At 35.0% G+C, this 72,089-nt stretch overlaps 1 protein-coding gene and 1 non-coding gene across 2 annotated transcripts; one reads left to right on the forward strand and one right to left on the reverse strand.

Annotated features, from left to right (window-relative positions):
• Positions 1 to 1,434: 1,434 nt before the first annotated feature.
• LOC123667962 (transcription factor 12) lies at positions 1,435 to 31,018 on the reverse strand. The gene is made up of 13 exons (XM_045601790.1): positions 30,602 to 31,018; positions 22,291 to 22,462; positions 19,502 to 19,641; positions 18,627 to 18,800; positions 17,902 to 18,021; positions 15,564 to 15,632; positions 14,482 to 14,593; positions 13,697 to 13,780; positions 12,294 to 12,399; positions 10,036 to 10,152; positions 4,060 to 4,205; positions 2,846 to 2,955; positions 1,435 to 2,115 (listed from the first exon to the last, which is right to left on the reverse strand). Exons 1-13 carry the CDS (start codon positions 31,016 to 31,018, stop codon positions 2,065 to 2,067), a joined length of 1,818 nt encoding a protein of 605 aa, XP_045457746.1. The 3' UTR covers positions 1,435 to 2,064.
• Positions 31,019 to 39,533: 8,515 nt separating this feature from the next.
• On the forward strand, positions 39,534 to 39,606 carry Trnam-cau. Its single transcript has one exon. It is a non-coding gene; the product is annotated as a tRNA-Met (tRNA).
• The last annotated feature ends 32,483 nt before the right edge of the window (positions 39,607 to 72,089 follow it).

The following is a 72,089-nucleotide window of genomic DNA, read 5'->3' on the forward strand; positions in this document are numbered from 1 at the left end:
CATAAATAAAGGGGAGGAGGGGGGTTCCTAGTCTAGCGAGGTAAAATATAATAAGGGGGGTTTAAGAAATCTTTTCTTGGCTTATTTTCCCAGCATATGTTTGACGTAAGAATTTTATTCTCAATTCCAAATTAAATGAAATATGTATATGTATATATATATATATATATATATATATATATATATATATATCATTACTTTAAAATAAATATAATATAGGACTCATTACCTTTAAAGGTCACTACAATAACGACGTATCCTATGGACGGCCCCTTAAAGAAAAAAAATCTATTTATTATTTTTCCTCCCCCCCCACATTATTAATACTAACTACAGGTCGCCCAGTGGTCGAAATTCGACCATATATTAAAAAAAATATATATATATATATATATATATAAATTAAAAAAAAATCGAAAAGTGATTAACCTTTTTAAATATTTTTTTTTGGACTACACAACTAACAATAAGTAAAATATATTAGCATTCTGCACAAGGACTGTTTTATATAATAAAGATTATAAGTGTGCGTAATAATGCGTATTAGTGTAAGTAAATTACACGCTCCTCCGTCCGCACAATTTTCGTACAAGTTTTTGCTTCACCTATTAATATAATAGAAATTTTAACCGTCGCATAGAACGTTCGTTTTCAAGTGAAAAAGTCAACGGCGCAAAATGTAAAATAAAAATTATTACAAATACATGCAAAAAAAAAAACATTTCGCGCCACGAAATTCTTACAAAAAAAAAATAAGTACAAGTAATCTATAACAATGTATAAAATAAAATAGTAGAAAAAAATAATAGAAAAAAAATTAATAAAAAAAAATTAATAAAAAAGAAAACTACGTAAATGTAGGGGGCTAAGCTTTAGACTACGAAAAACCGAATTATAACTTTAACCATGGATATCTCCATAGCCATGGGGTTTCGAAGTGTGACTCCACTGTATTCTGTGTGTGTTGCCCACCCTCCCCCCCTTCCCCCCCCCCGATCCCGAAATTCGGTTTTTCCTAATCTAAAGCTTTGCCTTGTAGGGCTGTACACATTAAAAAAAAAAACTCACATGTATATGGTAAAATACGAAAGAAAACTATCTAAGTACAAATTTAAGGTGGCCGTCATTTCACTTGGGGACGTCTTCTGCAAATGTATAATCGTTTCTATACATCCACAAAACACATACAATTCACATACAATTAATGACTTAAAAATAATAATAATAATCGTTCATACGTGCTCGAAACTTTAATAATCATCCAAGGCCCACTTCTTACCGACCGAGGCTTTTTTTTTATTGTCGTTTAAAAATACGGGCGTAAAAATATTGCCAATGTTAAATAATAAAAATAAAGCCGAGCGGTGTTGCCATATCGATAATGGACCTCGGAGCTTAGACCTACGCTTATGGCAGCGAAATTAAAATCGGTAATTAAAAATATCTTTTTTTTTTTAATTCATATATTTATTACTCTAGACCCTACCTAAGCTATTTTACACGTTATCTCGCTTGTCTTTGGGCGTGACGTCACGCCTACGTACGAGACGTACGCGACGCAGTCCATTGTCAAACTATAAGTATAATATACACACTTAATTACTATAGTTCATGTTTTTCTCACTACGCACTGCTCCTAAATCTTTGGGAATCCTCGAACACCACTTTCGAAAAAAAATATGCCTAGATAGCAGTTTAAAATTCCTAAGGCAAGGCTCACTGGGTAAAAAAAATACCACCCGCGTGTCGCTTGGTTTACAACAAAAATGGGGGGGGGGGGGGGGATCCGATATAAATAATCTCATTAACTCACTAATTTTTTAAAATTAAAATTTAATCGCCATACTTATGTCCAATTTAGCACCTGTCTATATTAAATAGAAACACTATGGACATACATATTTATAAACACAATAAATGCGACAACCTAGCGACACACTAGCGATAAACTAGCGACCACCGAGCCCTAGTGCCGGCTAGGGACGGGTGGTGGTACGGTGGTGCCTAGTGGTGGTAGGTGGTAGTGGCGGGGGTCTAGGGCAGCGCGCAGGCCCTCGAGCGTCGCTATTGCTGTGGAGGGCCGGAGGGGGGTTGCCCCGAAACTTGTCCCATGCCCTGCGGACAAAAAAATGTTTAATTTATTACTTACGTTGATAGTTATGAATACTTATTTACTAGGTGGTTGGTTTGAAGTACTTGTTTGGTCCAAGTTCCAAGATTGGGTGTAATATATACTTATTAAAAAAAAACTTTATTTATATCAGACCGTATGTACCAATTAAACAGAAATTAAGTCGCCTACAATAGGAACTGATGACTGTGTGTAATCAGACACAAACCAAGTTTAGTTTCTAAAACCTTTCGATAGATTCGTATGATTTATTTTTATGTTACCCACACATTAGGAAATTCTAAACAATTTTTAACCAACACGGTAAGTCGGAGATGCAGGTTCAATCCACGCTGGAACGGTCGATTTTTGATATGATATTTAAAAAAATCTTTCGATAGATGGCGTTGTCTAATGAAACTGCTTTACCTTGTTATATCAACTTACCTACATTATCTTATAAACCCTTATTTAAATAGCAATCAAGTGATTTGTAAAAATGCATTCCCTATTATAAAAATATACCGTTGACACACAAGGTTATATTTTAATAACATCCCGTGTACTTCCCCCGTCCCAGTTCCCGGTTGCATTAGGGTATTAGCAAGATATTACCTGCTGTACCAATCTCAATACAATATTTAATATATATTGTGTCATGTCGCACGTGATGGCAATACTGTGTATGTTTGTTTGTGTCGCTGTGTGTGTATGTGTGTGTGTCTGTGTACTCACAGGCATGGGCTGGTAGTGGTGCAGTGGCGCTGCTAGTAGCTTTGGAGCGTCTTCCGACTTTTCTTCCTCGCGTCTCTTCAAGCACGCCGCCTTTGGATTTAAGTTGCGCTCTGCAATCATTTCGACATACATACATTAAAATATTATTATTATAAATATAACACCAGTAATGTACACTATTAAAAATTTATACTGTTATTATTTTGACTGTTTCGGCCTGTAGCATTCCACTGCTGAGCTTCTTTCTTAATGTAAGAGATGGGTTATAAAATATACATTTATATATACTAGCGACCCGCCCCGGCTTCGCACGGGTGCAATGCTGATACTAAATATACTACAGAATGTCTTTATTTATAGTGAGAAGCTAGCTTATAGCATGGTTATTACCATAATAACAACAAGATTCAAATATGCGTCGTTAGATTACACGTTGTTACTGAAAGCGTTGAGGAAATAAAGGTTCACTGCTCGTTCCCCGTAGGTGATAGCGTGATAATTTGTAGCCTATATCTTGACCCGACTTCTTAATAATATTCGTGCCAAATTTGAAGTAAATCCATGCAGTACTTTTTGAGTTTATCCCGGACATCCATACAGATAAATAGACAAAAATTCTAAAAACCATATTTTTGGCTTTGGTATCGATTGTAGATCACACCCCAAGTATTCTTTTAAAAAAATATTCAATGTACAGTTTTGACTTTCCTACCATTTTATTATATGTATAGATAATAATGGAACATAATTCCAAAATATCTGAGACATCAATTTTAACCAATATTTAAAAATTATATACGTATAACATTTTAACATTTCTAATATAAAAATCCTGTTTCAGAGGACCAAGTTTTTTTTTATACGAATAGGTCGGCAAACAAGCGTCCGACTCATATGATGGCATGGAGCTACCGAAACCTATAAACGCCTGCAACACCAGAAGCATCGTATGCGTTTGCGACTCTACCCCCCCAATCCCCCCAGGAGCTCAACCTTACTCACCACAGGAGCACAGAATTGCTTGAAAGCAGAATTATTTATCTGTGATCCTCTGTAAGTTGGAGGTACTTCCCCAGTCGGGCTGCTCCAGATTTTAATCAGGATATCGGTGTACCCTACCTCAGTCACCAGCATAGCTTTAACCACCTCACCGACCACACACACTCGAGAGAGAAGTATTATTTGAATTACACAGCGATAAATTAATAACTGACCTCGAACTTGCTGTTCCAATGTCATGATCACCTCTACAGCCATGTTCAGGATGCCCAGTTTCGTTTGAGGCTTGTCGCTCTTGAGATGGGTCATACACATCCTACCGAGCTCCTTCAGTGCCTCGTTAATATCCCTTATCCTTATCCTGGAGACGTGGTTTGTGTTATAAAGAGGCGGCTTTATAAAGAGGTCGAGTGTATAAAATTATATTTTTTAATGTTTTTTTTTTTGTATATACTATGATACTTTATTTTCAGAATTAAAAAATTAGATTTGTATACTGTATATTAATTGTAGAAATTGTGAAAAGAATTCTAAAAACATGAAAATGTCAAACAGATATATTTTTTACATAAATAATTAATACAAATTTAAATATTATAGGTCATAGTATTAGAACGCCACTGAAATATTAATAACATTAACAATCACGTAATCACATTAAAACACATATGCTTAAAATTTGTATGCAGTTGACAAGCTTCCAGTTATACCTCCAATGAAGAAAACTGAGATGAGAATAAGGACTTGTATCATCGGTTGTCGTTAAATTTTATCCTGCAGATAAGTTACGAATTGACTTTAACAGCAGGAGGTAGAAAAGATCATTAGGACCTGTTACTTCTCAATTAATAAAATACAAGCTTTTGATATTTTTTTTCTAATGTTTACGCGAATGTCACTCATTATAATGTAACAATTTTTCGCGATTTATTAAGTTTTTTAAATGCCATATTTACATATATACATACATATTACATGCCATATTACATGGATACTTTACAGCAATGGTCATGGGAGGACTGAATCCTCCAAAAGTTGTTTCAATAAATTGGATTTTGATGTATCCCGTGACTAGTTCTATGAATATATCATATACAGTTATCTGTTAACCGTTATAGGTCAGATAGCTTTAACTGTAACTGTTGCAACAGGTCTACGATCTCGTAAAATATTGATTTATTTCGTGATTTTCCAATTTCACGTCGCATTGCTATCATTAGTTGGAGTGTATTATAACCACACTGCTGCATTATGGGTACGCGTATGTATTACATTATTGGATATTAGTAAATAAGCCGGCAAAAGTATTACTTGCCTCTACATATCCTGACATATGGACACCATGGCGATAAATTATTGAATTTTTTTTTAGAAGAATAAAAAGAGGTAATAGCTTATATATATAGCTTTGTATGGAAAAAATCATTGTGTTTCAAATTAACATCTCTTTCTCAAGATACTAGACGTCCTTTCCAGTTTTACTTGCATTGACATTTATAGATATTGTTCCGCTCCTATGTGACTTAGAGCGATATTTTATACCCTATGTTTATTCTGGACATAATAGTTTAACAGAAAAAGTCATATCAAAATCGATGCAGTATTTTTTATGATAAACGGTTACCATAACACCAGAAACACTGGAAGCCTCGCAAGCGAGAGACTCTATCCCAATCCTCCCAGGAGCTCTGGTCTCCTTACTCACCAACAGGAACACAACACTGCTTGAAAACAGTATTATTTAGCTGTGATCTTCTGTAAGATCGAGGTACTACCCCAGTTTGCTCCAGATTACCAAGATATTGCTGTGCCCAGCCCCAAGAACCCCTACTCAATCACAGAAAATTTAAAGGAGTACCTGCGTAGTTTCTTACCGATTTTTCTTTACTGAATTTACATTCCGAATCGGTGATAGCTTCACTTTTAACCATATATAAATTAATAAATTAAGTTAGATATAATTTAATTTAAAATCACAATTAAAATGCTTATGAAGCCTATTTGAGTAACTTTTGATTTTGGTAGGTAGATATAGCTACAAACGACATGCAAGCTAAACTAACCCCTAATTACCAGTAAAACCTACCTCTCTCTAGCGTTATTCGCTTGCCGCCTCTCTTTCTCCCGGATCGCCTTCGCTTGAGGGTCCATTTCGTCGTCACCTTCATCAGCCGACGAGCAACTATGCATGCAAATATCGCCCTAATTATATTTAAATTGAAGCGGCCAAATTGCTTACATAAAATATATAAAAATTAACTTGAAGAAGTTACAATATATTCAAAAAAAAATTTATATGATTTTTTTTAAAAGTGAATTCAAAAAAAGGAGGTTTTAGGTTCCACTGTATATTTTTATTTACTTGTTTGGAAACCAAAAAATGTATGAGTTGGATGTTGATTTTTTTTTTTTTATTTCAATAATTAATTATCTGTTTTATATGTACGAAAATATACTATACGTATACATAAAGCTTCTATTAAATATTATTATTATTATTATTATGTGATACAAAAAAGCAAAATTTTTTATAATCATATACAAATACATGATTACCTAAATACATAATATTAATAATATCGTCTGTATATTCAATAATAAATATAATTTCGTACCATTTGCGAAACAATTAACACAGGAACATTAACTTATTTATAAAAATAAATTAAAATAAACTTTACGTTTATGTATTTGAAGAAAACAAAAATGCGGCAAATTCCTAGACTAATATTTTTTTGTCGGAAAAGCAAAGGCATCAAGCCCATACGGCCTCGTCGGTTTTCGTAATTTTATTTAATAATAATAACTGCTTAATAAATGCGTATTCCTTTTTCAAAAAAATGTATAATGCTTTATATACAAACTCAATGGTGTAAACACAGATGTAGTTCAGTATAAATTTCGGTAAGTATTCCAAATTTAAATCACATTCTCCCCCTAGAGGATGAATGAAATTCAGTACAATTTTCTTTCCCTGTTTTCAACAGATTAAAAATGACTATTGTTATGTTCGCTTTAGTTTAGGCATAGAATGTCACTTTTTTGAGCAAGTGGTACGAAAATATAATTATATAAAAAAAGCTCTGTAAATAAACAAAAATCATTATAATGGTCTTACCTCGAACACGAAGGCAGCGTGAGAGAGAGACCGCCGACCTTCTAAATAACACTAATGAGTAAAGCAGCAAGCAAATATTTATCTATGTAATCTTTAGGGACCATAGATTACGTCACACTACTCGATCACGTCACAATAACGTAACTTCTCGGTAACGTCACACTACTCGATCACGTCACAGATAGTCAAACTTTGTGATCGACCCCCTGAAGTGACAAAATACAATATGCAAAATTAAAGCGTAAAAGTTACTGAAAAAAAGAGCTTTTTTATAATGCATATTGCTCTATACAAAATTAAAGCTTTTTTCCAATTTTGTGTCACAATTTGTCAACCCCCCATTCTCAATCCCTCCCTTTTCACAAGCCCTCTTTGTCTTACAATTTTACACTTAAACTCTTTACGTGTGACGTAATCAATGTGGTGCTACTCACACAACAATACAACCCAAGACAGCTTTGATGGTTAGCGGTTCTTATTATGATGTTTTGGTGGTGTTAAATAAAGCAGAAGATAAGTTACAAAGCTTTCGATATACATTTGTTAGTTACAACGTATTTTTTTAGAGAATGAATTTTAAGTATTGTCTATTAAAACAAACGATATATTGCCAGCTCTAAATCAAAATAGATAATATAAGTTAAAAAAATGTAATTACAGTTGACAACCACTAAAAAGTTTTATAAAGTACTATTAATAAATTTTTCATGAACTTATTAAAAATTCACTTCCACCTATCGCAGTCCACTGCTGGACATAGGCCTCCTCAAGTTCGCGCCAAAAATGTCGTGAACTCATGCATGTTGCCCATAGTCACGCTGGGCAGGCGGATTGCTAACCGTAGGGCTGGCTTTGTCGCAGTGAAGATTTACAAAAAATTAGACAAATGTTATTATGAACTTTTTTTTCAGTATTCACAACTTTGCAAATATGACACCCAGTTAGCTTGAGCTAAATATTAAAATATTACAGGTATTAGTGGATATATATAATATTCTTTCTCTAATGAAAACTTCTAAATTTATTTAACGCAATCTTATGTTATATACGAATCTTTTCAAGAAAAAAGTCTACGATTTTATACAGTAAATTTTTAAATTAGTTAATTTAGAATTTCTTGCCGATTCTTCTCAGCGAAATATACATTCGAAATCAACGGTAGCTTCACAAAACATATTTGTAGTATTATAACGATATCGACCGAGATGTTTGACGCGAACTCGGGATAGGCTATATGTTCAGCAGTCGACTGCGATAGGCTGGAGAGAAATTGATTTTGTGTCATACAATTACTTGTGTCATTAATACTAATTCAAAGTAAAACCTTTATCAAACACATCGAAAGATATAATATTATCTTTTATTTAATTTTAATTAAGCATCTGCTGTATATATTAAAACTTGATTTTGCTTATTTAAATTTGACATATCGTCATAGGCTATATAAGAACATGCCACAACAGGAGCGGAACAGTTACCAAAAACATCAGCAATTCCCTAAAGTCAACACAAGAATAACCCATCTAAGACATGTCCGAAAAAAAATATAAAAACTTTTTATATATAGGAATTTAAATTTCAAACGATAGACAAAACACAATACACCCATATTCGTAGTCAGTTTAAAAAAAGAAACAAATCGACACCTTACCTTAGTCTATAAAAGCACACAAATTTAAGCATTATCACAACAAACATAACAATGAAAATGGCGTTTGACATTTTAATACTATGACCCTGTTAGATGTGAAGCTCTGAAATAAACGTTGTTAATATTTGCGTTATAGACTTATAATTAGTGTGTCTTGTGTGTTTTTGTTGTAGTAGTGTAATGAAACATGTGCATGTTTTTTTACCCATCTGTGTGTAAGTAATATTTTACGTCCAAAATATTTTTTCGTTTCACGAGTAAAACGATTAAAATAATGTTTTTATAATATTTGTTTATAGATATACATGTGACATTTATTATATACGTATGATTGTGTACTGTTTTACAACTAGTAAGTGTATGTGTGTAACTTTTATGTGTATTAAACATGTAAAGTGTGTACGTATTTATATTACTTTGAGCTGCAAGTGCATTGTTTTAAGAAGCTAGTGTTCACATTTTACGCCTCGAACTTACACATGTGTGTAAGTCACATGTAACGCGTGTATGTGTCGAGGCGTGTGTCAGTGGGCATGTGTGAGTGACATGTAACGCGTGTATGTTTTAAGGCGTGTGTCAGTGGGCATGTGTGAGTCACATGTAACACGTGTATGTGTCGAGGCGTGTGTCAGTGGGCATTTGTGAGTCACATGTAACGCGTGTATGTGTCGGGGCGTGTGTGAGTGACATATAACGCGTGTATGTATCGGGGCGTGTTTCAGTGGGCGTGTGTGAGTGACATGTAACGCGTGTATGTGTCGAGGTGTGTGTCAGTGGGCATGTGTAAGTCACATGTAACGCGTGTATGTGTCGAGGCGTGTGTCAGTGGGCATGTGTGAGTCATATGTAACGCGTGTATGTGTCGGGGCGTGTGTGAGTCACGTGTAACGCGTGTATGTGTCGGGGCGTGTGTGAGTGACATATAACGCGTGTATGTATCGGGGCGTGTTTCAGTGGGCGTGTGTGAGTGACATGTAACGCGTGTATGTGTCGAGGTGTGTGTCAGTGGGCATGTGTAAGTCACATGTAACGCGTGTATGTGTCGAGGCGTGTGTCAGTGGGCATGTGTGAGTCATATGTAACGCGTGTATGTGTCGGGGCGTGTGTGAGTCACGTGTAACGCGTGTATGTGTCGGGGCGTGTGTGAGTGACATATAACGCGTGTATGTATCGGGGCGTGTTTCAGTGGGCGTGTGTGAGTGACATGTAACGCGTGTATGTGTCGAGGTGTGTGTCAGTGGGCATGTGTAAGTCACATGTAACGCGTGTATGTGTCGAGGCGTGTGTCAGTGGGCATGTGTGAGTCATATGTAACGCGTGTATGTGTCGGGGCGTGTGTGAGTCACGTGTAACGCGTGTATGTGTCAAGGCGTGTGTCAGTAGGCATGTGTGAGTCACATATAACGCGTGTATGTGTCGGACCTCTCGCGCACGTTGTTGGCCTGCCGGCGCTCTCTCTCGCGCGCCGCCTTCGCGTCGGGATCCAGTTCGTCCTCGTCGGCCGACGAACAGCTGTTTCGAACGGATATTAGAAAAAGACTTTGCCGGTTCTTTCACGCATTATCGAGTAGTAATGGTACGGGTTAGTCGTTAATGAATGGACACTTTTAGGTGTAGGGATGTATACATTATTTTTAATTAGTTAAAAACGTTTAGGATACATCGCCACCGTTGACGGTGACGCCGCGTTGGCGCAACGGTCACAGCCATGGATTTTACCTGTTGCGAGCTCGATCCCCGCACATGACAAACATTTGTATTTGCCATACAGGTGTTTGCCGTGGTCTGGGTGTTAGTGCAGTTCTTCTGGGTCTCCCCACCGTGCCTCGGAGAGCACATTAAGCCGTCGGTCCCGGTTGTTATCATGTACACCTCATAACGATCTTTACTCATAGTAGGGAATATATCCGCCAATCCGCATTGGAGCAGCGTGGTGAATTAAGCTCCGATCCTTCTTCCAACATGGGGAAACAGGCCTATGCCCAGTAGTGGGATATTACAGGCTGAAGCGAGCGCGAGGGTACATCGTTTGAGGGTCTTTAGAGATGTTTGTAAATAGCGTCACACGTTTTATTTTGATTTTACAGATCAAGTCGCAGTCGAGAGACTGTGAAACCAAGTAAAACGAGTGACGCTACCAACTGTTTTTTTTTAGGCTACTAGTGTGACAAACAAGAAGTGAAAAGTCGTGAATTCGATTCCAGTCTACGGTAAATATTTTTATAATGTAATGTATATAACATTAAGAGTAGGGTTAGTGATTACTTAAATTATGTAATATGTGAGAACAATTCGAATGAAAAAAATAAAGATGGGTAAAGAAGGGTAAAAGTGACGACGCAGGGTAACAACAATACATAGTAATTACCATTGACTATGAGTGTTCAGAGCGGGAGTTTGGAGAAGATTAAAGGAGTATGGGGAAATACCGCTAGTGTAATATATCAGAGTTCGTAACTTTATAATAATTGTATTTAACAAAAAAACTGACTTCAATTTAAATCAATAAGTATAATAAACTACACAGTATTAGAGGCAACTAGACGCCGCGTTGGCGTAACGGTCACAGCACTGGTTTGTGGCTGTTGCGCTGGCATTTTCGGGTTCGATCCCCGCACATGACAAACATTTGTATTGGCCATACAGATGTTTGCCGTGGTCTGGGTGTTTGTGCAGTTCTTGTGGGTCTCCCCACCGTACCCATGTCGGTCCCGGTTGTTATCATGTACACTTGATAGCTATCAAAATCAAAAACAACTTTATTCAAATAGGCTCCAAGAGCACTTTCGAATCGTCATTTTACAAATTCAAACTTTAAAAGTGCTTATTATTTTTGTAAAAGTAAAGCTACCACCGATTCGGAATGTAGATTCTGCAGAGAAGAATCGGCAAGAAACTCCGCAGTTACTCTTTTGAAAATAAAATATAAACTGTGTTTTAGTACAAAATTAGAAACATGTTGCATAAAATACAGCGTCACTAAGTCCACACATCTCTATCAACTATGTAATCCTGCACCGAGTAATAAGCTTTATCTATTATTATTTTTTTAATAAAAACTTTAAATTTATCTTGAGACAATTCCAAAATTGTTTGGGGGGTTTTATTATACCTCATCATCGTTACTCATAGTAGGGAATATATCCGCCAACAGGCATTGTGGCGGATTAAGCTCTGATCGTTCTCCTACATGGAGAAAGAGGCCTATGCCCAGCAGTGGGATACTACAGGCTGAAGCGAAGCGAGAGATAATTCAAAAACTACCCGTCAGATCTCGCTCAAGTTTAAATTGGACCATACGAAAAGCATCAGCTTTCGAATACAAAAAGAATCATCAAAATCAGTGTAAACGTCCTCCTTTTTTTGAATTCGATAAAAACGACATTGATTTTTTTATAAGATGACTCATATTTATTTTATTTAAAAAATAATCAAAAGTAATGTTTGCGTTGTGATTATTTTTATGTACTAATAGCAAATACATTATAACCCAGTTTTATATATAAAAAAAACGATTCGTTTTGCTAACGAACCGTTTACAAACGATTTGTACCAGATATAAGGCATCCAGACTTATCATTAGCCTTAATCGAAATCCGTTTCGTATGTTTCAGGAGTATAAAATGTTACGAATTCCGTCAATCAGACAGACGACGTGTGTGTCTGTGTGTAGTACTCACTATCGACGCGATCTCTTGTTCCCGGGCCCCTTGCCGAGTGCGTCCGCGGACCCGGAGGACGAAGGCTTCGAATCTAAGCCGGAGTCGGGCGGTTCTTTACGTTTCTCTGAAAACGAAAACATGTATTTTATTTATATTATCGTACATCGAAATAGTTTTGTAAGGAAACAAGTATAATTGCTTAAAACTACATTCTTAAGTTAATGCACTAAATAAATAACTATCAACTAGCGCATCAGAAAGCAGTGTCTTTAGAGAATTGCACAAACGGGTCAGTCAAGTAAATATATAAAATAAGTAAATAAATACCTACACAATACACACACGGTCATCTGTTCCTAAAGTAAGCAACTTAATGCTTGTGTCATAGGTAACAGCCGACTGGTATAGCAGACTTATAAATAATACCTAAATAAATATATAAATAAACTTAGTTGACCCCGCAAACGTTGTTTTGCCATATATCTTATTAACCACTTTAACCCCCCCCCCCCTACAACTTAGGGGTATGAAAAATAGATGTTGTTCGATTCTCAGACCTACCCGATATGCACACAAAATTTCATGAGAATCGGTCTAGCCGTTTCGATTGCCCTTTACATCATTCGATTTCAATGAATATCTTAGGGGATATCGCAGTTTTAAAATAACATCACTTCGATCATCACTTCAGCCTATCGCAGTCTACTGCTGGACATAGGCCTCCACAAGTTCGCGCCAAAAATGTCGTGAACTCATGTGTTTTGCCCATAGTCACCACGCTGGGCAGGCGGGTTGGTGACCGCAGGGCTGCCTTTGTAGCTCCGAAGACGCTGCTGCCCGTCTTCGGCCTGTGTATTTCAAAGCCAGCAGTTGGATGGTTATCCCGCCATCGGTCGGCTTTTTAAGTTCCAAGGTAGTAGTGGAACTGTGTTATCCCTTAGTTAGTTTAAAATAACACCGCAGCATAATAATGATCAAGTATGCCCGTCTATACATACAAATAAAACTGAAGTGTCTGTCTGTGATTTCAAAATTAATTTCATTTCAGTATGGTTGAACCGATTTTTATAAGACTTTCACCAGACGAAGGTTATGGAGCAACGTATAGGCTACTTATCATCCAGAAATTTCCACCAAATTAAGATTGACGAGAGAATTAGAACTACTTCCTTTAAGTTTGAATTGGATAGTCCATTAACTAAGAAAGGCTATAGGCTATTTTACTCCTCAAATTAACGCGGGTGGAACCGCAGGGCACAGCCAAACGTGAACGAAAGAACGAAAGTAGACGAAAACGTGAGGTAAAAACGAACACGTCGGGTAAAAACGAACAAGTCGGGTAAAAATGGCACACAATGGTTAACATTGACAAATAATTAATCAATCTCTATAGTTTTAATTTAAAACATATTTCGTCTTACTCGTATTAGGCAATAGGTGTCTCTCCATCTTGACAGGCGGTTCGTGTAGATGAGGCAGCGTACCCGGCGCGCTCACCCGGCTCACTGGAGGGTTAGCGATTATCATTGAAGGGGTGGAAAATACGTTGATTTTAAATGATGGTATAGACAAAATACTCTATGGATTTATGAGTATACTGTTTTAGTGAAGAAGGGACTATATGGCAAATAAAGAATTATACACTAATATTCGGTTGGCTAAATACTTAACCAATGTAATTTTTATTGCTTCGTTAAGTTCATTTTTATTGAAGTTAGCTTTTTAGGCTGAAAAATTTGTCTTAGAAGTGGACAAAGATATAACATTCAATTAAAGAGACTAAGAGCAATATCTTTTAAATTAGCTAAACGATTGTGTTCGAAATAATTATCAATCGGGTTCGCGGAGATACAGCACACATACACACAAATAAGGGTAATTTCCATTATAAGGATTGTTTTTCTGCACATAAAAGAAAATTGTGTGTCAGTTAATTCTTAACGAAAACCGTTCTGGTGTAGTGGTGCGTGTAAGCGCCTAAGCACCGGTAGTGGGTTCGATTCCCGCTCGTTATATTCGAAAATATATGTTCGAGTTTGGGTAAAACACGATAAGCTGTTGATCCCGGTTTCTATTATAGACACATGATAGCGATAGCTACTTATAGTAGGCAATATTTTCGCCAACCCAAGTAGGGTTACTTCCACATGGAGCAAAAAGCCTATGCCCAGTAGTGGGGTGTTGCAGGCTGAATTAAATGTCTCACCTGGCGGCGGCTGGTGAGGATGGTGTACATCCTGGGGATAAAGTTCTGGTGCTTCCGCGTGGTTACGAAGTACATTAATCGCGTCATCTAGTCTCTCTTCCATCCTTGCTCCCTGTAATGTATCACTCGGTACCTATAGGCAATGATTACTAGAAATTATAAATCATTATTTATATATTTTTTTGATTTATTAAATAAGAAGAGTTTCTATTTGTTCGAGCGCGTCTATATCATGATTGACTGGATCAATTTTGAAAATTCCTTGACATTGAAAATTAACCTTTGATTCGTCCACTTGACTATTAAATATACTGTTATGAAAATTACGTATATATTTCAACTACAATTGTTTTTTTTTCCATAAATAAAACGTAAATTTACTAAAATGAAGAATGTAGATACAAATCTTATCCAGATAAAGAACTCTGAAAAACACTATCATATTTCACAAAAATGATTAAGTCAAAAGTTTTACATTATCATAAAGGGATTTCAAGCAAAGTTTAATACGCAAAATAAAATATAAAAGCATAGAACCATGCCACACTGTATGTAATTAGTATCAGCTAAAATGTTCTTCTTATATTCCATAAAATACTTAATTACATTCAACATTTCTTAGCCAATACTTATACGTAATGTTTATAATTGAAATCATACATGCCTTTATTTTTTACAATATATACTGTCACAGTTCGACTATACATATATATTTTAGTTAATAATACTTAAAATGGTATACCAACATGCGATAACGGCTTCATTAAGTTAAATCTAAAATAAATTTAAAAAATAGTGATGAAAATATAGATATATTTACTAAATCAAGTTAAATTACACCTTGTCTTATAGATTCATCACTCATTAAATTTCATCAAACTTGTTGACTTTATTGTACTTTGTACGGTACTATATGTTTATTCGGTACAAGTACAGGGTACAAGTAGTACTTTATTTCGTTGTAAATATATATAGGAATAAATGTCAAACGCTGATAAAACCTTTGGGGTAACGTTGTTCAAGATAGGGTAACTTCAATCCTTATACTAAAGCCATCACCGCACGTTTAAAGCACTACTTACCCCAACGTCGGAGTGCTCCCGAAGGAAGACCATCGCCTCGTCGAGCTGCCTCTGCTCGGCCGGCGCGCCCTGGCCATCGTTATCGTTCAGAGAACGGGAGCTACCCAGCCGGTTATATGGCGGTATGGTATAGGGTAAATTTGATATTATACCACGGGTTATGACGGTTTTGTTTACTATTTTACACTATTTTTATTCATCCTTAAGAATATTGTACACTTCCTATCCGTTACTACTATATCGTGTCCTGTGCGCAAAGGTTATCTGGAAGAAATCACTCTTCAGCGATAAGATTGCCTTTGTACATCTTTTTTTTAGCTACTACTGATTGTTTTTATTTTGGTGTACAATAAAGAATATATTATTATTATTTTAAGAGGGTATCACTGATAATCAGTTTTGGGTTATCAAACCTAATTTTAAGCTGATAAACCTTTTGGGGCACAACACACAATTGCAGACATTATAAACATTTTTTTTATTATTTATTTTATATTGGATTGTTTTTTTTTTTTTGTTTTGTTTACTTTTTTTATGAACTGTACCTATTCATCTTGTTTTATTTTATAATTATTTTTTTTGTGTATTAATATTTTTGACATTAAGTCTGCAGTGTTTGTGATGTCCTTAATAAATACATTTTTCTTTCTTTATTTATTTAAACCACGGTTTTTAACCTCGGTTTTATTCACTATTTCATTGCTTGCTTGTTGCTTTTGTTTACTATTTGACAGGTAGTGTCATTTTTTTTACTATTTTATAGGTAAATAACATTATTGTTTACTATATGTTCAGGTAAAATTGGTCGGAAATTGAATTGTGAAATTTGGAAAGGTAGTATCAATATTGTATCATTGGTAACGTTAATAATTCTTAAATAGTTTCTTCTCCCTTGCAGAAATTTCTTATTGTGGACTTTTAACATTAAACTAGTAAAATTGGGAAATGGTTATTGACGGTGGTAGTCATTCAATTTCGGACTTATATTATAAAAGATATTTTTTGTTATAAAATTAAGGTGCCTACCTTCCTTTTTCGTTTGGGGTGGTTTAGAAAACAACAATCTTTAAGTTTTTTACCGACTTATTTATCTGTGAGTATATTTTAAGAGATCATTTAAAAGAGGTATGAATGCAATTTTATTGATTGGTATAAAGTTTAGAGTAAAGTTCTAGATCTATTAACTAACTACAAAAAAACTCTAAATCTATTATTTAATACGAAATAAAAACCTACAAAGGCTAATAGCTCCACGCTCGCTGACATTAGAAACAAATAGAAAACACACAAAACAAAAAAAAAAAAACAAAAGAGCTAAGTATGACTTAATAGCTAAAGCTCGATTTGTATACTAAAAAATGTGTGCCGAATCCGACACTCGTCTAGAGTTTTCTCCTTAAAAAACGATTACCATGAAATTAAAATATATATATCTATCTCTTTCTCAGAAGAGAAGTTGCGCGATAAAACGTCACTCTCAGAGCAGATCTCAGCGTCACTGCTCAACGTTGCCGTTTCACACGGATCACTTCCAATATTTTTTTCATACTACGAGCCTTAAATCGTTTCTCAGAGAGTAAACTCCAAAATTCGGACAACGATTTGTGTTTCTTACACAAATCGGGCTTAAAATTCTAATAAAATCACACTTAACTCTTATTCAAACAACAAAAATATCAAAAGCTATAATATCTAGTCTAGAAAATCGTTTAACACTTTACAGTGTTGTGGTATTTTGTAGACTTGCTTTTTTTTACAAATAATAAATAATAATATAAAACACGTTAGTAACATCCATGCGTGGATCATGCCAATACTTAATAAAAAAATATTCTCTATTGTGATACTCTTACGCTTTTTTTATATTAGATTAAAGCTAGTTTTTTTTTTTTTTTTTTTTTTTAATTCTATTACTCTTAATTTCCTACTATTTTTTTTTTTTCGTAATATCTCACTCAAAGGAGATTCTCAATTAGGCTTTCTTTGTAGATATCATACGATTTTTTTCACGTTAAATCATTTAAATTAAATACTAATTCATTTTAATAACTTACTTGGTAACTTTTTATTTCATATAAAAATATATATAATTTTTTTTTTGTCAGACAAAATTACGGATCATGTTATAAAAATAAAAATTCATTGCCTTTTTTATTTTCAGATTAATTAAAAATAGTCTAAAAAGTACACACGTACAGTAGCTACGTAAGCACAAAGAAATTAAACCCAATCGAGAACCTCCAACTTTCCGAACCATTAAAATTGATGATGATGATGGGTAATAGTGTTCAATATTGGGGTAACGTTGGTTAAACAAGGGTAAAATTTTACCACTTACCATCACCGGTGGGAACACTACGTGTTGATGACCGTTGGGTAATACCGCTCCTGGTATCGGCGCGTGGGGAGTTGATGCTGTGGGGGGTGACGACACGCCCGTTGATACCCAGTTCGCTTGCTGAAATTTTGCGATAATATTGGTTAAACAGTGTCTTTCGTTCCTAGAAAAAATTCATATTAATATATCAAACAAAAAAATTCCAAAAATATAAGTTTTAAGGTAAAAAACTAAAAAGTGAGAGAAAAGAAATGGTAAAAGAGGCTGTTGAAATATCTTTTTTAATCTGTAACGACATTATTAAGAATTTAAGAATAATCGTTTTTTTTTTGTAATGGATAAACAAAAACACTACCGGACCAATTTTAAAAACTATTTCACCAGTAGAATGTTATGGTATCACATATCACGGACGAGCCGAAATCATTTAATCCACGCGGGCGAGAAGATAGACGTAGCCCCCTGGATATTAGGTATGTATGTGATATGTACTTACTAACATTATTGAACTAAAACTTCTTTACGGACGCTTGAGTTGGAGAGTAAGCTGGTGAATGCGTGAATAGATCGTTACAAAAAGTGTGATCGGGCGGGGCGAACGGAAGTTAAGAGGGAGATATAAATTAGATGGAGCTAATGAAGTTTTATTTCAGTAGTGTAGTCTAAAGGACACTCGTTTTTTTTTACTACAGCAGTAGTACAATTCTAGTTAAATCTCAACCCACCTGTCCATTATGATGTGCGTGGTGGGCGTGGTGCGGCGAGTGCTTGAGGGGAGGGTAGAGTCGCGCGTGCAGTGGTGGTGGGGAGTGTACGGGAGTGGAGGGGGACGATCCATATGAAGAGAGGCTGCCTGCCTCACCCCCTGCACCCGGTGTGCTAGCCGCCCCCGCGTACATCTACGTCATTGAAAAAAAAAATATTTCTGTAACGTTCGCCTTTTTTTATGCGACCAGGTCGGCAAACAATCGTACAGTCTGCCTGATGGTAAGCGGTTACCGTAGACGCTTGCTGGAAGCAATACAAGCGCGTCGTCGACCCTACCCAGAAGCTTTGGCCACCTTACTCACTACGGAAACAAAACACTTGAGAGCTGGATTATTTAGCTGTGATCTTCTGTAAAGTTGAGGAAAAAGCGGGATAACCACCTCACCTCTGATAGAAAAAGAGATGAACGTAATCAGCTTTCCTACTCGAGACTAAGAGTAAATGGTAAGTGAAAAAAAGATGCCGAAGATTTAAATCTCCTTTTCTTCACCATGGAGCTCCAGATAGAGACAGATGACAAACTAAATTATGTAAATGTCAGCAAATGTTATCCTGGATTCGAATCCCAAATTTAATCATTATTGTAATTAATTTTTAAAAGAAATCGAATATGAGTTGTTAACTATAGTCCTTTGCCACCTTTGACCATGCACAAAAAAAAATTATACGTCAAAACGTATGTAATGTCACATTTGAGTGGGGTGAAGAAACCGGATACCAATATCCAAGCGTCCTCCCCAACATTTGCAGTTTTTCTCCCTTTCGTTTGAATTTTTCATTCTAATCTTACAGATATCTTCATTTAAGTTTCAGATGAAGGCATAAAACTTACAGGCTGCATCGGTGGCTTGGCTACGATCATAGGGTCGCTGGGCGAGTGTACGGGTGCGGCCGCCCTGAAGGACGACATGGGCGGCAGGGGCAGTTCCGCGCCGCCCGTGGAACTCGTGTCCGCAGGGGCGCCTGCTATCCCTGAAAATCGTTGCAGATTTGTTTCTATTAAAAACACGAATCAAGTTATATCGTCTAAATTGTTATTAGGGTTTTTTATAAAAAGAATCTAAGATATTTGAAGCAGGTTTGCAAGTATGAAAACATGTCTTGGGGTATACTTTTGGCTTACTTTTTTTTTTCTTATTTCTAGACGTAATTTTGGTTTGCAATTTGGTCCAAAATTACACCAAGTTAATTAAACAAGATGACATAATTTACTATTTCTTTAGTTACTTCAAATGTAACGTTTCAGACAAAATTCTTCATTAAAAAAATATTCTTCAAAAAGAAAGAAAGAACGAACATTTTATATGTTGCGTTTTTTAAAAAATAACTATTGATAATGTTCGTGGGGAGAAAATACATATAATTCGGGCGATGAACAACCAAGCGCTCTCAATTCTCATGTGTATTTAGTACGGGTGAAATCTGAATTCGAGCTGAGGTAGTGTAGCTCCTTAATAAATAAACCATAGTTAACAAGAAGCTACCAACGATTCAGAGTATAGATTCCGCTGAGAAGAACCAGCAAGATATTAAGTAAAATGAGTGCTCGTGAACAAAGGACCAAACAGCTTTATGGAAGAGACATTACAGTCTCGATTTCAGCGCAGCAATGAGTAATTAGCTACTTATATAGGTTTATAGTAAACGGGCTGTGTAAATAAACGGAATTCTATATTAGCGAGATAATTCGCGGAATAAGCTGTAATCAATCTGTGTTGAGGAAAAATGATGTGCATACATTTGACTAATACGAATATCGTTTATATTAGAATTTAACTAGAATTGCACCGCGTTGGCGCAACGGTCACAGCACTGGTTTGTGGCTGTTGCGCTGACGGTTGAGGGTTCGATCCCCGCACATGACAAACATTTGTTTTGGCCATACAGATGTTTCCCATGATCTGGATGTTTGTGCAGTCCTGGTGGGACACTAAACCGTGCCTCGGAGAGTACGTTAAGCCATCGGTCCCGGTTGTTATCATGTACACCTGATAGCGATCCTTACACATAGTAGGGAATATATCCGCCAACCCACATTGGACCAGCGTGATGGATTAAGCTCTGAAACTTCTCTTACATGGGGAAAGAGGCCTATGCCCAGTAGTGGGATACTACAGGCTGAAGCGTGCAAGTTACAATCGCTTCAAGTAAGGTCCTTCCAAAATTTATCAACGTTTGTATGTAATTTCATACTTGGATTGAGTTTTTAATATATTAACATACATATTTTACTTATTAACATTGGATAATCGTGTTTGTTCTCGAACAAAGAAAACCACTACAATTTATATCGAGAAGATATAATTCAAAAACTATTCGACAAATCTCGCTCAAATACTTGAAATCTTTTTTAAGTCTTGCTGATAAAACTTATCGGACACGTATATAAACTGTATCGCCAAGAAACAGTTACCTATTAAGATATTAAGATTGGTATCTAATTTGATATTTTAATAAATGACCTGTTACTTATATTTTATCGTTCATTTATTTTAAATTTGATATAAGAAAAAATTATAATCAATTTACGTCATATTTGCAGGTGTAATTTATTAATCACTAGCTGCCCAGACAGACTTCGTTCTGTCAAAAGTGAATAGTAAAAATTAATTTTTAAAATATTAAATAAAAATTTAATTTTACCTCCGTCCGAGCAGTTTTCGTAAAAAGGGACCACAAAGTTTTTGTTTCACGTCATTAATATATAGATTACTAGCTGACCCCGCAAACGTTTCTTTGCCATGTATGTTATTAACCCGCTTAATCCCCCCCCCCCTTATAACTTAGGGGTATGAAAAAATAGATGTTGGCCGATTCTCAGACCTACCCGATATGCCCACAAAATTTTATTAAAATCGGTCGAGCCGTTTCGGGGGAGTTCAATGTTTAACACCATGACACGAGAATTTTATATATTAAATTATATATTATTGACCTATAACCGAGATAAAATATGGTAAAAACTAGTTCAGAAAGACTTCGGCTCGAGTAGATTGTTAATAATGTATCGAGTGTCCCACATCAGACAAACACTTATATGGCGTATACAAACAATAGTCATGTGCGGGGATCGAACCCACGACCGCTTTCTTATATACATCAAATTATGTTATATGAAGCTGCTTTTGAAGACTTCTTGAATAAACTTATTTAAAAAAAAAAAAAAAACAAAAAAAAAATATTCAAATATCTCTAATCAACACACACGGTCTGTTCCTAAGGTGGCTTAATGCCTTCGCTATAGGTAACAGTCGGCTGATTTGATACATATTTTATCTAGATATAAATAAAAATGAATGTTGCTAAGCGCACAACTAGAGAATGGCTCGACCGATTCGGCAATTTTTTTTTTTTGTGTGTTCCTTAAGGCTCACGGAAGGTTTTAATACTAAAAAAAAATAGAAAAAAAATAATTTTTGGTATTAACTTTTGACAGAATGAAGTCTGTCCGGGCAGCTAGTATACATATATTGATAAATACATATACTCCGTAATTGGAGCTGGAATCGAAACCCAAAATCCATCTGACCAGAAACTGTTAGATAGATGCAAATTGGCCCAGCGGGATAGTCAAAGTGAGACATTTTTCTATATAAATGGTACCACAGAGATGATACGTACCCGGCGACGTGGCATATGGATCGTGGTGGTAGGGGGGCGGTGGGGGAGGCTGGTAGTACCCGGCTGCCCACTCGCCCCCGTAGTAGGGCTCTTGATATCCAGCACTGTTGCCCGCCCCCTTGGGCGACGCGTACCGACTCGGGGAATCGTGTCCGAATTCATCGCTGCCATACTGAAAATAAATAAAAAATAAAATTTTATTTTAATGTTCATTGAGATTTATTAGAGAAAAATTATTGTTTATTAATTATTAACATTTGGACAGACAATATAGGATTTCACATAAAAGATATTTTATTTAGGAATCCTAATAGTAACAAAAATAAATTTATAGTTTTAGCTGGTGATAGTACGAGTAGATCTGGTACAATTTTATCCAGACAATTCTCGTCATTATAACTTTGGACATTGGCACCATAATACATAGTTACACACATCATTTAAACATTATTCATCACATCATCACTCATCACTTCAACCTATTGCAGTCCACAGCTAGACATAGGCCTCCACAAGTTTGCGCTAAAATGGTGTGAACTCATGTGTTGCCCATAGTCACCACGCTCGCAGGCGGGTTGGTAACCGCATAAAAATTCCTTTTCTTACATAAACATTGTTTAAATTATAAACTTAAAAAGTAACGTAAACATTGCTCACAATAACAACGATAATAAGGTCATGTTTTATAATTAACTACTCTGACACAACACCAAGGGGAGTTCACGGAAATACGTCGGTTATACTATGATTAAAATACAGACACACACAAGACAACTCCTCAATGTTTAACACAAGGAACGTAAGAAACCAACTACAACAAGTTATATTTTTGGCCACATTAATATAACACAGTGCAAAATTTAGACGCTAATTTCACACGCCTTTTTAAAGACATGCTATTCATGTAGTTATTTAAATTATTAAAAAAAGTCTGCCTTAAAAATTGCATACAATCAAGACACGAAACAAAAAAAATAAAAAAAATATCAAAAAATATTTGCAATCAATATTCTAACTCCGCGACATCTGATTAACCGTAAAATGACGAAAAAAAAAACGAGTGTGCTTTAGACCCCACGACCGAAGTAAAACTTCTTTAGTTGTTCCTACAGTAATATACGAAACGTAACTCTCTTCCTATCTTCACTATCTTATCTCCCTCACAACTTCCGTTCGCCTCGCCCGATCACACTTTTCGTAAAGAAGTTTTAACTTTAAAAATAATAATACACAAAGTAAATCGTTTAAGAACAGTTAATTCAAGATCGCCGATCGTAAAATCGACGCAGACATCGAATTCGACAATAGAATCTGACTCATCTGTATCGCGAGCCGGGCGCGGAGTATTTTTTGAGAAATAACGTAACATCCTTGCCACGTACGCGCTACGATTATATTGTTTATGAAGTTTTTTTTTTTTAATCTTATGCATAACAGTGCTGTATATTTTATATCAAATAAACAAAATCAAATAATCGGTTGTTCTCAAACAAAAGACCACACCAAAGGTCTAACGACCACACGGCTGAAGTAAAACTTCTTTAGGAATAGGGCTGCACTGTGTCTTGTATATCTATACGAAACGTAACTGGATATAAGAGAAAGAGAGAAAGGAAATGTGTGCTCGCACCTCTCTCTTTCTTGCCCCGTTCGCCTCGCCCGATCAAACTTTTCATAACGGTCTAGTCACACATTCACCAGCTAACTTCCCAAGTCAATGCTAAATAAGCAAGCGCCAACGTTCTAATACAAAAGGGTTGAATGACACATATGAGAACCTCCTTCTTTTTGGGAAGTGGGCTTCATATACGCTTCGAAGTCAGCATTACAAGGCGAGTCCTGTATGGTTCGGATAAGCCATACATACATATATTTGTCGCGGTCTGGGCGTTTGTCTTTATAATATATATTTTTGGACCCAAAACTCGGTCGGACTTCATTAGGATATATATATAATAGAGGTCGCTTAGTATGAGACGTTTACAATTACACGAATCCTAATTATATTATATAGAAGTAATTAAGTATGTACAGTTCAAACACGTCAAATAATATCAATTAAGGCTCTATTGTAACAATATTTTCTTTGTTATATTTGATAATGTACGAATTGCTTATGAAAATATTAAATAAATCGATAGCAAAATAGGCTATATAACATCACGATACGGCTCAAGGTACCGTACAAGTAACTGAAAACCGAAGCGGAAGTGTAGTATTGTAAAAAAAGGATTGAGTCAAGTTCTCCAGAAAGGATATGTACAGGCAATCTTTCTGACGCATCACTATGTCGTTTCCTGTGGGAAGACTGTATCACGTGTGGGTTAAGTCATGAGCGGTGGCGATTTGATACACGCGTACACTACATTATTCACGCAGTTTACATGTATTTAATGTTAAGCTACAATTACAGTCGTAGTATTTTATGATCTTTTCTCATTTAATAAGCTTAATAGTCTATGATATACTTATCTAATTTGTACAGTATAATTTGGCTAATCTCACTGACTTAAAACAATCTATATCTATTTAACTGCTACAAAAAAAAATCTCAAGTCACACTGTTTGTTACAGAGCTCCTCCGAAACAACACAACTGATTTTTATGTTTTTTTTTTTTGTGTATATTTGGTAGGTCTGAGAATAGGTCGTACGTTATTTTTAATATCCCTCGGTGGTGATGGTGTCCTTATCCATATGACAGAACAACAACTAGCACTTTTATAAATATTTAAAATACACAGGTCATCAAAAAAATCGACCCACCCACTTTTTGTTTAATATTTATCGATTGTTTCACAGATAAGCTGTTTCACACGTTTGTTTTTTATTTTGAGGGTCGGTTACGATGTTTGGCATCTTATTTGTCGTAAATCTTATTGAACTTGAAGGTACTTAACCATTTCTTATACAGAAACACTGTTGAGTACTGATTTGATGGTTTTACATCGTAACAAATTCGAATCGTTCTTTGAGTCCGGAAGAGCCCTTTGTAGGGATTACTTGTTAATAACGTTAAGTTTATTTACTGTGGCTGTATTTTGATTCATTTTGACTAAAAATAATGAACACTACAGAAGCTGAGGCGGCCCAAGTTGTGGCTTTGCTGCAACAAGGCATAAGTCAACGTATCGTGGCCAGGAGGTTAAATCTGAGCCGTTCTGCAGTTCGGCGAGTTTACCAAAGGTTTCTGGAGACTGGGCAGTATCGAAGAAGGTCTGGATCTGGAAGACATAGAGTGACAACTCAAAGAGATGACCGCTTTATAGTGTTATCAGCTCTACGGAATCGACACCTATCTGGTGTTGATCTCCAGCGACGCTTACGCGAAGATCGGGGGGTGGCTATAAGTGACAGTACTGTAAGAAGGAGACTTCGTGAGCAGAATTTAAGACCACATAAGCCAGCAACAGGACCACAATTGACCACAGCTCATCGACAAGCCAGACTTCAATTCGCACGTAATCATATCAACTGGACCATAGGCCAATGGGAGTCAGTTCTTTTTAGTGATGAGAGTCGAATGACTTTACACGGTTCTGATGGACGCCGTAATGTCATGCGACGGCCAGGTGAACGTTATACCCAGTGTTGCATAAGGGAAACTGTCAGTTATGGTGGGGGCTCTGTAATGTTTTGGGGTGGAATATCTTTGACTGGACGGACGGAGCTGGTTTTCATACGAAGAGGTGCTTTAACTGCTGCACGCTATATCACAGAGATCTTAGAAGACCATGTGATGCCTTATGCCGGCTATATTGGAGAAAACTTTGAATTAATGCATGATAATGCACGACCACACGTAGCGCGCATCACCACCGATTACCTTCAAGAGGTTGGCATTCGGGTAATGTACTGGCCAGCAAAAAGCCCCGATCTCAATCCTATAGAGCATATGTGGGACACCCTAAAACAAAAGGTTAGAGCCCGTAATCCAGTCCCTACAACATTAGGAGACCTGGAAACCGCCATTAGGGAAGAATGGAACCGAATCCCTCAAGAGACCATTAAAATCTTGATAAGGTCATTAAAACGGCGGATGCAGGCCGTCATTCGAGCAAGAGGAGGGAATACGCAATATTAAATTGCAACAATTGTATGCATACCATTTAAGACTAAAAAACTAGAGCGTATTAAAAATTAATCAAAAAATCGTGTAAAATTAAAGATTCTGATATTTAAATCAAAATCTTAAAAAAAAAACATTTTGATGTTTTAATTGTGATTAAATTGTTGTAAATAAACAAGTTCAATAAAACATTATTCAGTACTAAAAAGTTTTGTTGTGATTTGTTTAAAAAAAACGTGATTATCGGTAAAAACGCAGGTGGGCCGATTTTTTTGATGACCAGTTTATGTTTATAACAGTCGACTGTTACCTAAAACACTTACAATTTTGTTAGAGACGACTGTGTCTGTATGGAAACATACAAGTATTTTCTTTATTATGACATCTTTGAATTGGATTGTGTAATAACAAATGCAACAAATTACAAAGAAACAACTTTTTCGAATTTTATCGCGGTTGATTAAGTATTTAGATGACCGACGTTTCGGATACATTACACACAATGATCACGGGAGGACAGACCTACTAAACCGCGATAAAATCCGAAAAAGTTGTTTAATTGTAATGAGTGAATTTTGCGTACATTAGAATACAATAAACGCAACCAAATTAGGTCAAGTAAAACCTTATGTAAATTAATTATTTCTAATAATAAAACGCGGTTCTCTATTAACTTATACCAAACTAACAGAAACGATGTTTTCTTATTGTAGATGAGATCTATTATTACTTATTTCCCCGTGACCGTTATAATTACATTTCCTTTATTACACATTAAAATATATAAATAAACATATAAGAAAACTATGACATGACTATGAAAAAAAAAAGACTTGAGAAAGTGTTAAAAAAACATTGGTTTTAAAGTTTCAAGTGTGGGCATTTTTTCACACGAGTTAAATTGAAGGAGAAAATAGCCTTTATCCTTCCTCTGTAAATGGTCTAATCAACACTATAACAATAATATTTCAATTCGGCACAGTAGTTCCTGAAATCAGCGCGATTAAAGAAACAAACAAACTTGTCACCTTTATAATCATCATCATCATCATCATTACAGCCTATACAGTCCACTGCTGGACATAGGCCTCCACAAGTTCACGCTAAAAATAACGTGAACTCATGTGTTTTGCCCATAGTCACCACGCTGGGCAGGCGGGTTGGTGACCGCAGTACTGGCTTTGTCGCACCGAAGACGCTGCTGCTCGTCTTCGGCCTGTGTATTTCAAAGCCAGCAGTTGGATGTTTATCCCGCCATCGGTCGGCTTCTTAAGTTCCAAGGTGGTTGTGGAACCTTGTTATCCCTTAGTCGCCTCTTACGACACCCATGGGAAGAGAGGGTGGCTAAATTCTTTAGTGCCGTAGCCACACAGCACACCTTTATAATATAAAGTATAAAATATAAACTTCTAAAAAAGACATCCTCGAGCACAGCCTCGGGATGGCGATTCACCACAGGGATGCCGCCGTCATTGAGGGTGTGCTCGAAATGATAAAACGTGTTGAGGTGTGAAGACAACACTACAGAATTAGTATATTATAATAAATTGTAGCACACCTTATTTGTAAGAATAAATTGTAATTTAATGTAAGGAAAAAACATAGGACGAGGGAAAAGAAAATTACTAATAATAACATAGATTGTGTATATTGTAAGTAGGCCAAGTAGGCCATAAGTGTACATATACGTTAACTAGACAATAAGTGTACATATATTATAGATAGCAAGTAAGTGTATATATAAACATAGATAATAATAATAATTATGACAACAATAATTAAAGTAAGGCGCAATATAATAAGTTTAGCATAATTTTGGTCGGTAGACTCACGTCTGCATTAGGGATACTAAGATAGAATAATTAGTCCTCTTAATGTAAGCTGCAGTAGTGTAACAAGTAAACGATCAGTAATAAAACTAAAAATCGGAATAACAAAAGCACGGGCACTATAAGCCTGTGGTCATAACTTTATATATATTTAAAAAAGTATACAATATAGACAACTTTGTTATAACCTGTAAGTCTTAAGACACCTTACTTCTTATGTAACATTTCTGAACTTTCGACGAATAATTAGAATTAGGTTCATGAAAACTTTCCCTCCGCTTCACTTCAACCTATCGTAGTCCACTGCTGGCCATAGACTAGGACAAAGGCCCCAAGTTTGCGCCAGACATCCCGGTTTTCCGCAATCCTCATCCAATCTATGAAAACTTAAGTACATCTAACTTGTATCCAATATCATCTAATAACATCATCTAACATCTAAGTAAATTTACAAATAACAGCCGCTGAAAGATCCCAACCCTTGTCTCTCATTTTTTTTTTCTCTCAATCTCATCAACCATTCAAACAAAATCACTGTCAAGGTACACCATAAGTTCCAACCCGATGACATCACAAAAACCTAACCCCTAACGGCACTTTGGAAGGCGTCAATTGTTTTAGTATCGTATTACGTAAATCCATTAGTCGGTAATCGAACGTAGGCATCGAGTTGCGGGGGATGAGGCTTCAGGGAGTGTAAGAGGGGAGAGTACAATAAGGGTGATTGATTTTCTTGATTTATTGGAATTGGAAAAATATTTAGAACTTATATCTTTTAATCAATATTTAGTTTTTCAAATAATTCAAAAATCTTTAAAACTCTTATAACTCATTTTTTGCGTTGTTTCAACTGTGTGGTTACGGCAGTAAAGAATGTAGCCACCCCCCTCTCTACCCGTGGGTGTCGTAAGAGGCGACTAAGGGATAACACAGTTCCGCTACTACTTTGGAACTTATAAAACCGACCGATGGCGGGATAACCATCCAACTGCTGGCTTTGAAATACACAGGCCGAAGACGGGCAGGTGGGGCAGGGTGGTTTGCAAAGTTGAGAATATTAAAAAAAAATCTAATTTTTTATAAATCTTCAGTGCGACAAAGCTAGCCCTGCAGTTACCAACCCGCCTGCCTAGCGTGGTGACTATAAAAAACAAAACACAAGAGTTCACGTCAGTTTTGGCGCGAACTTGTGGAGGCCTATGTCCAACAGTGGACTGCTATACGCTGATGTGTGTATAAACTTTTTTTTTTGTCTCACAATGATACTTCTTACAAGAAATCAATTATATTAATTAATTTATAATGTTTAACTGAAGTAGCGCACATCAGGAAATATCCTGCTCAAAATCTGGAGCAGCCCGACTGGGGAAGTATTTTGACCTTACAGAAGATCACAGCTAAATAATACTGCTTTTCAGCAGTGTTGTGTTCCTGTGGTGAGTAAGGTGACCAGAGCTCCTGGTGAGGACGGGGGGAAGGGTATGCAAGGCGTTGCAATGCTTCTGGTGTTGCAGGCGTCTATAAGTTACGGTAATCGCTAACATTAATACATTTATTTTTGTATTTCAGGTAGGTTAATTACAATTCAAGACGGAAATCGAACAGACCGACCGATCACTGCCAAATGCACCTATAAAACACCATTTATCTTTTCTCAATACAAATAAATTCTTGAGAGTTATAAATAAATAAATAATGTCATTTTGCATTTCTCAAACGAATCTTGTAGTACAAAATACTACACCCCGGTCATAGTAAATATGCGCGCGTAACAGACACCTACGCTCCCTAATTTAGTACGCTAATTATACCCGCTTTAGCGGTACTAGAAACTAATATATCTCTCATGTACTACGTACATATTTTCCGATCTTCTAACATTGGATGTAGTCACCACTTCAAATTGGAATATGTCGCTTTATTATATAAAAGTTTAAGAAGGTCATAACGAACGTTTGGTCCATCTGATGGTAATCGGGTTGCAAACGCATAGCCGACCCCGGAACAGACCTTCCTCAAAAATTCTGACTACCTAACTCACTAGAGGAATACACCACCGCTTGAGAGCAAATCTATTCAGTTAGTGTTTAATTTTAAACCCACTATAATATGCTAACATAGATTTATTTAACGATAGTAAAGAGATGCACAAGAAACGGTCTTATCGCTAAAAACAACGATATATTTGAGACAACCAGGTATAGCAAATACACATAACTAGGTTGTTATAAGGAGCAGTAGTTAGACCCAAGATAGGTTTACAACTTCACGTAAAGCTACACCTCTAAACTTATCATCTGTTTCATATACTTGACAAAGGCAAAGTTCTTTTAATCACACATCAACATATAACTGCAAAAAAAAAATGTATAGTATTTTGTACGTAAAATTTGTGGTAATTCAAGTCTACTAACCCCACTCTCCTGGCTGTTCACCGTTGGTAGACCGTGCTCCTCGTTGTACCGTCTCCTCGCCCTGTGTCTGAGCAACGCCGATGCATCCGGCTGCCCAAATTGGAATATCTGCTCATCCTTTCCATTCATAAATATCCTCTCCGCATATTCCGCCTGGTACTCCTTGTTTTTCGCAAGGAAATCGGTACTGATGAACTCTTCCCGCGCACCGTCGAGGATCTCAGACGATAGCCGGAGTGTATCTGATGTTTGGCGAAGATTAATGTCCGAGTCGCTTCGGTAGTTGTCGCAGATTTGGCTGAAAGTGTTGAAATACTCTGTAGCGAGATCACTCTTCGGTTGGTACACATCTGGTACTGGGGGGGGATCGGCGGGCAGGAAGTTCTGGTCCATGTTCATTTCGTGGCCCATAGCCATTTCTTCGACGACATCACTCACTATTTTAGTTTGTCTGTTAACGACATAATCACAAGACACTACCAGTTTAAAAAAAATCACTTGACTTTTAATTATTGTACTTAAATTTCACTAATATTTGTGCCTGAAAATTACTTTTATAATTTTTTTTTTTTATATTGTAAGTTTTAGACACATATAGGCCCGCAGTAGTCAAAATTCGTATGAACAAGTTAAAACAAGCGTATGTTGCGACATAGATACGCCTAATAATAGTCAAACCTATTTAATTTCATCTACAACTCTCTCAGTACGTCTTACCTCAAAGCATTTCAATCAAATATGACATATATTACAAGTATTCAATTTAACAAAGCGCTTTACAAAAAACTCCTACTCTATATAACGCTTATCAGCTCATTTTACCAAGTTTAGCATACTATATTAATTTTAATTGTACTCTATTATGACGCGAACACAATCAGGACTCTCCTATACCATCACCACGATCCCATACAACCAATCTCATTCCCTTTTATGAACAGATGGACATCAAATCGACCGCCCAAGTGCCGAACCGCAGAAACATAAACAATATTTTTTTTTGCCATAAAAACAAAATCTGCACTTTGAGACGCCGACTCTATGGTAAGCGATTCGTCACCTTATGGTTAACAGAAGCAGTCCGAAAATCTCGTTATACTAGCTGATGCCCGTGACTTTGCCTGAGTTTTTATTAAACTAACAACTGTTTATACCAGTATGGGTAATCATGATGCTATAGACATACACTTTTCGAAATCATTTAGATACATATTTATATCTTCTTCTTATTATTATATATATATATATATATATATATATATATATATTTAATTTGTCTTATTTGAAGCAAACAGTAACTTTTTCTCTAACTACGGTACACTTCTTTGCAATTACTACTTGTACTATAAACTGGACTTTGCTTTTCATTTATTAATGAACTTTTACTGTAAATTTCCTTCATGTGAATATTATATTTATTATATGTAAATTAAAATATTTTTAATAAAATTGTTTTACAATTATCTTATATATACAATTTTCGTGTCACAGTGTTAGTTACCAAACTTCTCCGACCGATTTTTTATTGTGTGTGCATATCGGGTAGATCTGAAAATAGGCAAACATCTATTTTTCATACCCCTAAGTTATAAGGGAGAGGGGAATAAAGGGTTAATAACATATATGCAAAAAAACATTTGCGGGGTCAGCTAGTCTTATATATTTTGATACGACTGACATTTCTTTTATTTACGTCGAAAAAAGTCGAAATACCAACCGACAATGGTAATAATAATTTATTATTAAAGTTAAGTAATGTATGTAGTATCCGCTAACCCGCAATGGAGCAGCGTGGTGAATTAATAACAACCCTCATCCTACACGGAGAAGAAGCCAATTCCCAGCAGTGGGATGTCACAGGCTGAATCGTTGAAGCTTCAAAATGTATATAAAAGAACTAGCTATCCGCTTACGGCTTCATCCGCATGGATTACACGATTTAAGCTGTTCTGTTTTCTCCCGATAAAATATAGCCCATATCAATGATTTTTTTTTATGTCACTAGGTAGGCAAACAAGCGTACGGCTCACCTGATGGTAAGCGATTACCGTAGCTTATAGACGCCTGCAACACCAGAAGCATCGCAAGCGCGTTGCCGACCCAATCCCCAATCCCCCCAGGAGCTCTGGTCACCTTACTCACCAACAGGAACACAATACTGCTTGAAAACAGTATTATTTTGCTGTGATCTTCTGTAAGGTCGAGGTACTACCCTAGTCGGGCTGCTCCATATTTTGAGCAGGAAATTCCTGCCGTGCCCTACCTCAGCTGAATTGATATCGTAGAATTCTCCTGGTATAATATCTTCTACGAAAATGTTTAAAATCAAGAGTTTGGTTTCGAATTTATCCATTGTTATTATACAAATTTGTAGCATTCAAAAATACAAATCACTGCTCTTTGTAATATTCGTACAGACATATTACAGATAATACCTATAGATATCAGCAAAAACTTTCACCTGTTAACCTACCGTCACATTTCCAATTCTTACTTAGTCTATCAAATAAAAAAAAAAACTACCCTCAAATTGTCAAAAAAAAAAAAAAAAACATTTCACTCTATTTACTCAACCATCAATATTAAACTAAACTAATCCCGCAACACCTTGCGTTCCGGGCCCCGTGGAGAAATTCTACCGTCCTGGGAATCGAACATACACAAAGGCAGGTAAGACTCTGTTCCATTCTCTTTCTTAAGAAATATGACGGATCGTTTGATTTTCAATAAACGGCACGTTACTCGCTGGTTTATTGTAAAAATTATTATATTACTCTGGGTTGCTATATATTATACCTAAAGCGTTGGTTTTATGAGCATACTAATTGTGTCTCGCGGTTTTATCCGCGTTAATTTCTGGAATAAAAGGAACTAAAATATAATATATCTTATAGCATAGCTGTAACCTTCTCGGTGAATAGACTTTCTAACATAAAAATATATTTTTTAATTTGAACCAGTAAATCCTGCGATTAGCGCGTTTAAAAAAAATAGCATACAAACTCTTCAGCTTAATAATATAAGTACAGATAAGAAAAATCAACAACTCTTTAAGAACATTATTACAAAATATCAACAGAATTTTTTTGTAAACTTTTTGAGAAAACTTTACCTAAAATACTAAAAATCTCATCCCCACGCTGTTGCTGAAGGCACTCCTTCACAACTACATAACCGATTTGTATGATTTATTTATTTATGTAGCAGTAAGCTTTGGTAGTTCACAAGACAGATTTATACATAAACATTATTACCTACATATGTTTAAGATATTGACTCCATAGACACAATAATTTTATGACTCGCGAACTTTATATGATGGTAAAAATGTAGCTATTAAAATTATATATGTATATCTAGTATTTGACTAGACTTATCTATACGTATATATTAAGCTGAATTTATCCTAGTTTTGAGGCTTTGACATGATTTATTATATCCTTTGCCCTGGTTGTCTAGACGAGAACGGTTTTTTAGCGATAAGGCCACCCTTTGTATCTAATAAATATATTGTTAAACAATTTTCTTTCATTGCTATGTATTATTTCTGTTTTTGGTTTACAATAAAGTATATATTATTATTATTATTATCAAATAAAATATCTATAAGCGGTTTATATCATGATATATATTTTTAAGTTCAATTTAAAACGATATCCTTAAAGCGTTATTACAATCGGTTTATTCGAGGTATTTAATTACTATAAAACATTAAAATATGAGGCAGAGATACCAAAAAAAAGTTAACTAGGCAAATTGAAAGACAAAAGAAGTATCACTGCTTTAATTATTGCATGAAAATATCCAGCAAAACCTATTTTATCATTCTATGTAGTTTAGAACGCTATAATATACAATTTTATCAGATACCAAAATGACTAATACGCATTAGTAATGTGATTCTAAGTAATTCATGATATTATCATTACGAAAATATTTTAAATAAATATTAGACAGAACTAAAATAATCTGATTCATTAGAAAGACGTATATTTACGGACGTTTATAGGCTGCGTAACATCACAGGCAGGTAAACAAGCGTACGGTTCACCTGATGGTAAACGATTACCATAGCTTACAGACGCCTGCAATACCAGAAGCATCGCGAGCGCTTTACCGACCCTAACCCCGATCTCCCAGGAGCTCCGATCACCTCACCCACTCTCAGTAACACAACACTGCTTGAAAGCAGTATTAATTAGCTGTGATCGTCTATAAGGTTGAGGTGTAATGCGTGTGCCGTGTCGGCGGCGCCTAAACACCGACGGTCGCGGGTTCCATTTCCGCTCGGAGTGGATATTTGTGCTTGTACAAATATTTATTTCCGGTCTAGTTGTTAGTCCTCGTGGGTCTCCTCACCGTGCCTCGGAAATTACGTTAAGCTGTCGGTCGCGGTTATTATCATGTACACTTAATAGAGATCGCTACTCATAGTCGGGAATATATCTGCCAACCAACATTGGAGCAGCGTGGTGGATTAAGCTCTGATCTTTCTCCTACATGGGGAAAGAGGCATATGCCCAACATAGTAAAATGACAACCTCTCTCTAACTTTGTACAAAAGACATACTCAATTACTAAATACTTATCAAAATAACCTACATAAAAGGGTTTCATGCAAAACATAATCCCCAAAAAATTTAACCATTTTTTTTTTTCTGAATAATCCAGGTGAAACCAAAAAGTATCAACGAGAAAAAAATATTTTGTAAGATGATATTCTCACTTCTCAGAATCATCTTCACAAAGTCATTTTCTCACTTTTTAAATTAACAATATAAACAAAAAAAAATTAAATCGCTGTAATGTACATATACCTACCCACATTTTACACACGCATTACTTCCGAAAAAATGAAAACTATATAGATATTTTTTTGTTGTCGTTGTTCTAAGGACGAGGATTTTTAAACAAAAAAAGTTAAAAAATCGATATATGTATAAAACAAAAATAAGGCGATACAACACTCGCCGGTCCATCTAGTCTATATATATATAGAATCGTAACCTATGCATTTGATCATATCATGATTTTCAGCAGTGTTGTGCATGAGCCGCCAAAGCTTTCTGAGTACGACCAAAAAAAAAATCGTAGCAACGCGCGCAGGTTACAGCTTGTTATTTATAAATTAAAAGCATTCAGAAAATAGTCTTAGACCACCGATGTTAGTACCATCGAACCACTTAACCCGTATAGTACTAAGGATGAGGGATGACTGTCAGTGAACTACGCCCATTTTGAAGCTGCGAAAACTTTGGGATTTTTTTACATCGTGCTTGCAACAAATATGATAAAAAATTGGCTTTAGGGTAAAGAAGAACTTAAACGCGTCAATTGATTTCGTTAATATCGAAAAATAATACTTTTTTTGAATATTGATCATAGAGGAAATTATAATTAATTTAATAATACAGACATATGAGGCCGTAAACATAAAACCTACACAAATCAATTAATTATTAATACAAAAAACCTGAGTAAAACCGCAGGAAATTATTAACATTATATCTTGTAAGTTAGCTTCCAAATCTAACAAGTACTGTAACATCACAACCCAACTCTTCACCGTCGCAGTCGAGTAAGCCGACCACCGACGTCGAGTAACCCAACACTCTGGACATTGCTCGATCAGCGTCACACGGCATCTCCTTACCGATACGAAGCCAATAAACAAAATGTAATCAAAATTAGGGTTACTTTAAGATGATAATATTACCCTTAAAACAGCCATAAACTTGACAAAAAGAAAAATTTAAAACGTGTAAATTTTCAGATCGCACATATCTGATATATAACGGTATCCAACGGGTAAATTACTGATATGTTCTTTCTACTAAACTCCAATTTATCTATAAGATACTTCTAATCGCAATCAGTGTTAATAAAGATACTAATTTATCTCATACATAACTTAAAGATAGATTTATTTCTATTTATTACTATTAGATAAAATAAGTGCTGTTTTTTCCATTTTCATTTTATTGATACAACTAATTGTACAAAACTTTTATACTATACCTACTAGAGACCCGCCCCGGCTTCGCAAGGTTGCAAAAACTATCAGTGTTCCTCTACTATATTATGCATGCATACTTAAAAACCTTCCTCCGGAATCACTCTACTTAAGAAAACCACATCAAAATCCGTTGCGTAGTTTTAAAGATCTAAGCATACAGAAAAGGGGAAGCTACTTTTTTATACTATGTAATGAATCTTTGTTTATTGGGATATTAATTTCTCAATAGTTTCAAAGAATTCATGACGTGGTGAAATTATTAAAGATTTTACTTAGAACCATTGCTTTGAGTAATGAGAAGACGTCTCAGTATAAAAATAACAATTATTTTCAATACCAAGAATTGAAGTAAATTCATTATTAATAATTCATTTTTCAGTAACTGAAACTTGCAATTTGATTTATCAAGAGACAGTACTATTGCTGGCCTATCGCTTTTCAATATCGCTTTATAATAAAGCGATGCTTATTTAGTAGTTGTAAAATATTTTTGTGTCATTTTGTTTTTCAATAATTTATTCGTTCATGTGTCTCAATATTAAAAAGAAATTAATAGCTTAAGCTTATTATCCGGTACAGGATTACACAGATTATAAAGTTGTGTGTCACTAAGTGACGCTGTATTTCATTCAAGGTACTACTAATTTTGTACTAAAACACAGTTTATATGATATTTTCAAAAGAATAACTGCGGAGTTTCTTGCCGATTCTTCTCTGCAGAATCTACATTCCGAATCGGTGGTAGCTCCACTTACAACGATTCGACGGTTTTGAAGCTTTTTGACGTTTGTTTAGTACGTATAAAATAACGAGTGTGCTTTTTACTGAGGTAGGGCACAGCAGGAATTTCCTGCTCAAAATATGGAGCAAGCCCGACTGGAGTAGTACCTCGACCTTACAGAAGATCGCAACAGAATAGTACTGTTTTCAAGCAGTATTGTGTTCCTGTTGGTGAGTAAGGTGACCAGAGCTCTTGGGGGGGTTGGGGATTGGGTCGGCAACGCGCTTGCGATTCTTCTGGTGTTGCAGGCGTCTATAAGCTACGGTAATCTCTTACCGTCAGGTGAGCCGTACGCTTGTTTGCCGACCTAGTGATATATAAAAAAAAAGAAAGGACTGAAGACGTCTTCAGCAATAGGCCTGTACAATAGGCCTGCACTGTGTCTTAAACGCCGCAGTGCACAGTGGTGTTAAAAAAAAACAAGTGTGCTTTAGACCACACGACTGAAGTAAAACTTCTACACAATAGACCTGCACTGTGTCTTAGATATAAGAAACGTAACTGGCCATGAGAGAAAGAGAGAAAGAAAATATATGCTCACACCTCTCTCTTGCTTCGTTCGCCTCACCCGATTTTCGTAACACCCTCGTCACTCATTCAACAGCTTACTCCCCAAGCGTGCGCGAAAAAGTTTTAAGTAATTCAATTATCTTATGGATAAATGGTTTTATTTGTTTCCATTTCATTCAATTACATTGGCGTTGAGTACGATGCCAGTCCGATTTCTTCTTAAAACGCAATCAAACGACATTCGTACATACGCACGAAGCACATACAACAAAAATCAATTACATAAAGACATCTATAAATACATAGAGCCTTAAGCCCCGCACCTGCCCACCAGCTGTGCAACCGGTTCGATTCCCGCCGCGTGCAACGTTACGACTTCGATGACCCGGATTTTTTTTTTCGTCGTCTAAACGCAAGAATGTTATGAATTTATTATAATTTTTTTTTTGCTTCCGAAAAATTTTAGCGTACTTGCTTTAATTATAACTGGCTGAGGGTGAGGGTGTACTACACTCTTTTTTTTTACTTTACAAATTAAATCATATTTTTTAAATTGTTTTTGTATTTATATTTTTTCTAATTTTTCTTATGATGTATGTTTAATCATATACATTAATACGCTAAGGTTAAGATGTTTTGCCTCCCTTTTTATAAAAAAAACCTCAAAATTACTCCACATACATTATATATAATTTTATATATAATTGCTTGCTCTACCGGCATCCACAACTAAAAAATTTATTATTGGTTTTGTTTTTGTAAATCAATTGATTTTAAAAATTATAGATATAAGATGACTTTAATTTTGAAACAACGTCAACATGATTGACGGTCGGTAATTTTTTTTTTTTCAAACCAATTCACGTTTCAAACACCCTTTTTTGTAATTTTGTTAAGTGATAATTATTATTATACTTATTTAGTGCAAATTATTCGCTCGGGTACAGCTAGTAATATATTATTTAATTTATATAAATAAATAAAGACATACTTTATAGTTACTTTTTTTATAAATTAGTGGTAAAAAAAAACTTTTCAGACTTCAAACGGAATAAACACTCAAATTGTCATTTCATCAAAACATCACGATAACAAAACCGAGGTTACAAAATTCAAATTGTGAACGGAAATAAAATTAAAAATAAAAAAAAACACACGGTAGAACGTCAGGTGGACATCTGTGTGTCAAGGTTGGGAGTTCGATTCCCCTCGTGTTGACGAAACGATTTATTTTTATTTTTTTAATGCGTAGGTGTCAAACTAGAGTACGGCTCAGCTGGCGATACCGCGGTTACCGTAGCTTATAGACGCCTGCAACATCACAGAAGCATCGTAAGGACGACTCTACTCCCGACCCCCTCCACAAGTTATCAACCTTACTCACACACACACAAACACAAGAATGCTTGATAGCAGTATTATTTAGCTGTGATCTTCTGTAAGGTTATGATACTTCTCCAGTCGGGCTGCTCCCAGATTTTGAGAAGGGTATTTCCTTCTGTACCATATCTCTTTATTATTCCCTCAATATAACTGACTGCCTCAGTCTTAGCTTGGTATAAGCTTATTATGCCGACTAGGTAACAAGTATTACGGGATGACCTATTTCGCATCGTCAAACACAAGCCTCGGTAGCGCAGTAGGCAGCGCGTAAGTCTCATAATCTTAAGGTCGTGAGTTCGATCCTCACCCGGGGCATGACTTTTTCTCTATAGATTTTTTTTATAAAATTATAAAATTATTATTATTATTTAATTATGCTGTGTGGTTACGGTAGTTAGAATATAGCCACTCTCTCTCTTCCCGTGGGTGTCGTAAGAGGCGACTAAGAGATAACACAGTTCCACTCAGATGGCGGCATAACCATCCAACTGCTGGCTTTGAAATACACAGGCCGAAGACGGGCAGCAGCATCTTCGGTGCGACAAAGCCAGCCCTGCGGTCACCAACCCGCCTGCCCAGCGTGGTGACTATGGGTAACACACATGAGTTCACGTAATTTTTAGCGCGAACTTGTGGAGGCCTATGTCCAGCAGTGGACTGCAATAGGCTGAAATGAAATGATGATGACGATGATAAAATTTAATTACGAAACGTTTGTACGCGCAAACTTCCGAACGACTTGCACAAAGTAGGACAATTTTATTATAATAACGCTGAAAAGTTTGTTTGTTTGTTTAATCGCGCGAAAATCTTAAAAACTAACTCAAATAGTACTAATTCGAATTTAAAAAAAAAATATTATTTTTTGTTTTGTTTTGGGTAGCTAATTTATCGAGGACGGCTATAGGTTAGGTAGTATGTGAGAAAGTGTTATCCTCAAATTAACGCGGACGAAACTGCAGGGCTACAGCTAGTATGACGTACTTAAATGTCATATACATTTATATAGGTATATACATTTTTTATACAAAGAATTATAAATCTAACGTTTAAATAATGTGTAATAATACCATTGTTCGCGAGAAGCGAACTCTCACACGTGTCTCTTGCTTGCTTGTTTTGTATAAGGACGCACGCATACTATGCGATTATTGATTATTGAATTATTTTCAAGTCAATGTCTTATATATGAGAAACAAATCTCTTCTAATTTTTTGAATGCGAAAATAGCTATGTCTTTTATGTTTTCAGGCCTAAACCATGGACGAATTTTGTGATAGTTCGACACAAAAATAGACCTCAACCTGGTTTACAACTTGCTTTACCTTCCATTACTAAAGAAAGACATGATGAAGTCAAAATAGGTAGGATTAAACATTGTACGGAATGTCGAATATAAATATATAACTTTGCGTTTAGGCTCTTGATAAGGAGGTGTATCTTTTACACAATACGTAAGTAAATAAATATCTACACAATACACACACGGTCATCTGTTCCTACGGTAAGCAACTTCATGCTTGTGTTATAGGTAACAGCCGGCTGTTATAGCTAAACCCTTTTTTTAAAGTATAAATAGAAATATTACATATATAAATATATAATTACAAATATTACACCCAGACTCAGGCGGGAATCGAACCGGCAACCCGCGGAGCATAAAGGAGGGCCACTACAAACTGCGCCAACGAGCTAGTCAAGTTGAGCTAGCTATTCACAAAAAAAAAATGCTTCCCAAAGTAACAACTTCACGAGGACGAATACGCGGACAAAATGTAGCTATTTATAGGTTTTCTTTGACGAATTTACAACAAATGTATTATAAATAATAAATAAATAAATATTTACACAATAACACACGGTCGTCTGTTCCTAAAGTAAGCAACTTAATGCTTGTGTTATAGGTAACAGCCGACTGGTATATAGCTACATATTTTTTTTTTCGATAAACATACTTATAAATAATACATATATAAATATATAAATAAATATTTATACTACACCCAGACTCGGGGCAGAAAGCAGGGTCACTACAAACTGCGCCAACGGGCTAGGCGATGTATTGACAATATATTCTATAGAAATACGCATACAGTCTATTACAATGAGTCTGAAATGCTGAGGTAGGACACAGCAGGATATATCCTGCTCGAAATCTGGAGCAGCTGACTGGGAAAGTACCTAAATAGCACTGTTGGGTCAGCAGCGCGCTTGTGACGCTCCTGGTATTGCCTGGTTAGTAACCTTTGTTATATATTAAAAAAATCGATTACAAAAAAGTCGTTACGTCTGTGATAACCCTTACATACCACTATAATCATAACTAGAGTCGAGTAGACCGCTGGTCGCCTCGTCTGCGTGTCTATCATGACGTAACCCCGTAACCTGCCACCCCGGGTTATCTCTCTGTACCTTTCATCTGTAGTATGTGTATATGTATGGGTATACTATTATCATTAAGACAATTAATTATTACTGCGTAAAATGTATGTATGTATTGAGATATGTATGTTAAGATAAACATACGTGATTAAAAGTGATTTACGCTATGTTGTGACGACTGGCCTATAGCTCTATGTTTCAGGGGTTTGGGTTCGATTCACACCGCGAAACTGGATGTAAATTAAAATGGCGTAACTGGCTATGAGAGAAAGAAAATGCGTGTTCGCACCTCTCTCTCTCTCGCTCCGTTCGCCTCGCACGATCACACTTTTTGTTACGCTTTCGTCACACATTCACCAGCTTACTAAAGAGCTAAAGAACTTTAATAAATATATAAATAAAATAAATAACTATATTTAACGAACTTAAAACGTGAGGACATCAATAAATCAAAACTCCCAAGAGAAACCACGTAATATGGGTTGTACATACAATAGAATCTAATGAACAACAAGTCTATCTAGCACATACTTAGCCTGCAGTCAGCATCTCTAGTTACCTATGCAGGAATGCGAGAGGCGCGTACGAAGAATAATCTCGTACGATTAATTAAACGGAATGTATGATCGATTAGGGAAACTCATTTGTATTATGTAAACGTTTTCCTTTGTCGGTCCGTTCCTTGTATAGTTTTTCTTTGTTATTATCATTAGTTAAAATAAATATATATATATATATATATTTAATAATAATGTGGGTAGTCTGGAAGAGATCTTTAAGCTTTATTCTTATGTAATTGTTATATGTTACTGTGTGCAATAAAGTTATTTATTATTATTATTATTATTATTATATATCCTTTACATATACACACGGTCGTCTGTTCCTAAGCCTAATTTAAGGCTTGTTTGGTAGCAGCCGTCTGATATACCTACATAGATTTTTTTTATACAATTAGATCGGTAAACATCGATTTCGATCGAACGATTACCGTAGCCTATAGACGAGTGCAATAGTACAACGATAATAATCGATTAAGATTTAAAAATCTCACAAACCCGTAGAACAAACTTTTCATTTATTTATGCGGAAACACATAACAAAGAACGTCCTGAACACGTCGTACATTGATATGGCATACACTAATAAGTGTCACGAGCAGGAATCGAATCTAGGTGCGTTAACACAACGTTTAACTTTCTTTAACTTTTCTTTCAGCAAGAACCTTCTACAAAGTATCACAAAACTTAGACAAAAAAAAAATACAGTCGAATTGAGAACCTCCTCCTTTTTTGGAAGTCGGTTAAATTAGCTGAACCGCTCCAGTCGTCCTCGATTATTACGCTTAGCAACATTTAACAATTATTATTTTTTATTTATATAGAAAATAACGTCTAGAAGTCTTCAATAAATAATATAAATATATCTGTCAATAGATCACGTGAACGAGATCAGAACCGACATCCGTTGACAGTATTCAATCACGGCCGGATAACGATATCGTGTTGCCCCGGGACTCGAACCCGACACCTATGACATCCTGCTTTGATGGTACTCGTTAATTGCGGGTTACTTACGTACGTGTGGGGTCTTTTAAGTGTGTAGTTTCCTTTAAAATTCATAATTATAGTCAACAAAGCTTATCTTTGAACTATATTATACAAAATAGTTGATTATAATCATATTTTTTAAAAATACGGGCTTTAAAATAAAAGCATTCCTTATTGAGGTGGGACACGGCGGGAATCATTAGTTAGTTCAGCCTATTGCAGTCCACCGCTGGACATGGGCCTCACGGAGTTCGCGCCAGACATCTCGGTTTCCCGCAATCCTCATTCAGCCCATACTGGCAATCTTATGTAGATCGACGTGCCAGCGGGCCGGAGGTCGTCCCACACTGCATTTGTCCAGACGAAGTTATTTTTTTATTATTATTATTTTATTAACAGCAGCTCGACTGGGAGAGTACTTCTTTAGAGTACTTACTTACCTTACAAAAGATCACAGCTACGTAATCCTACTCTAAAGTAGCGTTGTGTTCCTGTGGTGGGTAAGGTTAGGGAGCTCCTAGAAAGAGTGGGGGGTTGGGTTGGCTACGCACTTACGATGCTCCTGGTGTTCCAGGCGTGTACAGATTACGGTAATCGCTTACAATTCTAGTTCTACACTTGTTTGTCGCAATAGGCGTATAAAATAATCATTTTGGTTTTGAAAGACTGATGACTTAAGCACCCGAAGAGCCACAACGCATAAACTTATAAGCACGATTGCACTGACTCAAAAATAATAATTTTTCAGTCTAATATATTTGGCCAAGATAATTTAACTTACGTGTGGTAATAAACATTTTTATTATATTTTCATTTAAAATCAATATTAAAATTCAACCATTTAGTTAAAAACATTTTTTTATAAAAATTTAAATTTTTATTAAATTTTATTTTTAAATAAAAAAAAAATTATAATAAAGTATAATTTATAAACAATATAAATTTTAAAAATTTTAATTATTAAATTAATTTTATTATAAATCATTTAAATTAAAGCTTATCCCCTAAAATATTAAATTTTAAATTTTTATAATTAATTAAAAAATTATTTAAATTTAAAACAGCTAGTATTCAAGATCACAATTAACACACAGACATAGTAAAAGATATATTTAACCGTTACTATATAGTAACTAATAAATGAAATAACACACAATATAATTACAATGTCTTCAAAATTTGATACCACACACACATACAAACACACACACACACAAACACACACACACACACACACACACACACACACACACACACACACACACACACAAACACAAAATTATAAATTCACGCTTGTGTCTTTAACGCTGTCACAATAAATTCAAATACAAACACGTGCGCAAAAGTGAGTTAGTGTGCGTTACGCTGTAGACGGTACGACGCTCTGCCTATGCGCACTGAATATTTATAAGACATTTAATACTATGATTTATTAATGTTTCTTTAAAGCTAGAATATTATAAATAAAGAGGCTCCTAGCGGGCTAGCGTCTCCATACATCATACAATAAATCGCTAGGCCTAAAGGTCATTACGAAATCTCAAAAACCGCTGGACGCATTGATGAAATTTGGCAGGGAGGTAGTTTATATATATAGATAGTAGACGTCCTCTAAGAACGGATTTTTTCATAAGGCCGGATTAAAGGGGTCTAAGGGCTCTTACAATTTTGAAAGAAAGTCCTTCATTTTTTATGCTACAAGCTTGAAATTTCACAGATAGATAGCTTATTTTCAGAACGTATAAGGACTTACGAAAGATTTTATAAGTTTCTTTTTTTTTGTGCTACAAACTTAAAAATGGACACAGAGGTAAATTATAGTTAGTAGACGTCCCTTATGAACGGATTTTGTGACAGGACCAGATTAAGATGGTCTTAGGGTCCACGCAAGTTTGTACGAAAATCCTTCACTTTTTGAGCTACAAGCTTGAAATTTGGCAGAGATCGTTTACGAAAATTCTGTATGGTAAAATAGGAAAATAGTTCGTATTACTGAAATTGCTTAAAAATGGCTTAAAAAACCATAGAGAAGACTGTTTTTCGCACAGCTGTCCCATGAAGCGTGATTGGAGCTTGTAACGCACGAAAGGTGAAGCAGAAAATGTGATACAAAGAAGTCATGAATTGTTGTAATATAATTATTATAAAATAAAATAAAATAAAAAGCCTTCTTTTCTTGCGTCATTTCATTACAGATATTTTGACTAAAATTATTGCATTAAAATTGTCGAAAAAATGTAATAACATTATCAGACTGAAAATAAATAAACTATGACATATGACAAATTATTAAAAAACTATTGTTATAAAAAAAATAATTAATAATTGATTTTTTTAATATCACATTTATGTATAATATTTGTCTGATTGACTGTATAATATTTGTCAAGGTTGGAACATTACACTCATAATTGTCAATAAAGCTAATAATTAATAAGTCAAATTCAAAAAATAAATAAAAAATATTTGTCAAATTTTTGTCATTGTCACATTACACTCATAATTGTCAATAGTAATTGTGTAATATAATGATTATACTCTACTTTATTCCCTCTATGTAAATATCACCAATTCCAACGCGAACGAAGCCGCGAGCAACTGAAGAATTGCACCAGCCAGTATTGATTATAAATTGACACATCCGACTGAAATTATAAAGGCGAATTTTTTTGAGGATGGCTGTGTACTTATTGTAATGAAACTTGGTACATAGACCAGAACAACACATAGGGAACTTTTCATCCCGACATTGCTACAGGACCGCGAGTGATAGCTTATTTATTTTGTGTATATTGTTTTTAATGTATGTGAAAAAGGGTGGGATATATTACGACGAATATTTTACCAAAACTAAATTTTTCTCTTACTATATTTTTCAAACGCGCTAGTCAATTTGTTCTGCATCGTAAACAAATTATTAAGCTGACGCGTATCACACGTCTGGTTTGTGTCTAAGAGTACGAGTTAATTGTGCGGACGACCGCTGAGAGTGAGGATATTTTTTTATACGTCAAATATGGCAAACAAGCGTACGGCCCACATAGTAGTAAAGTATCTAAAAATATTTAAAAAAAATAGGCAAACTATTTCATTTCTTTTTTTTTAAATTTAAAGACAAAGGAACCTTTTTATTACTTACCTTTTTTTAATATTTTGTTGATCTACCTTCAGCTTCTTTCCTCATTCTTATAAGCTTTAAAGTTGACAGATAAAGCTATGACTTAAGTTCGAATCAATATAATTATATCCCATACATAAATACAATAAAATAAATAAATAGAAAAAAAAATTTAAACACACATCTACAATTTTATTGAGAATTATATATTCTAAAATAAATAACAACAAAATACTTTTTTATATAAAAAAAGGAAAAAAAACTAGCACAATATAATATACTTTCAAGCGTATATTAAAACTATAGTCATATGAAACGGTTTCTTCGTTACAAAGTTTATAAAGTCGTCGAGCTACATAGCAATCAGCGGGCCCCTCCCCCGGAGGGCCACGTCAGAGGCCTCGACGATGAATACTTTATACCGTCGCGAAAGAACCTATTATGCAATATTAAAATTAATACAATACTAGCGATGAATATTTTTCTTTTATTGATTGTAGCGTCGAAGACGTTTACAAGTTTTTTTTTTTTATATAACTAGGTCGGTAAACAAGCGTACGGTTCACCTGATGCTAAGCGATTACAGTAGCCTATAGACGTCTGCAACACCAGAAGCATCACAAGCGCGTTGCCGACTCTAAACCAAATCCCCCGGGGGGCTCTGGTCACCTTACTCACCACAGGAACACAACAATGCTCGAAAGCAGTATTACTTAGCTGTGATCTTCTTGTAAGGTGGAAGTACTTCCGCAGTCGGCCTGCTCCGGATTTTGAGCAGAATATGTCCTACTGCGGCTCTACCTCAGTTAAACCTAGCAACCTAAATTATCTTTAACTATAATTAATACAAAAATTTATAGAATCGATTCCTATTTAGATTTTTTTATTTATTTTTTATTTTATTTTTATTTGGGAAACATACAATTTTATATTACATTATTATATTATGACTAATTACAATAACTGAAATCAATAAAGTTTCCACTATTAACTAATACATACAACAGCACTATACATTGCGTGAAACATAGTTTTTTTTTTTTAAATAAACAAAAAAAATGGATAAAAAAAACTAAATTTAGTGTAAACGAAACGAAAAATCTTTTTAAGTAGGCATATATTTAAGCATTTGCTTAACGTCCCGCTTGTATCTTCCTATTTTGCAATTAAAAATATCAGTTTCCTGTAGGTGTTTGTTATAGAATTTTGTAGAACGACATATAAAATTGTTGCCAGTGTACTTTTTTTTGTAAAACGGGACGTGAAACAAATGTCTATGACGAGAATTCGTTCGGGAGCAACTCAGATTTATATTACTTAATAAAAAAGGTGAATCAACATAATTATTGAGAAGTTTGTACAAAAACATCTGATCCCTTTCAATTCGTCTATGTTCTGGACATGTAAAATTGGGAATGGACTTAAACCGGAACTTATAATGTTTTAAATAAAGTTTAAAAACTCTGTCCAATTCGTTGATCTGAACTTTGTACTGCGGATTCCACACAACAGAACCATACTCAAGTAGAGGTCTGATATATGAATCAAAGAGGTGTGAAAGTGTTGAGCTGTATTTAAAATCCCTACTTACTCTTAAAACAAAACCAAGCATACGTTGGGCTTTGGGTATTATATAATTCAGATGCTCATTAAAAGATATATTAGATATTATATTTCTTCGGTGAAAAACTAAATTTAATTTAATATTTTTTTATTAATGTCTAGATAACTGTTATCTCGTCTAAGTACACAAATAAAAAATCACAAAGAAACTACACAGTGATCCTTTTAAGAAAATTAATAATAGATGTGTGTAAAATTTTCACAGTTATCCACAGGTCTCTAAGTAAAAACCAAGCAATTCGCGGTTATCGTAATTATCGCGTTATCGCGTCTTTATCGCTTTCAATGATAAAAATATTACAAATTAATTTCTGATCGCTTCCTGGTTGTCAAGTGACTCATTATTTATTCATTCGAAATAACTATCAAGCGTCTCCTCCTTTTGTCTCTACCTCAAGAGGTTTGATGCATGAAAAAACGCTTATGACAAAATTAATCGTAATAGCTCGACCGTTTTTAGTAACGAAATACGAGGTTTGATCCATGATTTTTCATTTTACTTTAGACAAAATTAATCGTAATAGCTCGACCGTTTTTAGTATCTTAATACTTTTTTTCTATATAACTAGGTCGGCAAACAAGCGTACGGCTCACCTGACGGTAAGCGATTACCGTAGCTTATAGACGCCTGCAACACCAGAAGCATCGCAAGCGCGTTGCCGACCCTATCTCTAACTCGAAAGTGCTCTCTATTTGAATAAAGTTGTTTTTGATTTGATTTGATCTCCCGTTCCCCGCACGAGCGTTCTTCACCTTACTCACCAACAGAAACACAACAGTGCTCGAAAGCAGTATTATTTTGCTGTTATCTTCTGTAAGGTCGAGCTACTACCCCAGTCGCATTCGCGTCACATTTTGAGCATCCCGACTAGATTACCTCCGTTAAAATATAACCAGTGATAATATACGTGTATTAGCATGATTGGAACAATAAATAAGCCTAGATAATCCTGAAAGACCGTTTTTTTTTTCACTCTGACCTTAAACAACTTACAGGGCAGACAAAGAAACTTTACGAGACTTGGAGAGAACTTTTCAAACGCCAAAATCGATGAGCCTGCTTCAAGTTCGTCCATTATATTCCCGTTCTGATTCCGGGTATTATATAATATTTTTTATATACATATTATTTATACGTACATTTACTACAAGAAAAATATTCTGTGTATCAGTCTGTTACTTTAAACACAGGCTTTAGTTGCCTACCTTAGGAACAGACGACTGTGTGTGTATGTTTATCTATACTATCTATACTAATATTATAAAGCTGAAGAGTTTGTTTGTTTGAACGCGCTAATCTCACGAACTACAGGTACGATGTGAAAAATTCTTTCAGTGTTAGATAGCCCATTTATTGAGGAAGGCTATATATCATCACGCTAAGACCAAGAGGAGCGGAGCACCAATGAAAAATGTTTTAAAATCGGGATTTTTTTAAGAGCTTGCTTGACGAAGTCGTAGGCAGAAGCTAGTAATATTTTAAAGCTAAGAGTTTTTTTATACGAATGCGCTAATCTCAGGAACTGCTTGTTCGAATTGCACAGAAAGTTCGAAGATGGACAGTACATTTATTGAGGTAGGCTATAGGCTATATAATACTTTAGTAAGTTGTTTTTTCTGTTCAAATAACGCGTGTGAAGCCGCACGGCACTGCTTGTCTAGCTTATTAATTTAGCAGTAAAATATAGCATTAGTGACTTCACCAACAATGGCCGGTTTGAAGCAGGCGTAGGCTTTGTTACGCAACGTTTCCTGGTTCTGCCTGCCGACCTTTGTAGTAGGCCCACCTTGTGCAATTTAATGATTTACCGTCACCCTTATTTGAGTGTAATAGTTAAATATCACATTTATATTTACCTAATTTTAATAATGAATTACGTCTAAGTTAGTAGAGCGCAGAAGGAAATTTCCCGCTCAAAATATGGAGCAGCCCGACTGAGGTAGTACTTCGACCTTACAGGAGATTACAGCTAGATAACACTGCTTTCAAGCACTATTGTGTTCCTGTTACTGAGGTGACCAGAGCTCCTGAATAAATGGGGAAAGGATCGGCATCGCGCTTGCAATGCTTCTGGTGTTGCAGACGTCTATAAGCTACAGTAATCGCTTACCGTCAGGTGAGCCGTACCTACGCTTGTCCGCCTTAATTCTGTATAAAATAATTGTGTTTGCTCGCAAACGAAAAAAAAACCGACTTCAATTACATCGACAAGTAATACAACGTAGATCGACGAAAAAATAGTCAAGCAACTACGCGTTATTAAAGATTACTCAAGAAGTAGTTATCAGATCTCGATAAAATTTATATGTGACCACATGATAAACATCAGCTTTCGATTAAATTAAAAATTATCAAAATCGGTACACCCAGTAAAAAGTTATTACGGATTTTCGAGAGTTTCCCTCGATTCCTCTGGGATCCCATCATCAGATCCTAGTTTCCTTATCATGGTACTAACCTAGGGATATCTCCTTTCCAACAAAAAAAGAATTATCAAAATCGGTACATCCAGTAAAAACTTATTGCGGATTTTCAAGAGTTTCCCTCGATTTCTCTAGGATACCATCATCAGATCCTGGTTTCCTTTTCGTGGTACTAAACTAGGGATATCTACTTTCCAACAAAAAAAGAATTATCAAAATCGGTACACCCAGTAGAAAGTTATGCGGTATAATACAACGTAGGTCGACGAAAAAAGTGTCAAGTAAAAACGCATTATTATATATAACTCGAAAAGTAGTTGTTAGATCTCAAATAAATTTAAATGGGACCAATTGGCACACACCACCTTTCGATTAAAACAAAATTTGTCGAAATCGGTCCACACGGGCAAAAGTTCTGATGTAACATACATAAAAAAAAAAAAAATACAGTCGAATTGAGAACCTCCTCCTTTTTCGGAAGTCGGTTAAAAAGAGTAGAAATTAGATTGTTCGTATCTATACATTTTAGTTGTTTTTTTTTCTACCACCAACCCGTATTTTTTAATAGCGTTTAGTGGCAAAACAACGTTTGCCGGGTCAGCTAGTATACCTATATCCCTATATCCCTTTTAGAAACTTTTGGTATGCCATACAAAATGGCCCCTAACCTTTTTCTTATTCGCTCTCGATCCTAAAAACTACGTTAATTTTGACTAAAGTCTTCTTTCAATCACCGAACGTAACACGCTTTAATATAGCCTACTTGACTTACACACAATGTAGAATAGAGTGAAATATAATATCACAAGTTGAAATCGAAATTATTATTACGATTATTACTTCGATAAAGAAAACAAATTAATAAGTTATAAACCACAGCTTAAAGCTTAAGTTAAGAGCTTCGACCGTAGGGTTGACGCAAACAATTAATTTTCATAAAAAAAAAAATAATGACGGTTGATTATTGCGTCCTACGTGGTAGGTAGGTACTTATAGAGATGCGAGAAGTCAACGGTCGTGGGTTCGATCTATTAGGAAGATATTTGTATTTATATGTATTTGATAGATTTTTATACATATATTTATTTGTGGTTCTGGTATGTGTTCTCACACACGTATCACAATCACAAGTTTCTCCACCGTGCCTCGGAGAGCACGTAAAGCCTAGTTTTCTAGTTCTAGTTTTTTGCTGTGTCATCTCCCACACTTACAAAATACTTTGACATTAATAATATGATATTTTTCGCCCTGTAATATATAGGCTACAACTTTTAAATTATTTTTTATTTACATAAAACTGACAGAGGTCGCGGGTAGTTAGTATATCACATTATTAATATAATAAAGTTCGCCAGCCCTGAGGGAAAGGGAAGTTTGCGGTTTGATTTATGTGTTCGGCGGACGCGGGCGGAGGTTACAAGTTGCGGCCCTATTAATATTAGTATAATTTTAATGTTTTTGTCTGACCGTTGCTAGACCCGTTACTAATTATAAGTTGTATTATTACTTTTATAAGTATCGAGTTTCAAAATAGTTGTTAACTGAAAGGAATGGCACAAAGTCAAAGTGTTTACTAAAAAGAAATTAATAGATAAAGCGCATTGCAGATTTACTTATTTGTGATATATGTATTTCATGCAAAATATTTATTTATTTATTTAAATAGGACACTAGCAGTACACGCATGATAACATTTTTGTAGTAGAAAATGCTAATTAATTCTGATGTGTGCACCTTTGTAGGTGAGACAGCATTCGCATGTTAAAGCAAGTCAGATAATGATTACATATATATTTTTATATATATTTTTTCTTTTATTTTAGAAATGTATTTATTTTGCAACAATGTGAACTGAGGAATCGTTTTTTTTTTTAAATTCCACGCGGACGAAGTCGCGGTCACAGCTAGTTTTAAAATATATTCGATATTAATTATAGATCTGTTGATATTAAAGAACGACGTGAAAGCGATCTTACATTTAATCAAAAAATGTGAAGCAAAGTCCACATGAAATAACTTTATAATATCTTTTTACATACAGAGCAACACAAGCTTATTCCTTTGTTAACCCTACAGTACCTGTGTGACCGAGCTTAGCTCGGTATTTTTAGTAAATCGTGTTTGTTGGAAATCATATTTTTAAATACGAGTTACATATTTATAAAATATGAATAATATTTTTTTTACCGACAATAATAAAAAATATAAACATATAAAAAATCAAAAATAAAAAATAATAATTAAAAAATAATAAAGATAAAATATGAGTTAATAATAAAAATTAGGAACTGGCTATTTAAATAAAAAATAACGAGTGCAATTAGAAATGTAAAAAATAAATAAAAAATAATAATCGATCTGGAAATTTTGAGAGTGCGGGTTTTTCATCCCCCCGGACAACTATTTTCGTGTAAACCCCGCTGTTACAGAGATATCGTGATTGAAGTTTTGAGGTTGAAATTAACCTACCACCTTTAAGGTTAGAGTAACGCTTGGCTCCGCGCTGCGCTCCGCGCCTCCGGCTTAAAAAAAAACACTCTAGGGGTAGGGCAGACCAAGAACACGTGGACAGTGGGGTGCTCCGATTCGGTTTTGGGTATTTTTCGAATTTCTAAACCTATATTCTAGCACGCAATGTTACTAATTTTATTAGAATATTATGTCTGACGCGTTATTTTGTTTAAAAGTGTCTATTTGTCAGTCGTTAAGGGTCAGTTCGTATCGTATTATCATCTTGCAGTAAAGATCGTTTTTACGTAAATTTGTTGGAAAATGAGCATGAGTACACTTACCGCAGCACCAGAATTAAGGTAGAGTCAAAAATAACAAAAATTTAACGTCCGATAAAAAATCTACCTATATTCTACGTAATAGCCATGAATCCTAACTAGATTTATTTATTTCCCCCGAAATCTCCTGCATACTAAATTTCATGAAAATCGTTGGAGCCTTTTTCGAGATTCTGATTCTTTATACAAGAATTGCTCGTTTAATAGTATAAGATAATTTGAGATCGATAATCTTACACATTTTAGCTATGCAAATTTTTTTTATACGTTCCGAGCGGTATCGAACCCACAACCAACTATAATATTACTATACCATCGTTTTACCATAACAATAAACTTGTCAGTCGAGTCATTCTGTCTATTCCCCTAACATTATACACCAATGGGAGCACAGAGACTCTAGCTACAAACCCATAAACGCATGCACGTCGTAAACACGTGGTTCCAAAACCGAAAACCAAAATTTTTTATTCAAGATGCTTTTAAAGTACTCTCGTATCATTGAATTTAATTTAACAAATAATATACTTTTTAATTAATTGATTAACCACCTTCCAATTTCAAAAAAAAAAAAAATAGAAAATCGAGCAAGGATCACCCAGTCAAAAGCTCTGAGGTAACATAAAGATGAAAAAAAAAAAATACAATCGAATTGGGAACCTCCTTTTCTTATAAGTCAGTTAAATAGTAATATGCATTGACTTGCTTTGACTTATATGTATCTATATATACTCTATATACACACCGTCTATAAGTGTTGTCATTATTCTGTAAACAATTGTAGTAAAATTTATACAAAGTTTACGGCCGTTTTCAGTAATATATCCATCACCGGTTTCGCCTATCGATTATGACACAATTTGAATGGAGCTAACGTTAAAATTCATTCTCTAGTAAGCTAATTCAGAGAATATTGAAACCTTGCCGTCACACGCACCTATAGGGGGAGATCGCGGAGCACGGCTAGTATGTGCACAACGCTTCTAAGAGTCCTTTTGAGTTGAGTTGTAATAAGATTGCTACGTATAGGAGTTGGAACTAATATCATTATATTGTGTACAGTACAACTAATAAGTAATGTGATTTTTTTTTATCATTATAAGTTTAGTTTTCTTCAAGTATAGATGATGATGAAACAATAATTACAAAACATAGACCATTTCATAATTATTACGAAACTTTATATATTAAAAAATAATAATTATAAAATTAGTATCATAATCTTTGAGACAACTTCACACAACCGCAACCGACTTTAAACAAAGACGTATTCGGTGTTTCCTGTAAGATGCACAATCAAATCCATGTACTATACCATTAGCATATCCAATATAACACAACACACACTTATCACATACAAACGTAAACACTATAATTATTTATTTATTTTTTATATATGGACGTCACAATCTGTCAGTCCGCGCGATACAACGCGTCGTACGCTACTAAACGTTCATGGCCGACAACCGTTCACTTGAAACTGTGTTGCCTGTGTCGTTTTATTATCTCCCGACTTATATATTTTATTTATTATAATAATTACTAGACTTGCGAAGTTTATATCACTGAAAATAAAAGAGAAATATTATCATTTTGATCTTAGGATATATATCACTCATTTAGCTCTTCAGCTCGTTTAGCTCAGTAAAATAATTTTATAATGCAACCAAAATGCAACCTTATGTAGTCGTAAATACTTTTTTGCTTGTTCAAAACAAGATGATTACGTGAAATATGAATCGAAAAGATACAGAGCCATAGCTAACTGTCTCTCTCTTTCGTATGATAAACGTCATCGTCCGATCGAGTGGCTCACTAGCTCATTCTCGTTTACTCCCGCTCAGTACATTAGTCTCTCGAAAATGAATCATAAGCCTATGTAGTGAGCTGGAGATATATTTGAAACGCAAGTGAGCTGATGAAAGACTAGCTCACTTGAAAAGATATGTTTCATTTGTATCACTCACTCATGAGTTACCCAAGTCTAATAATTACATATTTCGACACCAACAATTTATACTAAGCTAACCCATAAAAGTGAACTTTACAATAGAGGATTATAAAAGGGGAAAACGTGATACATTTTTAATATTAATTGAGATATTACCAAATTTGTATGTAACACAGTTTATTTGGTAAATTAGATCCATATATTTCCAGTGCTATGTATTCTTCAATCAATGTTACGTATTTATACTAATATTATAAAGCTGAAAAGTTTGTGTAAACAAGCTAGTCTCAGAAACAACTGGTTCGAACTGAAAGATTATATTTGTATTGGATAGAATGTTTATAGAAGAAGGCTAGAAATTTATTTTCCTCAAATGAACGCACGTGAAAACGCGATGCACAGCTAGTTTTAAATATTATTCAATTAGGTCTCTTCTTAGTTTCGTTAGCCAAAAGTCCTCCCATAGTACTACACAATTCGTAACTATCTTATAACAATGTTTAATAATATTGTACAATAAAAATATAAAAAAAATCCCCCCTAAAATTAGGGACTTGTAGTACGTTGTGAACGCGGCAATACGCGACGTTGCCGCTCTTACTCCGTACAAATGAGGTTAAAGTTTCCTCGGTAACTTTTTTTTTAATTTTCAGCGAGCTTAGAACTTTGACTACGCGGTCGTTAGTCACTTTTTTAGGGAAGTTTTTTATTTTTAATTAATTATGTTTTAATTATTATAATTAATATTCTTTAAAACTACGTCAGTTTATGATATGATATTAATAAATTCTATATAAATAAAAAATGAAGTGCCGAAATGTATGTACGCGTTTAACTTACGAACGACTGCATCAATTTATTGTGTAGATATTTATTTATTTATTTATTATTAATTTAGATGTATTTTTACTGTTTGTTACTGCCATGACAAGGTTTACATAAAATAACATTAAAATAATTGTGTTTGCCCGCAAACGAAAAAAACGACAGTTACATCATCCAGTAAGAGTTTTTTAAAAGGATTTTTTCGAAAGTTTTTTTTTTGATTGTTGTTGTGTTATTATTGTGTTTTGTCAATGTAAGTGGAGTCGGAGTCATAGTTGTGGCGGTATCTATCTCGCGATATATAAACTAGAGAAAACTGACGAATCCTACATCGCGCTATCAAAGTTTTCAATGCTATTGAACAATATATACAAGAACCCGACAACAAACGTCGGTACAGTAACCAACCAGACACAACACAGTCATTAAAAAGCTTAAATAAAGGCTCCAATCATTGGTCCTGTTATTAAAAATTTGTTTAATAAAATAAATAAATAAATAAACATTTTTTTTACTACTAAGCTAGTAATATAAAACTTTTAAGTAATATTATATATATTATATTATTATTATTATTTTCCTTTTATTTTTTTATTTTTTGTTTTTTACGTTTGTTAATTTAAATTATAAACGGATGGATGGTCGTAATTGGCCTTTTTGATTATATTTCATTCTTGTTCGTTTTATCATTTTTTCTGTGATGTGTACCATCCCTTATAAGTAAGTAAATAAATAAATAAATATATGTCATAACTTTAAATTCTTAATATTTATCTTATTATGATACCATTTTTTTCAGAATATTTAAACTTCGAGTAACTGAGACTTCATTAAGTTACAGAGTGATATTTTACAGCCTAGAAACTTTCCAATCGGAAGTTTAAGAATACATACTATCTGAAGGAGTGTACGTGTGTGGATGTAATTAAATCGTTATTTTAGCATTTTGTCAGCAATTCGTTTGATAAGGACGTAAACAAAGTCGGAACAATGAGCATCGCTAACAATGTACAAAGGGATTTATATTTTTTGCTTTTCTTACACTCGATTACAAATTTCTAGTAAACTTAAGAGTATTTATTAATGAAAATTTTATCATTAGCAATTATTTAGAGTAGTCGGTTGGCGCAGGTTGTAGTGGCCCTGCTTTCTGTTCCGCGGGTTGTGGATTCGATTCACGCCTGAGTCTGGGTGTAATACGTTTATTTATATATTTATATTTGTATTATTTCTATGTATATTTACCAAAAAAAAAATTATAACAGTCATCTGTTACCTGTAAGACAAGTATCAAATTGCTTAACATAGGAAAAGAAGTGGTGGTGGTGGTGGTGGTGATTATGATGATGATGGTGATGATGATGATGATGATGATGATGATGATGATGATGATGATGATGATGATGATGATGGTGATGATAATGAAATTTTATATATCATTTTATAGATAATTGCTTGCTCTACCGGCATCAACAAATAAAATTTTTATTATTTCTTTTGCTTTTGTAAATTCATTAACTATCAAAATTAAATATATGATGGTTTTAATTTTGAAACAACGTCAACATGATTGACGGTCGGTGATTTTTTTGTTCAATTACAAATCAACTCACGTGTAAATACTTTTTTGTGATTTTGTAAAGTGATAATTATTATACTCATTTAGTGCGAATTATTCTAAAGTTATAGCTAGTATTTCGAAGTGTCATAATTTCGGCATCAAGGACCAACGTATATGTAGCGAGGAGTGTTTTAGAAGACGACAAGCGAATAGTAATCGTACGATAACCTTACCCAGATGGTGCGACGGAATTATTTTAAACAATTAAATGGTCTATGACCCCTCAATGACATTCAAGTAACGAACTTGTCATATATAATATATTATAGGAAACCATATCAACGTTCATACTTATAAATCTTATATCTATTATTATTTATTTATATTGATACGTGAAGCAAATACTTTGAACCCCTTTTTACGAAAATTGTGCGGACGGAGGAGAATGAAATTTCGCACACTTATAGTTTATATAGAGAAGGAGAACATAATGCCAATTTTTTTTTAACATTATATTTTACATAAAAATACATTAAATCAGTAAAAAACACACTACCATATTTATGACACACACACGAATATATACTCTTTTGTTTATTATTGTTTATAGTCTTTGACAACAGGTCGAACTTCGACCACTAGGTGACGATTAGTATAACTAAAAACGAATGAACGAAAACAAATGAAAATCGAAAACGACTGGACCCAATCGAGTAAATTTCTCTTCAAAGTTATCTGACGCCTGCGTTGCATCAATAAGTTACGTGTAAACGGTTGCCAATTGCAGCAATAAATCACATTACGACGGTTCCATTGATACAGATAAAAAAAAAAACTAAACCTCAACACAATGAGTGTTTACCTGTCTGTCACAGCTAGTTTATAGCGGACATTAGTTGAAATTATAAAACAAAACGTTTAATGGAAATGTTTACCGTGTGACAGGTATAAAAAAGAAACCAAATTAATTGTCAATGTATTCTCACAGTGAAAACACTATCGATACGGTGCTATTGTAGTTAATAAGTTTTTTTTTTTTTTTTTTTTTAAGAAAATCGTCTGGTGTCGTGGGACACCAGATAAGTACGAAGTTTCTTAATAAAGTATTCATTTCAAGCTCTATTCGAGGTATAAAGAAAATAATTATTCGGGTATGCATTTTTTATTATGACATTTTTATTATGGATAAAAATAAAAAAACTACTTTGTAATAATTATCTTAACGCCTTTATTTTATTTATAATGATTTATAAAAATATATAATAATTATCGAAGAGCTAAATAATAATGTTTTCAAGCAGTATTAGGTTCCCGTTGGTGAGAAAGGTGACCAGAGCTCCTGGGAGAATTGAGGATAGGGTCGGCAACGCGCTTGCGATGCTTCTGGTGTTGCAGGCGTCTATAAGCTACGATAATCGCTTACCATCAGGTGAGCCGTACGCTTGTCTGCTGACTTGATTATAAGAAAAAAAAACTAAGGTCAATATACTATCTCTAATAAGCTAATTCAGAAATAATATTTAAACTCGCCGTAACAGAATGCCGTCATCTCTACGAGTTCAAGCCTCAGTCAACTTAAAATCGTAATTATATAACCCACACATTTGTCAACTAAACTTTACACTTATTAAGCAACTTCAAAATAAAACGGAGGAGGTTCTTAATTCGACTGCATTTATTTAGGTATACTGATTTTGATAAACAGCGTCTTCGGCGCAACAAAGCCAGCCCTGCGGTCACCAACCCGCCTGCCCAGCGCGGTGACTATTGGCAACACACATGAGATCACGCTATTTTTGGCGCGAACTTGTGGAGGCCATGTCCAGCAGTGGACTGTGATAGGCTGAAAAGAGAAAGAGAGAAAGAGAGAGAGATTTTGATAATTCTTTCTGTATTCGAAAGCTGAAGCTGATCATGCATGTGGTCGCATTAAAATTTAATCGAAATCTGAAGAGTACTTTTTGAGTGATTCCTGATGATGCGTATTTAATTGGCCTTCGACAAGATTGTTGATCGTCTCATTTTATAACTCTCTGATGTAAATTGAATTCTTTTTTTTTGAAGTTATACTTCTTTTGGCGCGTTAGGGATAAATAATGAAGTTTACGATGCGCGCGCTCACCGTCACAAAAAATCCAACACCCTGAAGTCAGCTAGTCAACGAAGAAGAAGTTAGCAACGTGAAGTTAGCTAGCCTATGAAGTATAACTTCTTACGTGCGTACATAAGTACACACACACACACACACACACACACACACACACACACACACACACACACACACAAACACACACACACACACACACACACACACATACACACACACACACACACACTCTTTTTTGTTTTGTTTAAGAACAAACACGAAGATTTCCTAAACACGACTTTTTAGGCACGTATAACTTATACTAGCTGTGCCCGCGGCTTCGCCCGCGTAGAAATCAGTGTGTCACAAAGTTTTCCCGGCAAACTTCCAGTGAAACTATTATTAAAATAGGCTTAGCCGTTCCGTAAACCTTTCTCTCGAAGCCCTTCATTGGTGAAACCGCATGAAAGTCCGTTCAGTAGATTTTGAAGGAATCTATCACATATTTTTGGGGACTTTGTTTTATAATACACTAACTGTCGCCCGCGACTACGTTCGCGTGGTTATGAAGATATGCATTACTATTAAGATATTTAACGCAAATTTTTTTTTTTTTCAGTCACTTGAAATGCTTATCCACACTGAGTAACTTTTTAAAAGGCGCAATTTAATATAATTTAATAGTTATTTTTATAAAACTTCTCTATACATCCCATTTTTAGTTTTATTTTCAACTGCAGTATAAATAACCTATCAGGCGAACTTATAGCTGCTGTATATGTTTCATACAAACTATTAACCCCAATTAAACCCCCTTAGCGGTGGAATATCGCAAAATCCGTTCTTAGCGACCGTCAACTAACTATAATCTACCTCCCTGCCTCATCTTTGTCCATCCTGGATGGATGGACCATCTAGCGGTTATTGAGTTCTCGTGATGAGTGAGTCAGTGACCTTTCTCTTTTATATATATAGATTATGGTGCATTATTTGGACACCTCCTCATCATCTTTAGAGCATACATTTTAAATTTCAAGTCTATTACTTCATAAACATAGGGCTTTTATACAAACTTCCAACCCCCGTTTTATCCCCTTGGAGGCCGAGTTTCCTAAAATCCGTTCTTAGCGAATATCTACGCCCTATAAGAAATCTACTTGCCAAATTTCAAGTTTGTAGCGGCTATAGTTTCGGAGATTTCGTGATGAGTGAGTCAACCTACCATACCCCGTTTTAACCCCAAAAGGGAGTTGATTTCTAAAGATACATTATTTGGACACCTTTTCATCATCTATAGAGCGTACATTTTAAATTTCAAGTCTCTTACTTCAAAAACATAGAACTTTCATACAAACTTGCAACCCCCGTTTAACCCCTTTAGGGGTCGAGTTTCGTAAAATCCATTCTTAGCGGATGTTTGCGTCCTATAAGGAGCCTACCTGCCAAATTTCAAGTTTGTAGGTATTATAGTTTCGGAGATTTCGTGATGAGTGAGTGACCTTTCGCTTTTATATATATTATAGATTATTATAGATTATAGATTATAGATTATCAACATTTAATACGGTGTCTCTACATACCTCAAATTTAATAGTACGTAACGTTTACTTTCGACTCGCACTTGACCATTTTTCCGTTGACAACAAACGAATATATAAAATATTAGAAAATATAAGCATTTCCCGATGCCGATTATCTTAAACATAACCTCGGAGGTACTGTCACCTAAAGACAGAGTAAGCTTCGAGGATGTTACTTGTCGACTACACTCACAGCGCGCTGAGGCACGGTTGAAAAATATCTTATTGTATATTTATATAACGAATTTATTTTCGTTTATTTAACATATTGGTATTACATTTTAAAATATATTTATATATATATATATATATGTAGTCATCCGGCGGTAGTTTGATGACCAGGCCTCGTGTAATTGAGACTCCCGGAACCCCTTCACAATGCGAATTAAATAAAAAAGTAATGTCTTTCATTTTACTAATTGAATTAATAGAAGTAAACTTCTTCAGGTACGCTTGACTTGAGGAGTAAGCTGGTGAATGCGTACCGAGAGCGTTACGAAAAGTGTGATAGAGCGAGGCGAACGGAAGTTGAGAGAGAGTAATAAGTTTTAGTGAAAATAGAAATTTACGATTCATATCGATAGAGATTTACGTTTCGTATATTATAACTATTGGAGCTACAAAAGTTTTAATTTAGTCGAGTGGTCCATCTAAAGCACACTATTTTTTTTATTATATTATTTCATTCCCTGAACGCCGCGTTGGCGCAACAGTTACAGCCATGGATTGTACCTGTTGCGCTGGCGGTTGCGGGTTCGATCCCATATATTGGCTATACAGGTGTTTGCCGTGGTCTGGGTGTTTGTGCGGTCCTTGTGGGTTTTCCCACCGTGCCTCGGAGAGCACGTTAAGCCGTCGGTCCCGGTTGTTATCATGTACGACTGATAGCGATCGTTACTCATAGTAGGGAATATATCCGCCAACCCGCATTGGAGCAGCGTGACGGATTAAGCTCTAAGCCTTCTCCTACGTGGGGAAAGAGGCCTATGCCCAGCAGTGGGATATTACAGGCTGAAGCGAAGCGTATTTCTTTCCCTAAGAACCTTTTAAATTGTATAGAAAACCTAAAAAAATCGAATTTTTTAACTTTTGTTTAGTCTAATTAAGTCTTCAAGCATGAAATAAATAATGTTTTACTTAGCACCGACTTCAAAATTATAAAATACTAGCTGTGCCCGCGGCTTCGCCCGCGTTGAAATTAGTGTATCACAAAGTTTTCCCGGCAAACTTTCAGTGAAACTCTCATCAAAATCGGCTTAGCCGTTCCGTAACCCTTCGTCTTGCCAATGGTGGAGCCCTCTCTCCAATGGTGAAACCGCATGAAAATCCGTTCTGTAGATTTTGAGCGAATCGACTTTGTTTTATAATACACTAACTGTTGCCCGCGACTACGTCCGCATGGTTATGAAGATATGCATTACTATTAAGATGTTTAACGCAAATTATTTTTTTTATTTCAGTCACTTGAAATGCTTATTAAAGTGAGTAACTTTTTAAAAGGCACAATTTAGTATAATTTAATAGTTATTTTTATAAAACCTCTCTATACACCACATTTTTGGTTTTGTTTTCAGGCTGTATGTGTTTCATACAAACTATCAACCCCAATTAAACCCCCTTAGCGGTGGAATATCGTAAAATCCGTTCTTAGCAGACGTCTACTAACTATAATCTACCTCCCTGCCAAATTTTATCTTTGTCCAACCTGGATGGATAGACCATCCAGCGGTTTTTGAGTTCACGTGATGCGTGAGTTAATTACCTTTCTCTTTTATATATATATAGATAACGATGCATTATTTGGACACCTTCTCACCATCTAAAGAGCGTACATTTTATATTTCAAGTCTCTTACTTCAAAAACATAGGACTTTCATACAAACTTCCAACGCCCGTTTTATCCCCTATGGGGTCGAGTTTCCTAAAATCATCTCTTAGCGGATGTTGACGCCCTATAAGGAACCTACCTGCCAAATTTCAAATTTGTAGCTGTTATAGTTTCGGAAATTTCGTGATGAAGGAGTCAACCTACCATCCCCCGTTTTAACCCCAAAAGGGGGTTGATTTCTAAAGATACGTTATTTGGACACCTTCTCATCATCTATAAGGCATACATTTTAAATTTCAAGTCTCTTACTTCAAAAACATGGGACTTTCATACAAACTTCCAACCCCCGTTTTACCCCCTTAGGGGTCGAATTACGTAAAATCCGTTCTTAGCGGATGTCTACGCCCTATAAGGAGCCTACCTGCCAAATTTCAAGTTTGTAGGTGTTATAGTTTCGGAGATTTCGTGATCAGTGAGTCAACCTACCATCCCCCGTTTTAACCCCAAAAGGGGGTTGATTTCTAAAGATACATTATTTGGACGCCTTCTCACTATCTATAAAGCATAAATTTTAAATTTCAAGTCTCTTACTTCAAAAACATAGGACTTTCATACAAACTTGCAACCCCCGTTTTACCCCCTTAGGGGTCGAGTTTCATAAAATCCGTTCTTAGCGGATGTCTACGTCCTATAAGGAGCCTACCTGCCAAATTTCAAGTTTGTAGGTGTTATAGTTTCGGAGATTTCGTGATGAGTGAGTGACCTTTCGCTTTTATATATATTATAGATTTATTTAATCATTTCTGATTAACTAAATCAAAATAAGAATTACTTTGTACTAAGTAAATTTATTTTTCACTTTTTAGTTTCCTGTTTGAAGTCGGTTTTTTTTTTTGTTAAAAATTATTTTATTTCACAATTTTTAGTGATGGGTAGACCTAACAAGGATGCTTTTTCTCTTGTGTCGGGGGACCGGAAACATACACAATACACAAGCACAAACACCCAGACTATGACAAACATCTATATGGCCAATTCAAATATCTGTCGTGCGCGGAGATTGAACCCACTAACGCCAGCGCAACAGCCGGTGCTGTGACCGCTGCGCTAACGCGTCGACATACTATGAGTAAAGTTCGCTATCAAGTTTACGTAATAACAACCGGGACTGATAGCCTAACGTGTTCTCTGAGGCTAGGTTGGGAGAACCACAAGGATTAACAACTAGACCGAAAATAAATATTTGTATAAACATAAATATCCACTCCGAGCGGGAATAGAACCCGCGACCGTCGGTGTTTAGGCGCCGCCGACACGGCACATGCACCATTATATCAAAGCAGTCGTCAAACAGCAAAAGGTAACTGCTGTAAATTGTTGAGAAATTCCCTCGAGTGTTTATGGGCTCCATCATCAAACCTGGTCCTGCGACACAGATGATCACACAGCAGGTAATTGCTATAAATCGTTGAAAAGTTCCCTCGACTATCTTTCGTCTCCATCATCAGACTGTAATGGCACTTTTAACTCATATAGGTGCAAAGTTCTCATGAATAGAAACGAATTAAGTTCAAACAGCAGGTAATTGCTATAAGTCGTTGAAGAGTTCCCTCGACTATCTTTCGTCTCCATCATCAGACTGAAATGGCACTTATAACTCATACATATGCAAAGTTCTCATCAATAGAAACGAATTAAGTTCAAAAACCAGGTAATTGCTATAAATTGTTGAGGAGTTCCCTCTACTATCTTTCTTCTCCATCATCAGATCGACTCCAGACCTTTATTAAAAAGTAGTGCTTTATAGTACTTAATGAAAACATGATTAAATTTACTAGTCACCCTTACGATTTTTGAAAGTTTCCCTCGATTTCTCTGGGATCCCATCATCAGATCCTGGTTTCCTTATCATGGTACCAAATTATGGATATTTCCTTTCCAACAAAAAAAGAATTATCAAAATCGGTTCATAAACGAAGAAGTTATCCCCGAACATACATAAAAAATATATATATATATATATATATATATATATCGACGCGAGAAAGCAAACACGTAGTAACCAACACCCATCGAAATATTTTTTTATTGCTTCATTAGAATAAGAAAAAAATTACGCGTCGAATGGTATATGTCAAGTAACTGTACGACTGATAATAAAAAATATAGGATTTTCAAAATTGCCATATTTTTTTCATTTTTGCACCAATAAAACGATGTAAATAACAAAAAAACAGGTATTATTTTTTACTCTGTTTCTTACGACAATTTGTTTTCTACAAAAAAAACTAATCTAAAAGTTACAACATCAATAATTCCATATCTAATGCGGGTCACTACAGTTTTGCTGCTCGTAAAATTATGGTCACTTGTGTTTAATACCTTTTAGTAGGTGATATTTTTTTATATTGTGATGCTTATAACGCTTTACACGGTTTATTTTATTTATTTTTTTCACTTTATTTACACCATTTACAAGGATCCAATGAAACAAGTAACTTTGTTTCACAACACTACTAATGATTTTACGTTCAACACAACGCATATATCCTGAATAAGCTTGAGCGACTCCAGAATCTTTGTATAAGGTTCGTATATGGGCTTCGCAAATACGACCACGTCTCCGATTTCCGCAAGAAACTCAAGTGGCTCCCGATTCGTTTTCGCAGGAATACTCATGTAATTTCCCTGCTTTACTGTGTACTTTTCAATCCTGATGCGCCTCAATATCTTAAAGAACGGTTCACGTATCTTTGCAATTCCCATGAACGTTCTCTTAGATCTGATTCCAATTTACTTCTAAAAGTTCCTTCCCATAAATCCTCCCTCTATTGTAATTCCTTCACTGCTAAAGCTGTCCGCCTTTGGAATTCTCTTCCGCTTTCAATAAGACGTGCTTCTACTCCAGCCTGTTTTAAGCAACGTCTAAAGAAGTACTATATATGTCCCTTAATATATAATAATATTCAGAATTTTAACATGCATATTTTATATTTTTATTCACCCTTAAGAATATTGTACACTTCCTATCCGTCACTACTATATCATGTCCTGTGCCCAAAGGTTATCTGGAAGAAATCGCTCTTCAGCGATAAGATCACCTTTGTATATTGTGAACGTTCTGAATGGAGAAGACTTTTCAGGATTTGAAGATATTGTGGAACACATTCAAAAAAAAAAAAACCAGAACATACAAATCTCTAAAATATCAATTGTTACATTCCGGAAGAAACACCCCGAAAAAATGTTCGTGAAAACCTCCATGATGCCAGATGCAGACACCAATGAAGTTAAACTCAGTGCGTTGAGCAATGCGACCCCAAAACAGAAGTTGTACTCTTCAAAGTTGCCAATTTGTCAAAAGAAATATGCAGATCTAAAAAAATTTGTAGAAAAACTGGTAATTCCGAAAAGATTCACTAAAGAATATTTAGATTTTAAGACCAGCGCAAAAGTCAAAGATTGTTTACCTGACACCGATGCTGAAGACGATTGTTAAAGTAATTGTTTTCAGTTCATTGAAGCTAAAGAAAGTACTGATTATTTTTAAAGGTTTGTAGGGTTTATTATAACAAAAATTATTTTTTATTTATTTTTATATGTTATGACAGAAACTGTTGATTGTTAATGTTTTATGGATAAATACGTAATAATGATTGTTTTAATTTAGATTAATGCAAGAAGGTACATCATGTTTTGTTTAGGTCTAATTGTATTTTTTTTTGCAAATATTAAATTAAACTGATTTGTATTCTTAAATTCAATTGGTCAAATTGTGGTTTAAAAAACGAAACAATATGTTAATAATTGTGTTTGCTCGCAAACGAAAAAAACCGACTTTCAATTACATCGACAAGTAATACAACGTAGATCGACGAAAAAATAGTCAAACAACTACGCGTTATCAAAAGATTACTGAGAAAGTAGTTATCAGATCTCAATAAAATTTATATGTGACCACATGATAAACATCAGCTTTCAATTAAATTAAAAATTATCAAAATCGGTACACCCAGTAAAAAGTTATTGCGGATTTTCGAGAGTTTCCCTTGATTTATCTAGGATCCCATCATCAGATCCTGGTTTCCTTATTATGGTACCAAACTAGGGATATCCCCTTTCCAACAAAAAAAGGATTATCAAAATCGGTACATCCAGTGCTGTGTGGCTACGGCACTAAAGAATTTAGCCACCCCCTCTCTTCCCGTGGGTGTCGTAAGAGGCGACTAAGGGATAACAAGGTTCCACAACCATCTTGGAACTTAAGAAGCCGACCGATGGCGGGATAACCATCCAACTGCTGGCTTTGAAATACACAGGCTGAAGACGGGCAGCAGCGTCTTTGGTGCGACAAAGCCAGTACTGCGGTCACCAACCCGCCTGCCCAGCGTGGTGACTATGGGCAAAACACATGAGTTCACGTTATTTTTGACGTAAACTTGTGGAGGCCTATGTCCAGCAGTGGACTGTATAGGCTGTAATGATGATAATGATGTACATCCAGTAGAAAGTTATGCGGTATAATACAACGTAGGTCGACGAAAAAAGCGTCAAGTAAAAACGAATTATTAGATATAACTCGAAAAGTAGTTGTGAGATCTCAAATAAATTTAAATGGGACCAATTGGCACACACCACCTTTCGATTAAAACAAAATTTGTTGAAATCGCTCTACCCGGTCAAAAGTTCTGATGTAACATACATTAAAAAAAAATACAGTCGAATTGAGAACCTCCTCCTTTTTTGGAAGTCGGTTAAAAAATACTTTTTGATTTTCTTAAATAAACCTATCAAAAATACATTTATTTCTAGTATATACGTTTTATTTCTTTGACTCTTACTGTAGGCTGTTTAGCAACCTCAGTTCAATTGATTTACCTTTACTACAATTAGATTTTTCGGATTATGCAAAAAAATGCTAGTTACTACATACTGATTACAACATATCAAACATTGTTCATTATTATGAGGTTTTTATATGTGTTGTTACCTAAAGTAATGACGGTTACCAACTTTTTGCTTTCCAAAAAAAAGTGCGATTTTCGTCGTTCCATACGTTTACTTACTTCATTTACTACGTTTTAATGGATTGTAAAATATATTGTCAAATGTCGTAACCCACAAAATATTATTTTAAATAAACTTTAGGTTAAATCCATTTAAGATAAGCTATTTAGCAAAAAATCATAAATATAGTGTCAAAAAATGGCAACTCTAGGTCCATAAATACGCAAGTTATGATTAAAATTAAAAAAAATAAAAAGTTTTTCGGCTCTGGTGAACAATTGTACTTTTGTGGGTTACTACCTGTTCGCTTTCTAGCGTCGATATATACGGTCGAATTGAGTAACCTCCTCCTTTTTTTGAAGTCGGTTAATAAAATAAATTAATTATTATGTAATTTATTTAATATTTATTTCAAGTTAGTTAATTTAATTGTTTAATTACACAATTATGTTATTACGAGTATACTAAGAAAGACAGATGAAAGCGTAGGCAGAAATTCATCAATTACGAATGTCCCAGACAATCATCGACAAAATATTACGATTATTTAAAATCAATAATAATTTTCACTTGGATGACGTTAGAAATAAATATTATCGATATCACATGACTTCTTTATCTGCAGACGTTTTAATTACATTTTTTGAATTTATGTACCATACCTGAAGGATGCAGGCCGTAAACTATTACACTATGATACCTACGTGGAGAACAATAGCCGTAAACGTGGTGGTCATGTGACAATGTTTATTTCAAAAGGAGTTGTATCTTGTTTGTTTTCAGTAGAATCTACTTTACCAATTGGTGGTACTTCCACATGAAAAATATTGCGACTGTCCCTACGTATAATATCGAAATTGAAAAAAGGCACTTTACATTTTTTACGCTGAATGATTTTTTAAGTATCGATATTGAGTATAAGCTCATGAAAAATGTGATTTTATGTGTACTTTATAGCATTTTCTATTTTTTCTTTGAAAATATACTTAAAAAGTAGTTTTTTCATGCAATAAAAAAATAGAGAGTTTTCAGTTTTGATACTGTACGTAGGGACAGTCGATATTTGTTGTGCTTTATATCCGCCAACCGGCATTGGAGCAGCGTGGTGGATTAAGCTCTGATCCTTCTCCTACATGGGGATAGAGGCCTATGCCCAGCAGTGGGATATTACAGGCTGAAGCGTGTGCTTTATTAAATGATGATTCCAAAGTGCTATTGAAGCGTACTTGAACGCTGGTTTTATTTTTTTACTAGCTGCCCGGACAGACTTCGTTCTGTCAAAAGTTAATAGTAATTTTTTTTTTTTTTGCATTAACACCTTCCGTGGGCTAATTGGTTGAGCCATTCTCGAGTTATGGGCTTAGCAACATTCATTTTTATTTATACAAATTAAAGATTAAAGATTTTTTAAAGTTATGTCAGGATGCTTTCGAAGCCAACGACTTCAGAGATATATTTTGATTGTAATATAACAAAATCCAAGGATATACATTTGTTTACACATTAACATCCTCACCTAATCAACTGAACAGTAGTTTCAATTACAACAACCAACATACTACGAGTGAAGATATCAACAAAAAAAAGTACAACTGCCAAACAAGAAACTAAGAAAAAGAGCTTATTTACAAAAAAAACACTTTTTCCGAAAAAGCCCAACGCTTTCCGCCCTTGAAAATTATAATATAAACAACTCACATAAAACATTAGTTTTGCACCCTATCTCTATATACTTTAGGACTATTTTAGATCGCGCACAGTATTAGAAAGACCGTTCCCCACCCTATAATCTGTCTCGTTCTAACGTTGTATAGCTATCTCTACCTTTCGAGAGCGGACTGGCAACGTCGCATTGATAACTATGTCAGTACAGATAATTGTGTTACAGTTTTGTTTTGAATGATATGTGTACGATTATTATGGAGATCCTTATATATTTCTATATTAATATACTTTTATAGATATCATTTGGAGTGATTTTTCTGACGTCTGACGATTAAGACTCATTTATACAGGTCTTAGGCTATATAGCATCGTATGGCAAATAGAATAGCAGCAATAAGAAAAAGAATATTAGTCTGACTAGTATCTAACTATCATTGGGGTGCAGTGGTTCAAAAGTCTTAAAAACGACGACGATTGAAGGTATTGTAGGTTTGCTTCCTCTTAAAGAAAACATCAATATCTCGATATGGATCTCTCCCTACTCTAAGGGTCGGTTTCACCATTTGTAGATAAAGTTTATCCTGCAAATAAGTTACGAATAGACTTTTAACAGCGGGAGGTAGAATAGGCCATTAGGATCTGTTAATCCTCAATTAATAATGATTCACAATTGAGAATAGAAATATCTCATATATATAGTGTAAGTCTATGTTGAAAAAGAATAATAGGTATGTCATAAGCTTTTATCTGTTGGATAAATAAAATGCTATTTGACGGATGACGATACACAACCGGTGATATCGTTTTCATTTTTATTGTATACTAGCTGACCCGGCGAACTTCGTATCGCCTAACACAAACTTTATCGTATGGTATTAAAGTTGGGAGTATAGAAAAGTGTTGTTTTTAGACTTTTTCAGGAAATTTTAAATTTTTTTTTTTAGAATTTTTCTCTCCGTAAGAACCATCCTCGTACTTCAAGGAATATTTAAAAAAAAGAATTAGCGAAATCGGTCAAACCGTTCTCGAGTTTTGCGCTTAGCAACACATTCAGCGACTCATTTTTATATTATAGATAATTACGTCGACATCGATGTCGGTCTCACAATGAGTAATTTGTTAAGTAATATGTAAATTTAAATATAATGTAGAAATTTTTTTTGTCCCGAATAAAGTAAAAAAAAACCCTACTATCATGAGTTAAGACTAGCTCGTTGGCAGAGTTTGCAGGGGACTGGGTGTAATGTATGTATTTGTATTTATATATGTATATGTGTACTATTGGCTGTTACCTATAACACAAGCATTAAGTAGCTTACCATAGAAACAGACGACCGTGTGTGTGTTATGAGAAGATTATAATTAAGATTGATAAGAATAACCATTTCTTAATTCCAGTTAATTACACTCCCAATTACAGCTAATGACATTTATTCCCAAATTTTCAAGTAACAGTAACGTCAACAAATTATGTAAAAATATTAAAATTAAATAATCACAATATTTAAATATGTAATTAAACCTAATTAAAATTATAAATTACATCGATCTATGTTAATAAAAACGAATCGTTGATATCTGCGCTCACTTCGCTTCTGAACGAAGGCACGGAATCGGATGATTTTCTATTGTTTTCTAACGTTAACGCAAACTTCACTCATTATATTGAAACAACTTTTTCGGATTTTATCGCGGTTTATTGAGTTTTTATTGTTTTTTTTTTTTTTTTTTTTTTTTTTTTACGGTCACAACGGTGACTATGGGCAAAACACATGAGTTCGCGTTATTTTTGGCGTGAACTTGTGGAGGCCTATGTCCAGCAGTGGACTGTATAGGCTGTAATTATTGAGTTTTTAACCGACTTCAAAAAAAGGAGGAGGTTACTCAATTCGATCGTATATATATATATTTTTTTCATGTATGTTCGGGGATAACTCCGTCGTTTATGGACCGATTTCGATAATTCTTTATTTGTTGGAAAGGAGATATCCCTAGTTTGGTACCATGATAAGGAAACCAAGTTCTGATGATGGGATCCCAGGGAAATCGAGGGAAACTCTCGAAAATCCGCATAACTTTTTACTGGATGTACCGATTTTGATGATTTTTAATTAAATCGAAAGCCGATGTTTATCATGTGGTCATATTTAAATTTCATCGAGATCTGATTACAACTTTTGGAGTAATCGTTGATAATGCGCATTTACTTGACATTTTTTTTTGTCTACCTACGTTGTATTACTTGTCGATATAATTGAAGTCGGTTTGTCTTCGTTTGCCTGCAAACACAATTATTAGATGCCCGACATTTCGGACACTTACAGCAACCATGTTCCCACGTAAGAAGTTATATATACTTCATTGGCTAGCTAATTTCTTTTTCGTTGAATAGCTAACTTCACGATATCG

This window comes from Melitaea cinxia, chromosome 29 (genome assembly GCF_905220565.1).
Source record: "Melitaea cinxia chromosome 29, ilMelCinx1.1, whole genome shotgun sequence".
Classification (NCBI taxonomy): domain Eukaryota; kingdom Metazoa; phylum Arthropoda; class Insecta; order Lepidoptera; family Nymphalidae; genus Melitaea; species Melitaea cinxia.

Bases quoted from the DNA above. Each gene is read 5' to 3' on its own strand.
- LOC123667962 (XM_045601790.1), bottom strand. From the start codon at position 31,018: ATGGCTATGGGCCACGAAATGAACATGGACCAGAACTTCCTGCCCGCC. The intron at 14,594-15,563 runs GTAAGTAGTGCT...GATACATTACAG, and splicing joins GGGAGCACTCCGACGTTGGG to GGAGCAAGGATGGAAGAGAG. The intron at 13,781-14,481 runs GTGAGACATTTA...CTAACCCTCCAG, and splicing joins TCCTCACCAGCCGCCGCCAG to TGAGCCGGGTGAGCGCGCCG.